The 52257-nt window shown below is 43.1% G+C and overlaps 1 long non-coding RNA gene across 1 annotated transcript; it reads left to right on the top strand.

Moving 5' to 3' along the window:
• The first annotated feature begins 8131 nt into the window (after window positions 1–8131).
• LOC148006981 (uncharacterized) lies at window positions 8132–48554 on the top strand. Its single transcript, XR_015645639.1, has 4 exons — window positions 8132–8192; window positions 44110–44183; window positions 44652–44773; window positions 48181–48554. It is a non-coding gene; the product is annotated as an uncharacterized LOC148006981 (long non-coding RNA).
• Window positions 48555–52257: the final 3703 nt, after the last annotated feature.

Genomic DNA, 52257 nt, shown 5'->3' with positions numbered 1-52257 from the left:
GGATAACATTCTAAAGTTCATCCATTTGCCTAAAAAGTTCATAATGTATTTATTTTTAATAGCTGAAGAGTATTCCTTTGTATAGATATATACCATATTTTCTGTATCCATTTTTCAGTTGAGGGGTATTTAGGCTTTTTTTAGTTCTTGGCTATGACAGATAAAACCAGTATGAACAAAGTTCATCAAGCATCCTTGTGGGATGGTGGGGCATCTTTTGCGTATATGTCCAGGGGTTGTTTTGCTAAGTCCAGTGGTAAAACGATTCCCACTTTTCTGAGAAACTGCCAATATGATTTTGAAAGTGGATATACAAGTTTGCAATCCAAGCAGCAATGGAGGAGTATTCCCTTTTTTCCACATCCTCACCAGCATGTGCTGGATGTCACTTGAGATTTTTATTTTAGTCATTCTGATTCATGTAAGTTGGAATCACAGGGTGCTTTTGATTTGGATATACCTGATGACCAAGGATGGTGAACAGTTCTTCAAGTGTCTCTTGGCCCTTCGAAGTTCCGCTGATGAATTTAGCTTTGCACCCCATTATTAGATTAGGATATCTGGTTTCTTGTAGTTTAACTTGTTATTTATGTAATTTGGATATTAGTCTTTTGTGAGATATAGGCTTGGTGAAGATCCTTTTCCAACCTGTAGTCTGCCATTTCTCCTATCAAGTGTGTTCTTTTCCTTACAGAAGCTTTTCAGTTTCAAGTTTCGTTTATTGTGGATCTCAATATCTGAGCACCACTGGGGTTCTGTTCGGGAAGTTGTCTCCTGTACCAATGTGCTCAAGCCTATTTTCCAATTTCTCTTGTATCAGGTTTGACGGATAAGGTTTTATGTTGAGGTCTTTGATGCAATTGGACTTGAGTTTTGCAGAGCTTTATACATTAGGGTCATTGCATTCTTCTTTATGCCTGTATCCAATTAGACCAGCACCACCTGTTGAAGATGCTTTCTTATTTTTGTCATATGATTTTGCCTCCTTTCTTGACAATAAGCATCCATAGTTGTGTGGGTTTATTTCAGGGTCTTGGATTTCATTTTATTGATCAATCTGTCTGTTCCTATACCAATACCATATAGTTGTATTACTATAGCTCTGTAGAACAGCAGTAAATCAGAGATGGTGATTCCTCCTGAAATTCTTTTATTGTTCAGGAAAGTTTTAGCTCCCTGTGTTTGTTAAATATTTCACTTGAAGTTGAGAATTGCTCTTTTAAGGTGTGTAAAGACTTGTTTTCAGCTTTGACAGGTATTGCCTTCACAATTTAGATTGGTTTTAGTAAGATGGTAGTTTTCAAATTATTAATCCTACCTGTCCATGACCTTTCTTATGATATCTTCTTCAATTGCTTTAATTGGAGATTAAATTTTTTGTCATACAGATCTTTCCTTTTCTTATAATTGCACTGAGGCCTTTTTGTTATATTATTTGTTGCTATTGTAAATAGTAGTGTTTCCCTAATTTGTCAATCCCTTCATTGTTTGTTTAAAAGAGTCCTACTGATTTTTTTTAGTTAAACTTGTATCCATAAACTTTGCTGATGGTGTTTATCAAATGTAGGAGTTATCTGTTCTTTTTAGCTTTGTCAGTCTTGGACCCAGAGGGCAGAATGAACGACTGTAAAGATGACAGGGTGTTTCCTCTATCCTATCTTCTCCTTTGTCATTCCAAGGGCAGTAAGCCTAGAAATTACCTTTCCATTCTTTCTCCAAACTCCATTTGCTTACCAGACAGTGATAGCTGAGAATTCCAGACCACTACTGTGTCATAGTGGTCCCTGTCTGCAGGATACAAGCCTCTCAGCCTAGGGCATTCCTGTGTCATGTGGACCCTGTCTGCAGGAGAATGGTCTCTTAGGGCAGGTGAAATGTTGCCTGTATGTTCTTCAATTTGCATGAGGTGGCTAGAAGGAGGTTTTTATGTAAGGCACACAACACATCATTCTTCAACAATGTGAGCCTTCAGATCTGATGTAAATATTTGAGATTGAATATCTAGTTCATGATTTAATTTCAAAAATTCTAAAGAAAGGTTTCAGATTTGATGCTAGGGATTTTATTTTTATCAATTCAAATCAACATTACACTAATCGTTGGTGGACATTATAGGTGACAGTTCTGTTAGAGAGTTAACTAATTCTTCAGAGGTTCCAAAGACTCTAGGACTCTCACAGCATTACACAGCATTCTTGCAGGTAGGAGCAAAGATGTCTGAGAAGAGTGGGAGCTCATAGGTGGCCGTCAAACATAGCTATCTGAAAAGATGTAAATTTAGTAAAGAGATGTAGATACACTGTCAGGAAAGGAAGAAGCGTGTTGCTGTACCTCCTGTGACTTAAGTGCTAGAAGAACACTTGTGTCAGTCGAGTCTGCAACTCTTTCTCAGCATAATAGAGTTATTTAATTTTAATTCCTGAATTTTGCACTGTCATTCCTTAGGTGATTTATGGAAAAAGACCTCAGTTTGCTTATTTTATGTGAAAGGGGATTTTATGATTTCATCACATTTTCTATTTTCAGAATCCCTAATGTGGGTTCAGAAGATTTTTCTGATCCATAGAAATCTGTGCATCAGTGAAATATGCACACTTTCAAATAAAACAGAAGCATTTTCAACCCAAAAATTCTTTTTAATACAAGCTATACGATCAAGTGTTGAAATACAAGTATAAGTATTTTTTTTTACATTTATCGAGTTTCCTATTTGAAAGTGTGTCTTTGCTTTTTCCTCTGTAAGAGAATAGAATGTCCCAGAGAGCTGATGAAGGATTTGCACACTTGTCTTGCCTAGGAAGTGCATTCTCCTTGTTTCTGCAGCACATGGGCAGCCTTTGGTGGCATAACAATACCTCCCAAAGAAGAGCAGGTACCTGCTATCCCTAGTGCGTGGGAAGACAGATGCACTCAAGAACCTGCAAGCATCTGAAAAATCTGCATGTGTGTTTGTGAGACCTGTAGTGAAATAGACTTGGCCATCCCTGGGCAGTGAGGTCAGATGTGAATATGTGTTGTAAGAGCACATTGAATAGCATACATTACTGTGGGGAAATGTCTCCTTTCACTGCCCCATGCTAATGCCTGGACTCCCCAAACATATTCACTGATAAGCCCATTGCCTTAAAGGTCTTCTGGTCGTTCATGTTTGAAATGTAAGTGGCCACTCAGTACTGATGGAATGAAGGTATGCTTTATTATCATGGCACAAGGTACACTGATCAGTTCCAGCAGGCTGAAGGGTCAGTGAGATGTTGTGTCCCCTCACTCTCATGCATACTTTGCTTGAGCAGGGCAGCAGGACAGCATCCAAATCTCAGGGGATGGGTGAAATACAAGGAGGGAGTGAGGCGGTTGTTACTCAAAGGATGTAAAGTTCAGATGAACAGGGAATGACTGTGACTACTGTTATATGGTAAACTGTGACACTCCGCAGTGTCCTGTAAAAAATGCAAAGGAACTTTAAGAAAGGGAAGGCATGTTTGAGGGGTTAAGGAATTTGGGGGGAACATTTTTGGAAGAGCAGAATTTATATATTAGAATTAGAGTTTGTATTTCGATATTTTAATTTACAGGTTTTTTAAATCTGTGGAGATATCCATTAGAAACTAGATTTGGTACTCATCGAGGACCATGTCTTCTTATGCACCCTGTCCTGTGTGGGATTTGTGGCTCTGACCTACTGTTTTCCCTGGTCTCTGTACCACTTCATTTTCTGCCAAATCCTACATGAGTCTTCCTCTGTCCATTCCCAGGTAATAAAGTGTTTTCAGAAACACATATACTCATGAATTTATGATACAATTAAAGCAGAATAGGTTGGTTGATTGACTTGGCAGAAGAAATGTTCATCTCCTAAAGTGCCGGGTGATTATGTTTGTTTACAAAATTTTTCAACTTATTCACTCAAGGCATTGGGAGGTAAGTGCCAGTCTTGAGGTTGCTTAATCATTTTTAGCAGTATACAGATAGTACTGCCCCTGCTCACCCTGTGATCCCAGGCAGTCACATACATGACAGGTTAGGGGATCAGACGAGAAACCATATGTGTGTGTAACTGTTAACACTGTGAGAAATGAACACAGAACCCGTGCAGGTTGATTGAAGGACCCTATAAGACATTATCTGTTAGGTAGGCTCTCTTGAGATAGTAGAGGGCATGGGGAAGAGTCTCCTCCATCGGAAGGCTTAGGAGGCAGGATCGCAAGTTGGCTGGGAAAGTTAGGTCTCCAGGTGATACGAGTATTCAATGCCACAGTAAATTGATTTGTACTCTACAAGCACTGTGGGGACTCTGTTTTTCTTGAGAAGGCAGAAGCAAAGTCCCATATTCAATGAGCAGGTAATCTACCCAGGAAAACTTCTGTGGGTAGGCATACAGCTTTTGCTTATGAGTGGCCAATGAACAATACCCACCGCCCCTCCCCCTACAGACTTAGCTATGCCCTGAGGGGATTTCCAGAACAGAGTTAGTGGCAGTTTCAGCATCAAATGCCAGTGAGTATGAAGGGAGCCCAGGGAGTTTGAAACCATCTCTCCATGCTCTAAGGGACGTGGAAAAAATAAGAGAACTGGGGTTGTCATCGTAGCACTGTTTTCTGAGTCTTGAGTTCCCTTGGGATGGAGATCAAATTTTCAGAATCTTAGGGAAGTTGACCTGTTTGCTCCCAACTGTCTTTATGGCTCCTTCCTCAAACTCCCACTTGGGTCCTCTCTGACCTTGCATTTGTAGCATCAGCACATCTAGGTCCCCTGACTTGGCACCTCCCTCAGCTATGCTAAACATTCACAGACTCCATACTGAGCAGGATTTGGGAGTACAGCTACTAATACCAAAAATTATGTAACCCTACTCTTTGCCCTCGTAGAGCACACAGCAGAATAAATAAATGGATAAAGTGAACAAAAATATAAACACCATGTGTGGTAATGGCTGCCAAGTAGAGAGTCTGGACCTTACCTGATCTGAAATCAGACCCACCTTAGACTTATGGACAGGATACTGGGAAGGGGAAAAACATTTGAAATGTAAGTAAAGAAATATATCTAATAAAAAATTAAAAAACCAACCAACCATACAAACAAACAAACAAACAAACAAACAAACAAACAAAAAAGACTATACTGTGACCTTACCCAGAGAGAAGATGATCTGATCTGCCTCTTAAAAGTGAGATTTTAGCAGGTAGTGCTTGCTGACCAGAGAGGTCAGATGCTTGCTGAGCAGCCCCTTAGAAGACAAGGCTTGACTTCCACCTAGCAGACAAGGAAGTCTGTGGGCATGCTCCAAGGAAACTGGTGAGAGCCGCAGGCAGCATTTTGGATCTTTGCAAATTTGCCTAAGTGTACATTGAAGGAAGAAATCTCTGTCCCAGCAACAAGTGCTCAGTTCCTTAAGGAGAGCACAACCCTGCCTGCTTCAAGCTCCAGAAGCTACCCAGAAGCTTCATCCTGGGACTGTACCTTAGCACTAACTCAGGACCACTTTACCTCACCTTGAGAGACTAATCTTAGGACTTCCATCCATCCCAAGGTACAGCTGGGCTTGTAGCATCAATTTCAGACTCCAGGGCACACCAAGAATGCACACTGTAATAATCTTTGTGGGCTGTCTCCACATTTGAGCAGAGGTTTCTGTGGGCTTGAGATTGGAAGTCTTGGGTCCAAGAGTTGGCTCCAGTTCTCCTCAGTTTGTAGGTAGCAGATTCCTCTTGATGTCCTGTGTTCTCTCTCTGTACCCTTCTAATGTCTGTGGCTCTAGGGTTCCCTTCATAAGGACCCCAAAGACATTACAACAGAGCCCACTTTTCAGGCTTCCTTGAATCGATGACCTTGAAGGCACTGTCTTTAAGTGTCACCTGCTTAGTGTCAGGGACTTCATCCTTCACCATATGAATTGGGGTGTATCTTGTCCAACCTAAGGCACTCAAGAGAGACTCATAGGGTCAGGGCAAACCTGACAGAATTTTCTCACAGAGCCCCATTCTAATTGGACCAGACTTTGTAAATGTTTGTGTCCCAGGTCTTTCTGGTACTGCTGTCCAAAATTGTTCTCATGGTATAAATCCGTCATTTATGGAGGGAAACTGAACAAAAGGCTTCGCATCAGTAAGGAAGAAAAAGGCAGTCGACTTGTAGATGGAATCCAATTATAAATAGAAGAGACCCTAAGGAATCTGCTAAAATTTAGCACTGAATAGTGAGTTATACAAGACCAATGAATATAAGATCTGTCAGCAGAAATGAAGCAGTTCTGTAGCCTATCAGTAAACAGCACAAAATTAAGGTAAAATTTCTATGTCATACAGCATGTTTAAAAAAATCAAAAGTATTTTCAAATTACTTTGACCAAACACATACTAAACTTTTAACTATAGCTTCTATTATTTTTGAAATCTAGAAAATAATAAACTTCATCAACATATTACAGAGATTTTCATAATCAAGTGAACACATTTAGAAATTGACAGTGTATAACTCAGAGGTTTTCAAACTCACACCATGGGCTCTCTTTAACAATCAGAGTTTAGAAGTGCAGATAATGCTGTTTCACATTACTCTGTGAGAAGATTTAGAGAGTTAATTCCCTAACAGCAGGGTCCGCATCCCAATGTGGAGACAGAATTCCCTTCAAGAGGGTCTAAATCACCTGCAGGTATGAGTAGCCCCCTCAAAGGAAGGACTGAATCTCCTGCAGGCGAGAATGACAAAAATGAGAGGATCCATAGGAGGAGGGACTTAATTTCTTCTCTGATGAGACTGGAGCACCAGCAGGAATTTGAGTCTGTAGTCTGAGAGATTATTTTCATCATGATGTTCTGAGTTCCCTGAATCCACAGCTGGAACACTGAGCCACCACCAGGAACACTGAACCTGGACCAGTTGTCTTAAGGGCATTAAATACGAATTTCACTTCTTTGGCTATTAAAATCCCACCATGCTCTAGCTTCCTTCCAACATCCACCACCCTTCATTCCCCACCATCTCAGCTTCTCAATGAATCCTTCCTCTCCTTGATTTTCCAAGCCTACCTACGTCTTATGAGCACCTACACACACACACACACACACACACACACACACACACACACACACACACACACACCTGGCTTTGAAGGGATCAGATTTTTATTTTTAAGGCTGAACTGTTTCTATGGCTTTCTCTGTAAACTCTGCTTCCCAGCTACTTTCCATGGCACCTTCCTGACCAAAAGATAAAAGAGTCTCGAGTGTACAGCTTGCATCCCTGGTAGTCCTCAGGTCTGGAGCTGATGGGCTCAGAGCCATGGTGTGTGTGTGTAGCCGGCCAGGCCTTGCTGAGGCTGACTTGTCTTGCCTCTGCAGTATGTGAAGGAGTCTTCACAACCTGATAGTTGACTTTCTCCTTGCTGAGACTGTTTCTACCATTTCTTGCACTCTGTTCAATCATGGTATTTCATGTGGGCATGTACATGCTGTGTTGGTCCATTTTTCTTTTGGATCCTGGGTTGCAGGTTAAAGAAAAAAAGGTAGTTGAACTGGAAACAGAAAATGCTATTCTGACCCTGAGATCCGCATAGGTAATCTCTGTCCTGTAGACTGATTGACTGATGAGACACATGTGAGTGTTAGCTTTGCGGAGACTACTGTAGTTGTAAAAGATGGAAAGGACTGCGGCTTTCCTTTGACGGCTGGTCCCCTCCAGTGAGATTGCCACTTAGTGTGTCATCCAGTAGTGGAACAGAGATTAATCCTAAATCTTTCTTCCTCGTGCTCAGAAGTATTTAAGGAATAATGCTTTAATGATACATCCAACAGCTGGTCCTGGACAGCTGTGTTGTACTGTTTATGCACCATGATTCACCCACATTAATTTTAATTGATGTATAGATATAGTAGTCACCTCCAACCCCCAAATACTTGGTCTCAATAAGTGCAAACCCAGGTCATCAGATATGGTTTCTCAGACACCCCACAGCACGCTGCACTCCGAGTGGGATGCTGCACAGTTCAGATGCAGACATTTCCAGTGTGGCTGGGTGTTCAGTGTGCCCTTCATCTCCTCACAGGCTCTTCTGACACAACCTCCACTGAAACTCCAGTTGTTTCCTTTCCTTGGACTTTTGTTTTGAAGTATAGTGCTCTTTTTTCAGGTCCTGATTCTAGAAGGCATTGAATCCCCTGCAGACACACAGTCTGTCTTGTCTTAAACTGGTACGTGTGTGTGTGTGTGTGTGTGTGTGTGTGTGTGTGTGTGTGTGTGTGAGTGTGTGTGTGTGTGTGTATGTGTGTGGAGTTGTAGTAGTAGTAGTAGTAGTAGTAGTAGTAGTAGTAGTAGTAGTAAATGAAGTTCCACAGACCAAGACAACAACTCAGGATACAGAACCCCCTGCAAGAGATCCTCAGCTGAAAACATGGAATTCAGGAGGGACTGAAGACAGCTGACGTGCAACATGATGCTAATCTTACTAAGATCGTCAACTTTTCACCCAATACCTGTGAAGCTAGAGTAGCTCAGAACACACTGAGAAGTGTAGAGAGAAAGAATTCCATGCCTATTTTCCTCTGCCTATGAGAAATAGGTTTCAGGACCGTAAATAGTTTTTGAGGGTAAGTTTCTCTTTTATAAACACCAGTCTTTTTCTCTTATATACTACTTTAAAATTATTTATTTTTATTTCACTTGCTTTTGTGTTTTACCTGGATGTGCATCTGTGTGTGGCTGTCAGATATCCTAGGAAGTTTGTTGTGTATGGGCAATTCCATGTAAAACAGAACAAAGAGGAAATGCAACATCAACAGTAGCAATCAGGTCTCTCTCCTTAGGCCCCTGTGGATGTAGCTGCCCTTGGGACTGACAGAGTCTTCTTTGTTAATGCATGCCATACACTGAGCTACAGCTGTGATGGCTCCTATCCTATGGCTACCACAGCACCTGAATCTTGCCCTATCTCCAGGATACCTGCATCCAGCCTTGTCTCCAGGCAAACATGCTGAGGAAGAAACATTAGCCACATGTAAACAATGTGGGATTTGTAAGTACACAAAGAATATATTTTCCCTATCAAATATGCATTATAAAAGGAGGATAGCATGAAGGAGAGAGATGCTATAGACTAGGACTCCAGTTACACAGTGGTTTCCATATGGATTTGTCAGACATGACTAGGAAGGGTGTTGGGAATCTGTGCAGACTTAGACAAACACAAATGCTTTTCTGTAATGGGATCCAAGAGGAAAACAGGATCAGATGAAAGCTCCTTACCCAAGGATGACCTCTCTTCAGTGAGAAGGCCAGAGTTATGTGTGGCTTCCATCTCAAGATCTCGGGTGGAATGTGTGAGTCAGGTGTCCTTGTGCCTGCTGTTCTCCAGTGCTTTTAACAAGAAGGCTTCCTCCTTCAAAATGGCAAGCTTGAGTGTGGCAAGGTCTCTCCCTTCTGTGGTTGGATTATGGTTGTCCAACGAGGGTGTACATGAGTATATGTGCACTGTGTGTATTATGTAGTGCCCATAAAACCCGAAGAGGGTAAGATATTCTAGATCTTGAGTTGCACATGACTGTGAGCTGACTTGGAAGTGTTGTAAATAAGTGAAGGTCCTCTGCAAAGGCAGCCAGTGCTCTCAAACCCTGAGCGATCTCTCTAGTTCCTGCTCTGAAGGTTTTCTGATGTCCTGTTGATTACTGTCTGCTCCACCAGCCTGTTCCACGGGAATCAGTCTTATGATTGTGTAGCATCACAACACCAAAAATAGTTTAATCTCTGACTGGATGCCTTTAATGATTTTACAAATGATAAAAATTGACTATATTTGTTTTTGAATATTAACAGTGCCTCTGGAACTAAACTCAGATCATCAGCTATTCCTTTCACCTCTGAACAATCTCAAAAGCTCACACTGTATATTCTGTTCTGTCCTCAGTGTACCATGTATTTCTGTAATCACCAGCATTGTTAAAGCAAGCCAAATGAGATTTCTAAAATCTTCAGATTTTGAAATTTACATTCACACATAGCTTGTGCTACACATCATTAATCCCCCCCTTTCAGGAGAGAGCAGGTCTCGTTACTTCAAAACCACCCTCGTGTACAGGGTGAGTTTTAGGACACCTTCAGTTTGTGGTGACACTCTGTCTCAAATTAACCACACAACAACAACAACCCAACCACACTCACACAGAAACACATGCATGGAACACACTCACACACACACACACACACACACACACACACACACACACACACACACACACAGAGCACTGTCCAATTGCTACCGTTCTCATTCCTAAAGTGAACTTTCAGTGTAACTGTACTTTAACCTCAACTTCCTCAGTCCTTCCAGTCTGCAGGCTTCTCTTAAACCCTGAGGAATTGGCAACTGACATCAGACCGGTTTCTACTTCCTGGTGGGGTAATTGGTTTGTGTTGTTTTGTTATTTTGTACTCCCTTAGCAGACCTCCCTAGGCTCTGAAAAGATTCCATTCACTTCCTTCAGAGGACTTTAGTGTTTTTAAGTCATACTCAACAAAGTAAGAAACCATTTGTTCTGACTGCAGCATTTAGGATCATGTTGAATAGGTACCAGCAGAATGTACGCTGTTTAAGAAGTAGGTCTGTGGGTTAGGACTAGGTGTAATTTCATCTGCTGAGTGAATGAGTGTTTGCTTCATGTCCTTGCCCCTTTTGCCTTCTGTGGTATTTTTATTCCTGAAGACTAAAGGGTTTGAGTTTGGGTTGGATCCTTCTGTGATTTCAGTGTCCAATACCTCTAGACCTATACTGTAAGTGTGACCAGATTAACAGGGCTGTTGATTTTCCATGGAGATGCTTGTTTAAATTTTTACTTAATCCACATCTTATGTGAAAGTGGAGGGAGTGCAGCTTGCTGGCTCTGCAGCAACACACCAAGACCCAGAGTGAAGGTTCTCTCTGTTACTGATTCGAATTCCTGAATCACCATGACATTTTGCATGAGCTATCCTCCACTGTCTCGGGCATTTGAGTACTCCTTTCCCAGTTGGTGACTCTGTTTGGGAAGATTCAGGAGGTGTGCCCTTGCTGGAGAAAGAATGTCAGCGGGGCTGGGCTTTGAGGTTTTAGTGCTTTTGCACCACTCCCAATGCACCATCTGCTTTGTACTTGTGATTCTAGATGTCATACCTCAGCCTCCTCCTCCTTCCACCATGCCCTGTAGTCATGGAACTTAACCTCTGCTAACACACGTTCTCTGAAATAGAATCACTAATGTCCTACTTGTTTTATAGTTTGCTGTGCTCATGGCATTTCTGTCACAGAAATGCAAATGTAACTAATGCAGAAGGTGACTTAATGGAGTGGACTCTTGCTGTGTGACACCTGACGATGCCAGGTTGTACTTGTTTCTTGTTTTGGGAAATGTGTAAGAATTCCAGTGCTCTAAGATGAGTTTAATGGGCTACACTGGCAAGAACTTGGGAGTCAGGAGTGCCAAGAGCTATTCAGACTGTGGAAGCCCAGGAGAAGGGGATTCAGAAGGAAAAAAAATGTTTGTAACTGGTCTAGGATAATTCCTATGAGGCTTTTACAAAAATGTGGCTTCCTTTCTGCCCACATCCTAAAAACTTACTTGAGGCTAAATTCAAAAGTAATAAACAAATTTCTTTGATGAAAATTTGAAGAGAGCCCAGTATGGCCTCTGTCATACTGTGCTTATACTCTTCAATGAAAAATAGCAAATGGGGCAAAAAGAAATACAAAATGTACAGTTTACAGAGAAAAAGACACTGGGAAGACTAATATTATAGCCAATGCCTATACCAGAAGAGAGCCTGAAATTGCTTGGAGATTAGCATCTTAATAAGAGGCCATGTCTCCTCAGGTGAAGACATCACTCAACTAACTTAGTAATCTGTGGTAGAAAATGACTTACTTAGAGTTTTCCTGCTATTAACAGACACCATGACCAAAGCAACTCTTATAAGAAGAACATTTATTTGGGTTTGGCTTACAAGTTCAGAAGTTTGGCTCATTATCATCAAGGTAGGGGCATGGCAGCATCTAGGCAGACATGTTGCAGGAGGAGCTGGGAGTTCTACATCTTCAACTGAAGGCTGCTACTAGAAAACTGATTTTCATGCAGCTAGGACAAGGAACATAAGGGTCACATCTACAGTGACACACTTCCTCAATCAAGGCTACACCTATCCAATGAGGGCTCATCTGCAAATAGTCCCACTCCCTGGGCTCAGCATATTCAAATCAACACATGAACATTAGGTATTTTTAGTTCCTGATATAACTTTTGATCACAAACTGCTGCTGCTATGGTTCATGGGGTCCAGGTCTTCTAGAAATCAAGCATCTTCTCATGTACTCTCATCAGTCACTGGAAGTAAGGAAGCTCAAGAAAGGACTGCTGTGTGGTCTGAGACAGCTGAGAAAGTCTGCTTGAGAAGGTGTGTCAATTTTCTTCTCTACATGGAGATAGTATGGAGGTTACCTGACCTTATCTGGCCAGTTTTCATGTTTGGAACCCCTGGACCCTATTCATTGTCAGGTAGGAAAGTGTCATTTGGCACTCAATGACAACTTGTGCCTATCGTGTACCCAATGTTGATAGATGACTTAAGAATGTAGGTTTGAAAGGTGTCCAGTTCTATCTGGGAAGGAGAACAGCAGGCCTGAGAGGAACAGGCCTCATGTGCAGAGGGAGGTACCATCTGTACGTGGGTGGGAGAAGCTCAGAGACGGTTAGTCAAACCTGTGTATCCAGGAGAGCTCAGTCAACTGTGGGAACAATAAGAGTAAAGGGAACTTCGAACTTGGAGGAAGAGAAGGTTTGTTGCAACTGTTTGTGGACTGTGCTTCAGAGATGATGAGACATAGAGAAGCTCTGTCTTGGGTTCATGGCACTAAGCATGCTAGCTGAGTACTTCACATCTTAAGTTGTGTATGATTTTAGGGGTCTTACACAGAGGTTATCACCTTATCTACCAAGAGCATCTTGCTTTACTTCTAGCAGTCACATGAATTTAAATTTCCTACTTGTTTGTGTTCTTAAAAACTCACTGATTAGTTTTAGCTGAGCCTCCTGGGAGACTTTGCTCTTAAGTGCTGTAAGTTTTACATATTTGGTGATTAACATAAATAACTATACATAGGTCAATACAGGGCCCACACTGACATCACCTTGCTATCTGGAGCTGTTAGCTCCTAGGCCAAGGTTCTCAAATGTCTCTGCCTCAGAAAGAAATGTGGTAGTTTGATTTCATAATCTACTCACATTCCTTTTGTCACCCAGGATATCTGCTAGAATGAGAGGATTCTGTCCCATGCAGGACAATCTAGATACTGTTTCCCCAGCAGGAATGAAAGGGCCACTTCCTGTCTCTGAGGGGCAGTCCCTGGTGTTCACTGTAATGTCACCCAACAATCCCACCTTGAATCTGCTGTTCCACTTGAGCCTGGAGCCTCCCTTTTATTCTGGGAGATAAACAGGTATCTCCAGCTAGGCAGAGTGGTTCAAACATGAGATTTCGTGAGGGCAGTGAGAATGGTGTATACACATTGAGGGTTTCAGATTGAATGATACTGAACTTAATGTACTTCCTATTAGAGTCATCTGTGAGTGACATGTGAGCTTTGTATTAAAATTTACTTTTACGTCCAAGATTTCATGGTATGTCAATGCCCTACTTGCTTTTGAAGATGTCCAAGGAACTGGATATAAAAGAGAAAATACAAATCAGAAAATGTTCCTAGGTGTACAGCACTTGTTTAGATGTGCAAGTCCCACTGCTCAACTCCAAGAGCACACATTATGCCTTAGAAATAGATGATAAGTGCTCTCTCTCTCTCTCTCTCTCTCTCTCTCTCTCTCTCTCTCTCATGAGTGTGTGTGTGTGTGTGTGTGTGTGTGTGTGTGTGTGTGTGTGTGTGCTTGTATATGTATGTGAGAACCTGAAGGTGAGCCCAGGGTCTGCATGGTCCAGTTGGTACAAGGATCCCACATTGTTTGACTCTCATGTAGACAAGTATAATGTTGTTGGGGTGACCAGCATATAAACATTGGGACACGAGAGAACTATTTACAAAGCCAACAGTTTTGACTGATTTATGTGAATTAGGGCAGATTTGAGAGCACACTTAAGAGATTTAAACTGTGTTTGAGAAAATTTTATATATATATATATATATATATATATATATATATATATATATATATATATATATATACACACACACACACACACACATCACATCCCTGTACACCCCTTGGTTGGTGGTCTATTTACTGGAAGCTCTGGGTCATCAGCCAGCATATGTTGTTCTTCCTCTATTGCAAGACCTCCTCTGTCACAGGACATCCATTGTTTAAGCACCACCACTACCTCAGGAAGTCCACTGTCTGTGTGTCAACTCCACTGTTACAGGACTTCAAGTGTCTCAGTATCTCAACTATCACAAGACTTCTACTGTGCCGGAGCTCAAGTGTCTTACAACGTCCAATGTCATAAGATCATCAATGTCACAAGAACTCCTCTGTCCAAGGAACTGCACAGTCCAAACAACACTATGATTGCAGGACATCCACTGTGGAAACACCTCTACTATAGTAGGGCCTCCACTATCCATATATCAACTCGACTGTCACAGATCACCAATTGCTGCAGGACCTCCACTGTCACAGGACCTCCACTGTAGGAGCACTACAACTGTCGCAGGATCTCCAGTGTCTTATAACCTGCTCTATCCCAGGACTTCCACTGTTGTAGCACCACCATGGTCACAGCAACTACACTGTTTCAGGACATCAACTGAAGCAGGACCTCCAATGATGCTCCAACTTCTCTGTCACGTGATCTCTACAGTTACAGGAATACTCCTGTATCATCAATTCCAATAGCTGGACCTCAGTTGTCACAGGACCTCCACTGTAGCCGAACCTTCAATTTTGCAGCACCTCCACTGTAGGTAGAATGACCTCCCCTATCGCAGTGCCTCCACTTTCAAAGGACCTTCACTGTCACAGAACCTGCACAATTTCAGTGCCTCTGCTGTTGCAGGACCTACCTCTTCACAGGATCTGCACTGTTGCAGCAACTCTAATTGCACTTTTACAAAGGCATTACTGGTTATTAGATTTGAGGCTCAATGGAATGTGATGTTACTTTCGTAAACATAAGAATTTGTTCTGTGCCTCTTGTGATTAATGCCACATGTGCTAGGACCAGTAACTTATGGAAAGATTCCATGAGGTCATAGCACTCTCCACCTCACCTTGTGGAAACTGGTGTTTTCAGAGGATGATAAACTTCAGGTGAAGGGATGCAGTCAGCAAGACCACGCTCTAGAGTGGGGTACACAGCAGTCATATTGAGTCCCTGCTGGGAAGAAATCCAGAAGAGGGAGAAGGCTTGGGTTAGAGGAAGAATCGTAAAATATTTAGAGAATATAAGAAGGTAAGAATTATGGGGAACTGGAAAACAGAGACAGAGGAAGAATGAGCACAAAGCAAACTGGGATGGACAAAGCACAAATGTACCTGGGTTGTGCCTTCTGCATGTTCTCTGGACGATCGCCTTGTGCCTCATTTCTGGGAGAACACTGTCTTCTCCCCATATAAAGTTTGTTTCTTGAAAGAAAGCAGCAACACAACTTCATCAGTGAATTCCCTATTGAAATTTGTTCGTTCCTTCAAAGCCTCTGGGAAGGCCCTAGCTGGGGAAAGTCCTCTCTGCTGAGAAACAGCAGGAAAGTAGGTTGTCCTCTGTGTTCTCATTGCGACTGCTCTTCTAAGTGTGGCTGATTGTTGATTGAAGACACAGGGCACTTCCAGCATGTATGTATGCTTTATTCAGTGTGGGTGGCATTGGCTGTATCCTGAAAAGAAGGGCAGACCCTTCTGCCTCCTCTTTGACTAGGCTTAAGATCATAGTCAGACACTTAACCATTGGAAGATGAGACCAATGTGTCTACAGTGTACTCACTTCTATTCCTCTTTAGTCCTAGAGGGAAATCAGTGCCATCAGCAAGGGTGGGGAATGGGGCCCTAACTGGACAAACTTGCTGAGCCTGGGTTATGCAGCCATGCCGGTGAATAGCTTCCCCTTACATTAAGTAATAAGATGCCATGCTCTGGTTGTACCTTCCCTGATACAGTGAATCTATAATCTCTTGGCCTCAAAACCCAATATATTACATTGCTTTCACAAGTGGAGTGTCTGGCATGAGAGGGATCATTTCCTCATAGGTATTTGGGAACCACTTACAGTCTTCATTGAGCATGGGTGTGTCATCACCTATGTGACTGTTAGCCCATATCTGTGATTCACTGTCATTAGGAGGCTAAGCTGCCTCTTCTGACACCCCACAGTGGGCCAGATACACACCACTCACAACCTGTCTCCTCAGCTCTTGTATGACAAAATGTAACCCTACTCCTAAGTCCATATGTTGGGTTTATTTTGTTTTTGGAACATCCTAACGTTTTCCTAGGAAGAGATCAGGTGCACCATTAGGATAAGCACCATGCTGCCAGTTCAGCATTTGCCCAAATTTGACTTGCCTTGAAGGCCAAAGTTGATGATTTTGACTTTTCCATTCTTCTCTAACAGAATATAATCTGGTTTCAGGTCACTGTGTACTTTTACAGTGCCCATAGCCGTAGATTAAGCCTGCTAATATTTACCCAAATATTTCCTTGACCCTGTACTCCTCTAAGGGGAAAGACTTTCAAATGTATTTGTAAAGCTGTAAAATTTCAACCAGTTTCATGATAAGTTATTAGACTTGTCTCAGACTCAATTGGAGAAGCAAGATGATGTTGGGGTGGATGAAAATCTTCATTATATTTGCCATGGTCATGTTTGGCTGGCACCATTGCTTCTTCTTTGCATGCACTTTGATAACCCCTGTAGCAGAACTTCCACTGTCGCAACACCTGCACTATCCCAAGACCTCCACAGTCAAAGGACCAATATTGTGGTAGGGTGTCTGTGGTCAGGCAACTTCACTGTCTCAGACCCTCCAAATTGCAAGACCTTTACGGGCACTGGAAGTTACTGTCCCTAAACTTCCACTGTTGGAGTACCTCAACTGTAACAAGGACCTCTATCATTGCAGAACCCCCTTGTCATAGCACCTCTACAATTTAAAGAAGTCCACTGTCAAATGACCTCCAGTGTCTCAGCCCCTCCACTGTTGCAGGATCTCTACTGTCTCAGGATCACTACTGTTGCAGGACCTCCCCTCTCTCAGCAGCTCCAATTTGCAGGAGCTCTCCTATCAGAGGACATTTACATTTTCTGTACTTCCAGTGTCACAGCACCTCAACTGTTAAAAGAATTTCCATACTCACAGGACCGCCAATGTCTCAGTAACTCCACTGTCCTAGGACCTTTATGTTATAGGACCTCTGCTGACACAAGATGTCCACTGTTGCTAGACTTCCACTGTCATAACCACTCAACCATTACAAGGACCGCAATTTTGGCATGACCTCCACTGTCCCATCCCCTCCAGTGTCATAGGACCTCCACTCTCACAGGATAATCCACTGTCTCAGCAAGGCCAATTTGCACGACCTCTACTAGGACAGGATATCCATGGTAGCAGGACGTACACTGTTGAAGTTCCTCAACTGTTGCAGGACCCACAGCGTTGCAGGACATGGACCCTCTCAGCTTCTAGAATTTGCAGGACCTCTACTGGCACAGAAATCCCACTGTTGCTGGAGATCCACTGTCATTGAAAATGCATTGTCTCATGATATTCACTGTTGCTGGACCAGTAGTGTGGCAGCACCTCCATTTTATCCAAACCCCTCCACTGATGCAGGATCTCCACTTTTGTCGTACCTTCACTGTCCAAGCAAACCAACTATTTCAGGATCTCCAGTGTCTCAGGGCATTCACTAATGCCCGTCCTCCAACGTTGTAGGATATCCACTTTCTCAACAGCTACACTTTGGCAGGACCTCTATTGGCAGAGAAAGTCCACTGTTGCTGGACCTCCACTGTCAGTGCAAATGCACTCATTCAGGACCTCTACTTTTCTAAGGACCTCTAATATTGCAGGACCTCTAATGTCCCAGGACCTCAAGTGATGCAGCACCTCCTTTGTCCCATCACCTTTACTGTCCCAGAACCTCCACTTTCCCAAGACCTATTCTGTTGCAGGGCCTCCAAACTTGGAAGAACTGCACTGTATCAAGACCTCAACTATTGCAGGACCTCCATCATTTTAGGAACACAAAAGTTACACTGTCCATCACCTTCATTCTCCTAGCACCTCCACTCTCACAGGACCTACACTGTTGGCAGGAACTCCAATGTCTATGCAACTGCACTGTCTCAGGACCTCAATGTTCCAGAACCTCCAATGGTGCAGGACCTCCACTGTCATGGACCTCCACTGTCTCAGGACATCCACTCTATCACCACCTAGACTTTTACAGGACCTCTACTGGCCCAGGATCTCCATTGTTGCTGGTCTTACATTGTCTAAAGACCTCTACTATCACAGAAATGCCACTGTTGTAGAACCTTCACTGTCACAGGGCCTCCACTGTCCAAGACCTCCACTGTTGCAGAACATCCACTCTTGCAGCATGTGCATTGTCTCCTGACCTCCACTACAGCAGTCAAATCTCCACTGTATCGTGACTTCCACTCGTGCAGGTCTTCCAATGTTGCATGACCTCCAATGTGAAAGTAACTCCACTATCTCAGTGCCTCCACTGTTACAGGACCTACACTGTCAGAGGATCTGCACTGCTGCACCAGCTCCACTGTCACATTTTTGAAAGCATTGCTTGTTGTTAGTGTTGAGGCTTCATGGAGTGTGATGCTACCTCTGAAAAGTTAAGAATTTCTTCTTCAGCTCTTGTGATTAATGTCCAGATGTGCTAGATCAGTAGCGCATAGAAAACTCAATGAGCCGATAGCCTTCGAAGCCTCACCTTGTGGGTTCTGTTGTCTTTTGGGAGTGCTAAAGTCCAGGTGAAGGCATGTGGTCAGAAGGATAACTCTAGTGTGGGGTACACATCAGTTGTGTTGAGTTCCTGCTGGGAAGGGTAGAAATCCAGAACTGAAAGAAGGCTTATGGTGGAGTAAGAATCATACAATGCTAGAATAGGTGAAACAGAAACAATTTTGCAGAAATGGAAACCAGAGACACAGGAGGAACCAGCACAGAACAAACTGGGTAGGACAAAGCACAAAGGTACCTGCGCTGAGCCTGCCTGCTGCTTGTTCTTTGGATGTACTCTAGCCTTTATTTCTCAGGAGAGACACTGTGCTGTCCCAGGAGAGTTTTCTTGCTTGATGGAGCACAGGAATACTGCTTGATTTGGATATTCCTAATTTCTTGGTCCACCCTGTAAATCATCTGAGCATGCTCCTGCTTGGGACAGTCTTGCCCTCTCCTGAGGCCCAGAGGGATAATAGGATGTCTTCTGTGGTTTCATTGCTGCTTTCGTTCTCCCTGAGGCTGCTTGTTGACTGAAGGCAGAAGACACCCTGCCATGTATGTTTTGTCCAGTGTGCTGTCACCTGGAGTGGCCTGAAGAAAAGGCCAGTCCCAGTGGTTCTTCTGAATCTTCTATGACTAGAGTTATGGACATAGGCATAAAAGAGGCCATGGGGAATGACAAGTTCAATGTGCCAATGGTGGGTTGGTTTCCACTCCTCTGAAGTCCTAGAGGGAAAGCAGCATAATCTTTAAGGGTAGGGAATGGAGCCCTAACTGGACTCAATGAGGGAGCCTGGTTGTGAAGCCAGCACCTGGATAGCCTGCCCTTTCAGTAAGCCATTGGACGCCATTATCCGTTAATAATTTTTTTTGATTTAAAGAATCTTTATTTCTTGGGCTTAGAACTGAATATATTACATCACTTCCACAATTCTAGGGTGTGGCCTGAGGTATCATTTCCTCATAGGGATTTGGGAAACCCTCCCATTATTTGAAGCAAGGTTGCATTATGAGGTTTGTGACTGTCAGCCTATATCTGGGGTTTACTGTGATTAAGAGATAATGATGATGGTTGACCATCATAAACGTTGACAAAGAGGAGTTCAGGGGCAACAGAAGTGTAAGCACCACAGTGGTGCTTCAGCATTTGCCCTGGTTCAACTCGGGTACTAAGGCGAAATTCGATTATTTTGTTTTTTTCCATTAATATCCAAGATAAATACTATTTGGCTTCAGGTCCCTGTGAAATATTGTGTGCCCAGGGCAGTAGTTCATCACTGCTAATATTTGCAATATATTTTACTGACTTGTCCTGCTTTAGGTAGCCATACTTTTGGATGTATTTGTAAAACTGTTGAGCTTCAACAAGCTCCAAGACAAGATATAATATTGTTTTGGTCTCAATTATTTGAAGAAGCCACGTGATGTTGGGGTTGTCACCCATCATCATCACTGCCATGGTCATTACTGGCTGGCATTATTATTTCTCCATTACAAGGACTTTGACAGCCACTGTCACAGGACCTAATCTGTGGTAGAACCTCCACTCTCAGGGCAACTCCACTTTCTCAGGACCTCCAAATTGCAGGACCTCCCCTGGCATAGAATGTACATTTTTGCAGGACTTTCACTCTTGTAGCAACTCAACTCTTAAAAGACATCCACTTTAGCAAGATTTCCAGTGTCTTAGCACCTCCCTTCTTGAAGGACCCCCACTATTGTAGGACCTCCACTGTTGCAGCACATCCATTCTCTCAGCATCTAGAATTTTGCAGAATGTCAACTGGCATAGAAAGTCCACAGTTGCTGGTTCTTCAATGTCATGATAAATCCACCGTATCAGGACCTTCACTGTTGCAGGACCTCCAGTGTTGAATCACATAAACTGTTTCAGGGCCACCACTGTCACAGGACCTTCTCTGTCACAGGATCGCCACTCTCTCAGCACTTATGCAATCACAGGACCTCCATTGCTTTGGACCTCCACTCTCGGAGAACCTCCACTGGTCAAGCACATCCACTGTCTCAGAAACTCCAGTGTCTCGGGACATTCACTGTTGCAGGATCTCCCATGTCTTAGCACACTTATTTTTGCAGGACCTCCACTCTCCCAGACTCATCTCTACTGTCTCAGGACCTACACTATAACTGTTGGACCTCTAATGTCACAGGACCTCAAATGACACTGGATCTCCACTGTCCAATCACCTTAACTGTCCCAACTCCTTCACTGTCGCAGGACCTACACTGTTGCAGGACCTCCAATATCGGACCAATTTCCTGTCTCAGGGACCTCCAATGTTGCATGACCTCCACTGTTAAAAGATATCCACAGTTGCAGGATAGCTAGTAGAGTTTTGCAGGACCTGTAGTGGCCCAGGACCTCCATTGCTGATGGTCCTCCACTGTCTCAGTACCTTAACAACACAGGACCTCCACTGTTGAAGCACCTCCACTGTCCTAGGATGTCCACTATTGCAGACAACCTCAGTCTTAAGTACCTCCATTTTTGAAGGACCTCCATGGTGCAGGACCCCCACTCTTAGAGTGCCTCCATTGTTGTAGCACCTCCACTGTCCCAGCCTCATCTCCACTGTCTCAGGACCCATATTATTGCAGGATCTCCAATGTTGCTGGACTTCTACTGTTGCAGTACCTCCAGTGTTGCAGGACCTACACCGTAGCAGGATCTGCACTGTTGCACCAATTCTACTTTCACATTTTGTTGACATTGCTGGTTATTAGATTTGAGTCTTAATGGAATGGGATATTACTTTTGAAAACACAGGAATTTTTTCTGCATCACATGTGATTGATGACCACATATTCTAGGACTGATATCCCCTGGAAGATTCCATGAGCCCTTAGTCCACCAGTCTTCACCTGGTCAGAGGTGTTGTGTTTTGGGAGAAGTTGAATCCAGGTTAAGGGATGGGATCAGCAGGACACAGTTCTGTAGAGTGGGCTACATATCAGTCATAGTGAGTCCCCTCTGGGATGAGTAGAAATCCAGAACTGAGAAAATGCTATTACAGGACCTCCATTGTCTAAACACCTCCACTATTGCAGAACCTCCACTGTCCATACATCAACCAGCTCCACTGTCCCAGAGCCTGAGATGTTGAAGAATCTCCACTGTCACAGGACCTCCATTGCTGCAGGACCTCCACTGTCACAGGACCTCCAATGACTCAGCAACTACACTTTTGTAGGACCAGCATTGGCACAGGATATGCACTGTTGGTAAGCCCTCCACTAGCCTATAACCTCCACTGTCCCAGAACTTCCACTGTTGTAGCACTACCAGGGTCAAAGCAACTACAGTGTTTCAGGACATCAACTGAAGCAGGACCTCTAATGATGCTGCACCTTCACTGTCACAGGATCTCTACATTTACAGGAATACCACTGTGTCAGCAATTACAATTTTGCAGGACCTCAGTTGTCACAGGACCACCGCTGTAGCCAAATCTTCAATTGTGCAGCATCTCCACTGTAGGTAGAATGACCTCCCCTATCGCAGTGCCTCCACTTTCAAAGGACCTTCACTGTCACAGAACCTGCACTATTTCAGTGCCTCCACTGTTACAGGACCTACCTCTTCACAGGATCTGCACTATTGCAGCAACTCTAATTACACTTTTTCAAAGGCATTACCAGTTATTAGATTTGAGGATGAATGGAATGTAATGTTACTTTTGAAAACATAAGAATTTGTCCTGTATCATTTGTGATTAATGGCCACATGTGCTAGGACCAGTAACCTATGGAAGATTCCCTGATCTGATAGCTCTGTAGCCCTCATCTTGTTGAAGCTGTTGTGCTTAGAGGGTCATACAGTTCAGGTGAAGGGATTGGATCAGCAAGACAACTCTGTGGAGTGGAGTACAATTAAGTCGTATTGAGTCCCAGCTGGGAAAAGGAGAAATCCACAAGACGGAGAAAGCTTGTGGTGGAGGAAGAATCGTGAAGTACTTAGAGAGCATAAGAAGGTAAGAATTGTGGGGAAATGGAAAACAGAGCCAAAGGAAGAATGACCACAAAGCAAAGTGGGAGGGGTAAAGCACAAAGGTACCTCGGTTGTGCCTTCTGCTTGTTCTCGGGGTGCTCTCGCCATGCCTCATTTCTGAGAGAACACTGTTCTGCCTCATGTAAGGTTTCTTTCTTGATGTAAAGCAGAAACACAACTTGAGGGATTCTCTCATCTTCTTGGTCCATCCTTTAAGTCCTCTGGGAAGGCCCCAGCTGGGGAAAGGCCTGCTCTCAGCTGACAAACACCTGGAGAATAGGTTGTCCTTTATGTTCTAATTGGTGCTGCTCTTGTAAGTGTGTCTGCTTGCTGAGTAAATGCAGGGAAACCTCTGTCATGCATGTATGCTTTGTCCAGTGTGGCTGTCATCGGAAGTGTCCTGGAGAGAAGGGCAGTCCAGTGACTCTTCTGCTTCCTTTTGACTAGCCTCATTATTATAGGCAGACATTAGACCCTTGGAAGATGAGGAGACCAATGTGTCTATGGTGTTCTCACTTCTACTTCTCTTTAGTCCTAGAGGGAAATCAGTGCCATCACCAGGGGTAGGGAATGTTGCCATAACTGGACAAACTTGCTGACCTTGGGATCTGCAGCAATGCCCATAGAGAGCCTGCCCTTACAGTAAGCAATGGGATGCCACGGTCTGGTAATATTTTCTTTGATGTATCTATAATATCTTAGGCTCGAAGCCCAAAATATCCAATTGCTTCCACATTAGCAGTGTCTGGCGTGAGGGGGATCAGTTCCTCCAAGGATTTGGGAACCACTTCCACTCTTCATTGACCAGGGGTACATCACTACTTCTATGACTATCAACCCATATCTGGGGTTGACTGCCATTAAGATGCTACACAGATCTCCAGCTCTTCGGACATCCCACAGTGGGCAGGATACACACCGGCCACAACATGTCTTCTCACCTTTTTATAACAACTGAGTCAAATCCTACAACAGTGAAATATAAGCCTACTCCTTAACTCAAATATTGTTCTTTGTTCCATTACAATGTTTGCCTAGGATGTAATAACAGGCATCAAAATTGTAAACACCGTAGTGCCAGCTCATCGTTTTCTCAGGTTCAACTTTGCTAGGAAAGGCCAAAGTTGATGATTTTGACTTTTCCGTTCTTGTGTAACAAAATATCACTCGATTTCAAGTCTCTGTGAACTACACCGTGCCCATCACAGTATATCGAGTCTGCTAATATTTGCCTAAATATTTCCCTGACCTTGTCTTCCTCGAGGTGGCAAGACTTTCAGATGAATTTGTAAAGCTATAGAATTTCAACCAGCTCCATGAGAAGGTATAGATGTGTCTCAGACTCAATTACCTGGTGAAGCAATATGATATTGGTGTGGATGAATATCTTCATTATATTGGCCATGCTCTTGTCTGACTGGCACCCTTGCTGCTTCTTTGCATGCACTTTGATAACCACAGTAGCAGGACTTTCACTGTCCCAGTCACTGCACTATCCTAAGACCTCCCTTGTCACAGGACCTCCACTGTGGTAGTACCGCAGCTGTCAGGAAACTCCACAGTCTCATTACCTCCAAACTGCAAGATCTCTACTGGCACAGGAATTGTACTGCCCCTGGACTTCCACTGTCACAGCACTTCAACTGTTACAAGGACCTCTACTGTTGTAAGACCTCCTATATCACAGCACCTCCACGGTGACAAGGACCTGCATTGTCAAAAGACCTCCAGTGTCTCAGCCCCTCCACTGACTCAGGACTTTCAAATTGCAGGAACTCTACTAGCACAGGTCATCCACAGTTGCAGTTCCTCAACTGTTATAAGGACCTCCATTTTTGCAGAACCTTCAGTGTCCCTGCACCTTCACAGTCTCAGCAACGCCAACTTGCAGGACCTCTACTAGCACAGGATGTCCACAGTAGGTATACTTACACTGTTGCATTACCTCAATTGTTGCAGGACCTCCGATGTGGTAGGACATCCACATTTTCCGCAGCTAGACTTTTGCAGGACCTCTACTGGCCCAAAAAAATTCCTCTGTTCTGGACCTCCACTGACAGTGCAAATGCACTGTCTCAGGACCTCCACTGTTGCAAGACCTCCGATGTTGAAGGATGTCCATTGTTTTAGGACATTCCCTGTCAAAGAACCTCAACTGACACACAACCTCTGCTTTTGTAGGATTTTCACTGTCCTAGAAAACCAAGTATTGCAGGAATTATAAACTTGGAGCAACTGCATTGTATTAGGACATTTACTCTTGCAGGACCTGCAGTGTGGTTGCACCTCCATTTTAGCCAGGTCTCAACTGTACCAGGCTCATCTCTGCTGAATCAGCACCTCCAATATTGCAGGACATCCAATATTTCAGGTTCTCAAACATCCCAGGACCCCAATTGATGAAGGACTTCCAATGTTGCAGGACCACAATAGTCACAGGTCCTCCACTGTCCCATCACTTTTATTTCTCCCAGCACCTCCACTCTCACATGGCCTACAATGTTGCCTAACCTCCAATGCCTGAGCAACTACACTGTCTCAGGACCTCGATTGTTCCAGAACCTCCAATGGTGCAGGACCTCCACTGTCACCAGATCTCCACTGTCTCAGAACATCCACTCTATCACCGACTAGACTTTTGTAGAACCTCTCCTGGCATAGCATCTCCATTGTTGCCAGCCTTACATTGTCTCAAACCCTCCACTATCACAGGAGTGCCACTGTTGTAGAACCTCCACCGTCACAGACCTCCACTGTTGGAGGACCTCCCCTGTCTAAACACATCCACTATTGCAGGACCTCCACTGTCCAAGGAATTCCGCTGTTCCAGGACATCCACTCTTGCAGCACCTGCATTGTCTCTGGACTTCCACTGTACCAGTCCCATCTCCAATGTCTCAGGACCTCCACTCTTACAGGACCTCCAATGTTCACAACCTCAAATACAAAACTACACTATCCCAGTGCCTCCACAGTTGCAGGCCCCAAACTGTCACAGGATCTGCACTGTTTCATTAATTCCCCTGTCCCTTTTTTGAAAGCATTGCTGGTTATTAGTTTTGAGGCTTAATGGAATGTGATGGTATTTTTGAAAAAATAACAATTTTTCCTGCACATCTTGTGATTAATTACCAGATGTGCTAGGATCAGTTGCCCCTAGAGGTGTGCACGAGCCCACAGCCCTCTAGACCTCGCCTTGTGGCAGCTGTTTTGTTTCGGGGGTGTTACAGTCCAGGTGAAGGCATGGGGTCAGCAGGACAACTCTGTAGTCCGGGGTACACATCAGTCACATTGAGTCCTTGCTGGGAAAAGGAGAAATCCAGAATAGGGAGAAGGCATGGGGAGGAGGAAGAAACAGACAGTACTTACAGAAGTTAAAACGGAAACTATTTGCAGAAATGGAAATCAGAGACACAGGAGGAATCAGCACAGAGCAAACTGGGCAGGACAAGGCACAAAGGTACCTGGGCTGTGCCTGCCTGCTGCTTGTTCTTTGGATGCTGTGTCTATCCCTCATTTCTCAGGACAGACACTGTCCTGTCCCAGGGGAGTTTTCTTGCATGATCGAACAAAAGAACACTGCTTCATTTGGATATTCCTAATTTCTTAGACCATCTCTGAAATCCTCTGGGCCAGGCCATGCTGGGGACAGACTTGCCTACTCCAGAGGCACAGAGAGATAAAAGCAAAGGGTAATCATCATAGTGTTGGTTCTGTATTTGCCCTATATCAACTTGGTTCATAAGGCCAAAGACCATGACTTTGACTTTTCCTTTCTTGTCCAAGAAAATATCATGTATTGTCTTCTGTGTTGTCATTACTGCTTCTGTTCTCCCTGAGACTGCTTGTTGACTGAAGGCAGCAGACACTCTAGCATGTATTCTTTGTCCTGCATGGGTGTCATCTGGAGTGCCTGGAGGAGAAGGCCAGTCTCAGTGGTTCTTAATCCTCTATGACTAGTGTTTTGGACATAGGCAGAAACGAGGCCAGGGGGGATGACAAGTCCAATGTGCCAATGGTGGGTTGGTTTCCACTCTAAAGTCCTAGTGGGAAAGCAGCATAATCATAAGGGTAGGGAATGGAGCCAGTCTGAGACTGGTTGTGAAGCCAGGCACTTGGATAGCCTGCCCTTCCAGTAAGCAATTGGAGGCCATGGTCTGGTTATACTATCTTTAATATAAAGATTCTTTATATCTCGGGCTTAGAACTGAATATATTTTATTACTTTCCTCCCATTCTTTGAAGCAGGATTGCGTTATTACATCTGTGATTGTCAGCTTATATCTGGGGTTTACTGTTAGTAATAGAAAATTATGATGGTTGACCATAAACATTGACAAAGAAGAGTTCAAGGGCACCAAAATTGTAAGCACCATAGTGCCGGTTTAGCATTTGCCCTGTTCAATTGGGGTACTATGGATAAAGTTGCTGATTGTGGCTTTTCCATTGAAATCCAACATTATATTATATGGCTTCAGGTAGCTGTGAAACATTGTGTGCCCATGGCAGTAGATCATCACTGCTGTTCTTTGCAAAATATTTTCCTGACCTTGTCCTGTTCTAGGTAGCCATACTTTTGGATGAATTTGGAAAGCTGTTGACCTTCAACAAGCTCCATGATGAGACATAATTTTGTTTTGCTCACAATGACTTGAAGAAGTGAGATCATGTTGAGGTGGTTACCCATTATCATTACTGCCATGGTCATTACTGGCTGGCTCATTGCTTCTACATTAGCAGGACTTTGATGTCCACTATGCAGCAACTCCACTGTGATAGATACTCTGCTGTCTAGGCAACTCCACTTTCTAAGGACTACAAATTTGAGGACATCTACTAGCACAGGATGTACACATTTGCTGGACTTTCACTGTTGCAGCAACTCAACTCTTAAGGGATGCCCACAGTTGCAGGTTTTCCAGTGTATCAGGCTGCCACTCTTGAAGGACCTTCACTATTGTAGGACCTCCACTGTTGAAGCACATCGATTATCTCACCAATTAGAATTTATAGGATGTCAATTGGCACAGAAAGTCCACTGTTGCATGACCTCCATTCTCACTGTAAATCTACTGTCTCAGGACCTCTACCTTTGTAGGACCTCCAGTGTTGAAGGATTTCCACTGTTGCATGTCCACCACTGTCACAGGACCTCCTCTGTCACAGGACTTCCACTCTTCCAGGCTCATCTCCACTGTCTCAGGACGTCTACTATATCTGTAGGACCTCCAATGTCGCAGGACCTCAACGGATACTGGACCTTCACTCTCCAATCACCTTAACTATCAAAGAACCTCCACTGTCTCAGGACCTTCACTGTTTCAGGGCCTCCAATATTGGAGCAACTGAACTGCCTCAGGGGCAGGACCTCCAATGTTCCAGGACCTCCATTGTCACAGGGCCTCCACTGTCACAGGATATCAACTCTTTTAGACTTTTGCAGGACTTCTGCTGGCACGTGACCTCCATTTTTGAGGGTTCTCCACAGTTTCATTACTTTTACATTGACAGGAATACCATTCTTGCAGAACCTCCACTGTCCCAGGACCTCCAGTATTACGGACTTCCTCAGTCCAAGTAGCTCCATTATTGAAGGACATCTCTGGTTGCAGGACATCCACTTTTACAGTGCCTCCGTTGTTATAGGACACCCACTGTTCCAGCCTAATCTCCACTCTCTCATTATCTCCAATATTTTATGATTGCCAATAATGGTGGACTTCCATTGTTACAGTAATTCCACTATCTCTGTGCCTACATTGTTTCAGGACCTACACTGACTCATGATAGGCACAGCTGCATCAAGTTCACTTTCAATTTTTATTGACATTGCTAGTTATTATATTTCACCCTTACTGGAATGTGATGTTACGTTTGAAAGCCCAAGAATTTGTTTTTTTAGCACATGTGACTGATTTCCACATGTTCTAGGACTGTTATCCCCTGGAAGATCACAAGAGCTCATATCCCTCTATTCCTCACCTTGTGGGAGCTGTTGCCTTTCAGAGGGTAATGCAATTCAGGTGAAAGGATAGGATCAGCAAGTGATAACTTTGTAGAGTGGGGTATACATCAGTTACATTGAGTTCCTGATGGGAAGAGGAGAAATCCAGAACAGGAATAACCCTTGGCATAGAGGAAGAATCAAACAGTACTTACAGAAGGTAAGAAGGTACCAATTTTAAAGAAATGGAAATGATAGAGGAAGAACCAGCACAGAGCCAACTGAGTAAGATAAAGCACCAAGGTACCTGGGCTGTACCTGGTCCTTGTTCTCTGCATGCTATCCTTATTCGTTCTTTTTGGGGAGACTCTGTCCTGCCTCTTGTGAAGTTTCTTTCTTGGTGTAAAGCCATAACAAAGGTTCATCAGGGAACTTCCCCCATTTCTTCCTCCATCTCTTAAAGCCTCTGCTCCGACACCAGCTGGTGAATATCTTGCACTCTTCTGAAGCACAGACAGAGAATATGTTGTTTTTTCTGTTCTCATTGATGCTGCTCTTCTCCCTGAAGCTGCTCATTCAGTAAATGTGGGAGACAGTGTCTTTTGTCCAGTGTTGGTGTCATCTGGAGTGGCCTGAAGAGAAGGCCAGTCCCACTGGGTCTTCTGCCTACTCTATAACAAGAATTTTGGATAAAAACAGAAGTTAGACCATTGGAAGATGACGAAACTAATGTGCTGATGGTGGGCTGGCTTCTGCTCTTCTTTATTCCTAGAGGGAAAGCAGCAGCAGCATCAATGTTAGGGAATGGTGCCATAACTGTTCTCACTAGGTGACACTGTGTTGTGCAGCCATGTCCCTTGATAGCCTGCCCTTGCAGTAAGCAATAGGATGCCATGGTCTTGATATACTTTTTTTGGTACCTGTAGTATCTAGGGCTTGGAACCAAATATATTGTATTGCTTCCACAATTGCAAGTTCTGTCCTGAGTGTGATCAGTTGCTCATAGGGATTTGGGAATGCTTTTCTGTCTCTCTTGAACTAGATTTGCATGATGGCGTCCATGACTGTCAGCCTGTATCTGGGGTTTACTCTCATTAAGAACTTATGCAGGTCATCCAGCTCTTCTCATATCCCACAGGGGGCAGGATTCACACAGGCTACAACCTGACTTCTCAGCCCTTTTATGACTAGTCAAATGAAACCTCTGACTACCATGAAATGTAAGACTACTCATGTCTTCCCTGTGTCATTCTTTGGACTATCATAAAATTTGCCTAGATAGAGCTCCACGGCAGCAAAAGGTAATCATCATAGTGTCAGTTCTCTATTTGCCCTATATCAAATTGGTTCATAAAGCCAAAGACCATGACTTTGACTTTTCCTTTCTTGTCCAAGAAAATATCATGTGTTTTGAGGTTTCTTTGAACTATTATGTGACTATGGCAGTAGTTCATGTCTGATAGTATTTACCTAAATGTTTCCCTGGTTTTGTTCTCCACCAACTGGCCAGCTGTTCAGACGTGTCTGTAAAACTGGTGACCTTCAAGTAGCGTCACGACAAGGTATTGTCTTGTTTCAGACTCAATTACTTGGAGTAGTGAAATGATGTTGGAATGGTCAAAAATCATCAGTACATGTGCCATCTTCATTACTGGCTGTCACCCTTGCTTCTTCTTTACCAGCACTTTGACAGCCACTGTAGCAGGACATCCACTGTTCCAGTATGGTAATGACCCAGCACCTCCACTATCACCGTTCTTCCACTCTTGCAGGACCTCCACTCTTGCAGGACCTCCACTCTTGCAGCACCTGCAATTAGTCAGGACCTCCACTGTACCAGTCCCATCTCCATTTTCCCAGGAACTCTACTCATGCTGGTCCTCCAATGTTGCCTGACCTCCAATGTAAAAGTACCTGCACTATCTCATTGCCTCCAGTATTGCAGGACCAACATTGTCACAGGATCCACACTGTTTACTAAGTCCACCATCACTGTTTTGAAGGAATTGCTGGTTATTATTTTTGAGGCGTAATGGAATGTGATGTTACTTCTGAAAACTTAAGAATTTGTTCTTCAGCTCTTGTGATTAATTGCCAGATATGTTAGGAACAGTTGCCTCTGGAAGATTCCATTAGCCCATAGTAGGCCTCTAGGCCTGACCTTGTGGGAGCTGTTGTATTTTGGGGTGCTCTAAGTACAGATGAAGGCATGGGGTCAGCAGGACAAGTCTGTAGAGTGGGGTACACATCAGTCATATTTAATGCCTGCTGGGAACTAGAGAAATATAGAACAGCAAGAGGGCTTGGCATAGACCAAGAATCATATAGTACTTACAGAAGTTAAAAAGGAAACAATTTTGAACAAATGGAAATCAGAGACACAGGAGGACCCTCATAGAGTAAATTGGGTAGGACTTAGCACAAAGGTACCTGGGTTGTGCCTGCAACTTGTTCTCTGGATGCTCTAACTGTGCTTCATTTCTCAAAAGAGACAAGGTGTTCTGCCTCAGGTGAGATTTCTTTCTTGATGAAGAGCAGCAACACATTTCATCAGGACATTTTTTTTTATTTCTTGTTCCATCCTTAAAGCCTTTTGGATGGCCACTACTGGGGACAGTGTTGCCCTCTCCTTAGGCACAGAGGAATAATAGGTTGTCTTCTGTGTTCTCATTGCTGCTTCTTTTCACCCTAAGGCTGCTTGTTGACTGAAGGCAGAAGACACCCTGGCATGTATGTTTTGTCCAGTGCAGGTGTCCTCTGGAGTGGCCTGAAGAGAAGGCCAGTCTCAGTGGTTCTTCTGAATCCTCTATGACTAGAATTATGGACATAGGCATAAACAAGGCTATGGGAGATGACAAGTCCAACGTGCCAATGGTGGGTTGGTTTCCACTTCTCTGCAGTCCAGGCCTAGTGCGGAAGTAGCATACTCATCAAGGGTAGGGAATGGAGCCATAACTGGAGTAACTGTCTGAGGCTGGTTGTGAAGCCAGGCACCTGGATAGCCTGTCCTTACAGTAATCAGTTGAATGCCATGATCTGCTTAGACTTTCTTTGATATAAAGGAACATTATGTCTTGTGTTTTGAATGGAACATATTGCATTACGTCCAAAATTCCAGGGTGTGGCTTGAGAGGTATCATTTCCTCATAGGGATTTGGGAAATGCTCCCATTCTTCTTTGAAGCAGGGGTGCATTATCATGTCTATGATGGATATATCTGGGTTTGACTGTCATTAAGTTGCTAAGCAGGTCATCTAGCTCTCTTGACACCCAACAGTGGTCAAGATACACACCTGCCACATGTCTTCTCAACTCGTGTATGAAAATAGAGGCAACATTTCCAACTACCTTAAAATGTAAGACTCTAGCATTCATATGTGGTTCTTTGAACCATCATAAATTTATCCTAGGAAGAGTTCATGGGCATCAAAAGTGTTAGCACCATTGTACAGGTTCAGCATTTGCTCTGATTGTCTTGGGTACTAAGGTCAAAGTCAATGATTTTGGCTTTTTGTTTCTTATCCAACATATTATTTGTTTGTCCTGTGATTATTCTGTGCCCCTGAGAGTAGATCCAGGCTGTTAATATTTGCATAAACTTTGCCAGGCCTTGTCCTTCACTATGTAGCTATACTTTGAGATACATTTGTAAAGATGTTGAACCTCACCCAGCTCCATGACAAGGTATCCACTTGTTTTGGTCTCAATAACTTGTAGATGATGTTGGGGTAGATAAACACAATTGTTGTCATTGCCATGGTCATTACTGGATGGCATAAGTGCTTCTTCCTCACAAGGACTTGGAGGCCACTGTATCAGAACATCCACTGCCTTAGCACCTGCTTTTTCCCAACACATCCACTGTACTGTCTGTCCAAGCCTATGTTTTGTTGCCTTGCCCCTGAACTTCCTGCCATTGCAGAAGGAAGTAGGATGACATGGTCTGGTTAATATATTGTCTGGTTGAAGTGTCCTTAGTTTCTAGGGCTTGGAATCCAATGTATTCCATTGCTTTTTCACATTAGCAGGGTCTGGCCTGAGGGGGATCAGTTGCTCATAGGGATTTGGGAACTGCTTCTAGTCTTAGTTGAACTAGGGTTGCATCATGACCACAATGACTGTTGGCCTATATTTATGGTTGACTATCTTTAAGAGGCTAAGTAGGTCCTCCAGCTCTTCTGACACCCCACCAGAGGCAGCATATACCTCTATTACAGCCTGTCTTCTCAGCTCCAAAATTAAGAGAGAATCAAATGGAAACTTTCTGACTGCCAAAAATTATAAAATTCCACCCAAGGTCCATATTTTGTTCTTTGGAACATAATAAAATTTTTCAAAGAAGAGTTCAGGGACACCAAAAGTATAAGTATCGCAGTGCTGGTTCAGCATTTCCCCTGGGTAGAATGAGGTACTAGGCCAAAGTTCATAATCTTGACTTTTCAATTGATATACAAACCAGCACTCTTTGGCTTCACGTCCCTGTGAAGTATTGTTTGCCCGTAGAAGTGGCTCATCACAGCTATTATTTGCACAATATTTCCCTAGCCTTGACTTGCTCTAGGTAGGCATATTTTGGCACACAGTAAGCAAGATGATCTCCTGGTTTGATTATGCATTGTAATATCTTAGACTCAGAATCCATTATGGTGCAGTTCTTCCACAAATGCAGGGTCTAGCCTGACAGAGCTCAGTCCTTCATAGAGATTTGGGAAAGACTTTCAGTCTTCCTTTAACCAGGGGTACATCATCCCATCTGTGACTGTCAACCTATATTTCATGTTGACTATCATTAGGAGGCTAAGAGGTCCTCCATCTCCTCTGACACCCCGCAGGGGTTAGGATACATACATGCCACAATGGTCTTCTCAATTGTAGTATGAATACAGAGTAAGATCTGACTTTTTTAACTACCATGAAATGTAAAACTCAGGTCCATTTGTCATTCTGTGGACTATCATAAAGTTGCTGAGGAAGAGTTCAGGAGCTCCAAAAGAGAAAGCACCACAGTGCCACTTCAGCATTGCCCTGGTTCAACTAGGGTTCTAAGGCAAAAGTCTATGATTTTGACTTCTCCATTTATGTCCAATGGTAAAATTATCAGGTTTCTGTTCCCTGTGCACTATACCCTGGTCATTTCATTAGCTCACAGTTATGATTATTTGCCTAAATATTTCCCTGCCTTTGTCCTCCCCTAGGTGGCCCCATTTTCAGGTGCTTTGGTAAAGCTGTTGTCCTTCAACAAGTTCTTACTTGCAGAAGTGAGATGCTGTTCAGGTGGTCGACCATCATTGTCTCTGCCTTGGTCATGAGTGTCAGGCACCATTGCTTCTTTAGAAGCTGTTCGATTGCTCTGGGGCTGCCACTGAGTCGAAGGCGTTGCTCCTGTGTCCCATGGTCCTTAAGACTTTGTATTGAGAGTGGAATTTTCCCTCATCAGAAATTCTGCTGAGGGCTAGGGTGTGGGGTCTGCTCTTTACTATGTGTAAGCATTGTAGCTAAAGATACTACAAATATAACCTACAAATAACTTAAAAGTATAGAATAAAAATAGTGGAAAAGATGTAGGGAAACTGAAGCTAAATTCACAGCATGTGTTTACTAAAATGACCAAAATGTCTTTGGGATTGCAATTTATTCTTTTATTTGTTTTTGTTTTACTTTTTGTTTTTGTTTTTTTCTTTGTTTTTTGGCTCTCTCAAGAGGGCAACCCTGTAGTGCAATAGATCACATATTCAGATGATGTCAGGTGAAATAGTCATTGGCCACATAAAGGCTAAAGCCTGTGTTTGGGCAATGGAAGGAAAGACACAGCAGAACTTTTTGGGGAATGGAGAGAAAGAAGAATAGAGGCGGAAGATTCGGGCAAGAAGAAGATGGGGGAGAAAGAGGTTGAAAATGGAGCAGGCACACGTGGCTTGCAGGAGCCACAAGTAGGTAGAGATTTTATAAATGGGCAATAGAGTAGTGTAGTGGTAGATTTGTCTAATCTAAGCACTCAGCTTATAATTATATAATTGAGTTTTCTGTTTTTGCATGGGCCTTTTGGCGTTGGAGATTTACCCCTATAAATCTGGCTAGTAGAAGCTTCTTGGGTTTTCATTACAAAAGACTAAGGCAAATCCTGTGAGAGGAGCATTGGCAAGCCTTCTGCAGGTCGGGGAGATGGGGTGGATGAGATAAGAAACGCAAGCAGCAGTCCAGGCATTTCAGATTAAAGTTGTTTGGTTAGAGTAGCAAACTAGGAGCAGGAACCAGGCAAGATGGATGCATAGACCTGGCCATGTGGGTTGATCATTACCACTGATACCAGAGCATAGCAGGAATTTGCATTCCTGTGTTCTCATTGCTGTTGTGTTCTCTCTGAGGATGATTGTTGAATGAATTCAGGCGACACTGCTGCTGTGGATGTATGTTTGTCCAGTGTGGGTGTAATCTGGTGTGGCCTCAAGAAACAAAGGGCAGCCCCAGTGACTCTTCTGCCTACTTTTTGACCAGATTGTGGTCAAAGGAAGTCACTAGACCATTGGATGATGATGAGGCCTGTGCGTATAGGGCGAGGTAGCTACCACTCCTCTACAGCCCAACAGGAATGCATCATCATCATCAAGGAAAGGGAATAACTGGACTCAATGTGTGAGCCTCCATTGTTCAGCCTTGCACCTGGAGAACTTGCCTGTACAGTAAGCCACATGATCCCATGGTTTTATTTTATATTACAATATCTTAGGCTCTGAACCCAGTATGTTCTATTTCTTCCACAATTGCAGGGTCTAGCCTGACAGAGCTCAGTCCTTCATAGGGATTTGGGAAAGCCTTTCAGTCTTCCTTTAACCAGGGGTACATCATCACATCTGTGACTCTCAACCTATATTTCGTATTGACTATCATTAAGAGGCCAAGAGGTCCTATATCTCTTTTGACACCCCACAAAGGTTTGGATACATACTTGCCACAAACGGTCTTCAAAACTGTAGTATGAAGACAGAGTAAAATCTGACTTTTTTAATCTACCATTAAATGTAAAACTATGGTCCATATGTCATTCTGTGGACTATCATAAAGTTTGCTGAGGAAGAGTTCAGGAGCTCCAAAAGAGAAAGGACCACAGTGCCAGTTCAGCATTGCCCTGGTTCCACTTGAGTTCTAAGGTGAAAGTCGATGATTTTGACATTTCCATTTATGTCCATCATAAACTTATCAGGTTTAGATTCCCTGTGTACTATACCCTGGTCATGGCATTAGCTCACAGTTGCAATTATTTGCCTAAATATTTTTTGCCCTTGTCCTCCTCTAGGTGGCCCCATTTTCAGGTGTTTTGGTAAAGCTGTTGTCCTTCCACAAGCTCTTACTTGTAGAAGTGAGATGCTGTTCAGGTAGTCAACCATCATCATTGTCTCTGCCTTGGTCATGAGTGACAGGCACCATTGCTTCTTTAGAAGCAGTTCCATGGCCATGGGTCTGCCACTGAGGCAAAGGCGTTGCTCCTGCGTCCCCTGGGCTTTAAGACTTTGTTTTGAGAGTGGAAGTGTCCCTCATCAGAAATTTGCCTGGGGCTTGGGTGTGGGAACTCCTCCTTACTATGTGGAATCATTGTAGCTAAGAATACTACAAATATTCCCTAGAAATAACTTAAAATTATAGAATAAAAATGATGAAAAAGATGTAGAGAAACTGAAGCTACAATCACTGCATGTGTTAACTAAAACTGAGCAAAATGTCTTGTGGACTGCAGTTTTTTGTTTTGTTTTTCTTGCTCTCTCAAGAGGGCAACTCTGTAGTGCAATAGATCACATATTCAGGTGATGTCATGGGAAATAGTAATTGGCCAAATAAAGGCTACAGCCAGTGTTTGGGCTATGGAAGGAAAAGATAGAGCTGAATGTTTTGGGGTAGGGAGAGAAAGAAGAATAGAGACGGAATATTCGGGCAAGAAGAAGATGGGGGAGGAAGAGGTTGAAAATGGAGCAGCCCCATGTGTCTTGCACGAGCCACAAGAAGGTAGAGATGTCATAAATGGGCAATAGAGTAGTGTCGTGGTGTATTTGTCTGATCTAAGCACTCAGCTTGTAGATATATTACTGAGTTTTCTGGTCTTTGCATGGGCCTTTTGGGGTTGGAGATTTACCCCTATAAATCTGGCTAGTATAAGCCTCTAGGGTTTTCATTACAAAAGACTAACGCAAGTCCTGTGAGAGGAGCATTATCCAACCTTCTGCAGGTCAGCCAGAGGTGGTGGATGGGATGAGAAATGCAAGCAGTAGTCCAAGCATTTCAGATTAAAGGTGTTTGGTTAGAGTAGCAAACTAGCAGCAGGGACCAGGACAAGATGGCTGCATAGAGCTAGCCAGGTGGGGTGAGAAACACCACTACTACCAGAGCATAGCAGGAATTTGCATTCCTGTGTTCTCATTGCTGCTGTTGTTCTCACTGAAGCTGATTATTCAGTGAATTCAGGCGACACTGCTGGCATGGATGTATGTTTGTCCAGTGTGGGTCTCATCTGAAGTGGCCGGAAGAAGAGAAGAACAGCCCTCTTCGCTCTTCTGCCTTCTCTTTGGCAAGATAATGGCCAAAGGTAAACACAAGGCCATTGGAGGATGTGGAGACCAGTGTGACTAGGGTGGGGTAGCTTCCACTCCTCTTCAGCTCAAAGGTAATGCATCGTATACATCAAGGGTAGGGAATAACTGGATTCGATGTGTGAGCCTCTGTTGTTCTGCCCTGCACCTGGAGAACTTGCCTGTACAGTAAGCCACATGATCCCATGGTTTGATTATATGTTGTGATATCTTAGGCTCTGTACCCAGTATGTTCTATTTCTTCCACAATTGCAGGGTCTAGCCTGACAGAGCTCAGTCCTTCATAGGGATTTGGGAAAGCCTTTCAATCTTCCTTTAACCAGGGGTACATCATCACATCTGTGACTGTCAAACTATATTTCGTGTTGACTATCATTAAGAGGCCAAGAGGTCCTACATCTCTTCTGACACCCCACAGAGGTTAGGATACATACTTGCCACAACCGGTCTTCAAAACTGTAGTATGAAGACAGAGTAAAATCTGACTTTTTTTAATCTACCATTAAATGTAAAACTATGGTCCATATGTCATTCTGTGGACTATCATAAAGTTTGCTGAGGAAGAGTTCAGGAGCTCCAAAAGAGAAAGGACCACAGTGCCAGTTCAGCATTGCCCTGGTTCCACTTGATTTCTAAGGCAAAAGTCGATGATTTTGACTTTTCCAGTTATGTCCAACATAATCTTATCCAGTTTCAGTTCACTCGGTACTATACCGTGCTCATGGCATTAGCTCACAGTTGCTATTATTTGCCTAAATATTTCCCTGCCCTTGTCCTCCTCTAGGTGGCCCCATTTTCAGGTGTTTTGGTAAAGCTGTTGTCCTTCAATAAGCTCTTAATTGTGGAAGTAAGATGCTGTTCAGGTTGTTGACCATCATCATTGTTTCTGCCTTGGCCATGTGTGGCCTACACCAATGCTTCTTTACAAGCAGTTCGATGGCCATGGGACTGCTAGGGAGGCGATGATGTGATATCGGGACCTTGGCATTGCTCCTTAAGTCCTTAAGACTTTGTACTGAGTGTGGAAGTTTCCCTCCTCAGAGATTCTGCTGGGGCCTAGGGTTTGGGAAATCCTCCTTACTATGTGTAAGCATTGTAGCTAAAAATACTACAAATAATACCTAGAAGTAACTTTAAAAGTGTAGAATAAAAATAATGAAAAAGATGTTTGGAAACTGAAGCTATCGTCACTTCATGTGTTAACTAAAATGAGCAAAATGTCTTGTGGATTACTGTTTGAATTTTTTCCTCTCAAGAGGGCGGCCCTGTAGTGCAATAGATCACATATTCAGATGATGTCAATTGAAATAGTAATTAGCCATATAAAGGCTACAGCCTGTCATTGGGCAATGGAAGGAAAAGATAGAGCAGAATGTTTTGGGAAAGGGAGAGAAAGAATAGAGATGGATGATGCGGGCAAGAAGAAGAAGATGGGAGAGAAGAGGTGGAAAATGGAGCAGGCCCATGTGGCTTGCAGGAGCCACAAGTAGCTAGAGATTTCATAAATGGGCAATAGAGTAGTGTAGTGTTAGATTTGTCTAATCTAAGCACTCAGCTTGTACTTATATTATTGAGTTTTCTGTTCTTTGACTGGGACTTTTGGAGTTTGAGATTTACCACTATAAATCTGGCTAGTATAAGCTTCTGGGTTTTCATTTCAAAAGACTAAGGCAAGTCCTGTGAAAGGAGCATTATCCAACCTTCTGCAGGTCAGCCAGAGGTGGTGGATGGGATGAGAAATGCAAGCAGTAGTCCAGGCATTTCAGATTAAAGTTGTGTGGTTAGAGTAGTAAACTACCAGCAGGAACCAGGACAAGATGGCTGCATAGAGCTAGCCATGTGGGTTCAGGATAACCACTGATACCAGAGCATAGCAGGAATTTGCATGGGTTTAATTTAAAACTTCATGCAATAGAAGATGTTGCCTGTGGTAGTCAACAATCCACTAGGGAGTTAGGATTCTTGTCCTAGGGATGAGAGAATTAGATTCCTGAATGAGCAGAGATGAGTCAAGTGACTCCAGCACATGGGAATCTTAATCAAACACAGTGATAGACAGACCCAAATCAGGCTCTGAGTTCTCCTCTTGTAAAAAGAATCAGTATAATAAATGGATCCAGGCAGAGAGGGAGACTGAAGACTGCCTACTTTTAATGAAGTTTGGTTTAGTTGTTGCTAATTTGGTGTAATTTTGTTTAAAGATAGAAGAGGACACAATTTTGGCCAGAGTCACCTGGGGAATTCCTCCTGAGGTTCAGAGCTAACTCAGGGCAAATGGGCCCAGATTATCTGGGAGCTCCTGCTGTGCAGGGACAAACTGAGCTAACAGAAAAACTACAGCCTCCAAGGCAGACAGCAGAATTTGGATAAGGATGAAATCCTCTAGGAAAGTCTCAGTGTCTCACAGGATTCTCATATTCTCTCAAAAGAGGGTTAAATGTCCTGTCTTGGCAGATTAGAAAAGGCCCGAAAAAACTGTTTCTACTCTGCTTGTTTGGTTTAGTTCCCTCGTATGAGTATTTAATTTTCGAAATGTATGTGATTTTGAATTTTCTGGTTATTTTACTATTCCTCTGGGAAAGATGTCAACCTAAAAATCTTTCTGGTTACTGGCTAAAGCGCATGCTAATTTGGGAGAAAGACCTTATGTTTCTGCTTATAGGAAAAGTAATTAGGCACTGGACTCCTTCCAGGGTTCTCTGGGTCAGAAAGGGCAGATGAGCCCCCCTGAAGAACTAGAAAATTCAAGAGAACCAAGCAAGAAAGGTAAAGATTCCTTATGCCATTGTTCACAATGCATGAACGAAGACTTATGATTAGTTATTATTAAATTTGGCTCATAAAAAGACTATCTTTTCACATGCTTAAACAAAGAGCAGTATTTCATCTTGAGTAGTCAAGGTATTTCATGTTAAACTGGTTCACAATTGGCTTAGCAATCGAGCCTCAGGATGCAGAGTAACACAGCTGCATAGAGCTAGCCATAGGGACTGGGTGAAACTCTGATGCCTGTGTTTAGCCAGACTTAGTGTGGGGTTATTTTAAAAATTACATGTAACAAAAAGTGATTGAAAGAAACTAAAGTCAAAGTTAGGAAAATAGAATAAAAATTATGGAAAAGATATCAGGGAAAAAGCTAAAGTCAAAAATCCCAAGTAAAATTCAAACAAATAACCCACCTTGTATTCTGTTCAGAAAAGTCACGAAGCTCTCTAGAAGGAGACAAGACAGGATGCAGCTGTTGGGCTATCTCAGGCAAACTCTGCACCAGAGCACCTGTTCAAAGAGATTAGAACATCATTATTGTATCATGGATGTTTACTGGGAGAATGGAATGATTTCACAGCTGAGTTGTGGAATTCTATAGATCTATAAAATAACCTCTGCAGTGGATAATATAAAGTTATGAAATATCTTCCAGCTTCATTAATCAGAACTATAAATTTTCAATCTAGCCCATGGATGCTGATGGTAACTGTCGCTTCTGTTTCCGACCCGCAGAAAAGAGCGACTACACAGCGTTCTTTTCAAAGCGGTTTATTCAGGAACCTTACAACATGCAAACAGGAATCTTTCTTTTCTTTTCTTCTGTCTCCCTCCCAGCCCAGCCCCCGAGCACACTCCCTTATATCCTCCCTCAACTCCGCCTCCTCAGTCCAGACTGCATAATCTCAGTTCATAGGTCCACGTCACATGGCCTGATCTTGCATCATGGTGCACCTGCACAGCTCTCACAATGGACGTGGCTAGTTTCAGGTGTGTGAGGAAGTCAGATGCTAGTCACGAGACTTAGCTGCAGTCCCAGGCGCCATCTTGGGACTACCGCCACACCCGCTCCCCACAGGTAACTGTGATTTCAAGGTCATTTCCAATCATCTATGTTAAGTGTTTTGACTCAAGGAAACTGGCATTGCCATAGATGAAATCAGTAAAAGGCATATTTATTTCTTCTTTGCCACATAACTAGACAAATGTCAGTTCAAAAAGTTGCGATTATTTAGTGTACTTTTTTCATCTCAGTTACTTATGTATTTTTTCATTTATTTAAATTTCCATACATGTATACAGTAAAATATGGTCATATCCACCCTAACATCTGTCCTCCAACTTCTACAAGATTCCTCTCAGAATCACCCGATTGACTCTATAGCCCTGGTTGGTCTGGGACTTGCTGTGTAAATCAAATTAGCCTAGAACTCACAGAGGTCCACCTGAATCTGATCCTGGGCTTAAAAGTCAGCACCACTAAACCATTCCTCTGTGTGTGTGTGTGTGTGTGTATGTGTGTGTGTGTGTGTGTGTGTGTGTGTGTGTGTACAGAAATACACATACACACATTTTTTGTATCCCAGTAAGCCCTATTAGTGCTAGTCATACATGCATACTGTGTGTACAGACATTCACTGGATTATCAGAGTCCTACCAGTGGCTTGTCCCCAAGGAAGAGTGAATTTCTATCAGCTGTTGTTAACTGCAGCTCCTCATTTGATGCAAGGGCTTATAAGTTCTTCTCCCACCCATGCACGATGTGCAAACAAATGACACAGCCACCTCTGTCACTTTACTCGGTTAACATATACTAATAAAATGTTATGGTATTTTCAAATTTATATGTACCTGTATTGTATATGTATAATGACACATTGTATATACTTGTAATGGCTATTCTTGGTTGTGAACTTGACTATATGTGGAATGAACTTCAATCCAGAATTGGAAAGCTCACCTTTGATCCTGATTTGAGGCTGGGAGACACAAATTTCTGAACTGAATCTTGGCATGGAGATCATGAGGCAAAGTGGCTGTGAATCTCAGGAGTTTAAGACAAGGAGATCTCTGAGTTCAAGGTCACCTAGGACAAAGCAAGTCCCAGTTCCAGCTGTGGTGGTACACACCTTTAATCTGGGACACACCTTCTGCTGGAGATTTATATAAGGACATTGGAAGAAGGAAGAGTCTCTCTTTCATCTGCCTGCCTGATTTGTAGGACTGAGCCACTGCTAGATCCTTGGACTCCTATCCATACCTGTTGCTGATCATTGTTGGGGAGTTGGACTATAGACTGCAAGTCATCAACCAATTGTCTTACTGTACAGAGATTTCCCATAAGTTCTGTGTCTCTAAAGAACCCTGTATAAGACAATTCTCTTTTATAATATATAATTTCTATTGATAGATAATGTAATTTATTTTTTTATTCATAATATTATTATATTCATCCCTATGTTTATATGTAAATAAAACACAGGTTGTATGCCTATGAAACAGTAACACACTGCATACTTGATGACTGCTGTCTTTTCCCTACTCCCTACTGCAGGGGAGAAAATGGACCATTCTCATCAATGAAAAAGGTAAAATAAAATGTTAACTATTGGCTGGAAACACAGATGGTTTACACATAAAATTACATCTTCTTGATTGCTACTTTAGAAATTTATCTTCATTTCCTGAAGTCACTTTTTATGATACATTACTATATCAAATACTATCTCATAGTTTTTAAGGTAAGTTAATTTTATTCTTGGTACAAAAGTATACACATAGTGTTGTGCAACTTCCAGTAATATCCGGGTAGGGCTTCATGCACATGACTGTATGGTTTAATACTTCCCTATGTGATCCAAAGCTCTTTTGTTGTCATATTATGATCTCTAAGCAGAATATTTTTGATCCTGAAATTATATACAATACCTAACTTTTTCTAAAACACTTCATTAGCTCTCCATAGAATGCTATTTAAGTGTGTTTGACTGTTCGGTCCCAGGATATGAATTCCAGTAGAGCACTTTCTGGATAATATTTCCTTACAAAGTGCTGTTAACTGCTTCCTCCAAGAAGTTAATTTCTTGTCTTGAAATTTAAACCTTATGTTTAAATAGAAGATAGAGAAGGCAGATGCTGGATTATTTAGTACCAAGCTGGTTTTCTGTCCTGATATGGGTAAGGGCTAGTCACTTGAGGTGTTTCTCATTCCTTTGGATTTGTAGCTGTTTCAGACTTTATAAATAATCATTTTGAGTATTACAAGTCTATGGGCATTTTCTCACCAAATTGTCCATTTTTACAGGAGTATTTTTCTTACAAGTTTGGAACCATAAAATAGAAACTTTCCTAACTAGTCAAGCTACTAGGGTGTATGTGGGCAGGGTTTTGCACATTTCCTGCTGTGTGATTTAATTGTGCTGTTCTGACCATTTTTTTTGCATAGGCTGCTGGCCAGTATAAGCTGGAAATCTATGTTAAATCGTTGTCCAAGGAGGTATTGCAGATGTGGTCAGTATTTGTTTTAAAGGAAACAGTGAAAGGCATTCTTCACTCGAGCTTTGTGAAATAATGTGCAGATGCTTATGGCTGTGGATACTGTGTGGTGTGAGGAATGCTGTTGTGCACTGACTGTGTGGTGTGAGGAATGCTGCTGTGCACTGACTGTGTGGTGTGAGGAATGCTGTTGTGCACTGACTGTGTGGTGTGACGAATGCTGCTGTGCACTGACTGTGTGGTGTGAGGAATGCTGCTGTGCACTGACTGTGTGATGTGAGGAATGCTGCTGTGCACTGACTGTGTGGTGTGAGGAATGCTGTGGTGCATTGACTTGCTGCCTTTTTTCTTTTCTCCCTACCCCTGCATCCTTCTGGTGGTTCAGGTTGGACAACTAGGTGCCCATGACCAAGTCCTCATTGTGGATGGATTTAGTCTATTTGGACATTCTCAGGAAAGGTATGACTAATTGTTTCCTTTAAAGCCTCAACTGATTGGTTAGTTTTAATGTACTGAAGTGATATTTTGCGTTTTGAAATTTGAATTCAAAAAGTAGTGATGTAAAAGATCTTTGTGTTTACTCACCTTCCTCAATAATCCTAGTTGTTAGAGCACATGAATCTCATTTGTGTTCACTCATAAGAATGTATATTAGTATAGAGTATTACCTTAAATAATTATATAAATATGTACACATATACTTAGAGCTTGTAAAATGTTTAAATATCTTAATGTTAATGTTATAGAATAGAATATACTTACCTGTTTTATAATTAATTATCATAAGTGATGTGGACAGGACATAATCTTCTGAAAGCCTGGTTTATTTCCCCAAACAGCAACCAGGCTGAGGAACCTAAGCACAAGTATTCTGAACATAGACTCTACTGTGACAGTGACCGCTGTTTCTTTATATTTTCTTCCTAGGGCAGCAGAACTCATGACTAGTACCAGTCCCATGGTTACCCTGAAAGTTGCAAATCAAGGCATCCTCTTTCACTGCCTGTCCACCTTTCTTACCCAGCCATTGTCCTCCATGGTGCAGAGAGGTAAGAGCTAGTGACTCAAGCCAGGTTAGCCAACATATAGTGATCCTGTATTGGGATATGGCTACTCCTAAAAGTTATCAAAATCTGGGGCTGGAAAGATGATTCAGTATTTTACAACACCAGTGTTATCCCAAAACTCTAATTTTATGGGATTTAAAGCACTTTTCTAAGTTCTCTGGACATGAGTCAAGCATTCGTGTGTACACATGCTGGGCAAACACTCATACACATAAATTATTTTTATAAAGAGAGGCCCTAAAATTCCCATGTAGTAGCTCCTACCACAGCTCTTGCTCAGCTCTTCAAGGAAGAAGTTAGTTGAGACTGAGTGCATGATTTTGAGAAATACTTCTGGATCATGATTCAGATCAGATCTAATGGTACAGTTTCCTAGATATAGTTACAGTCTGTTAAGTGCAGTATTGTGAACTCTCTTCTGACCCTGCCTCAGCTTTGGAACCTGCACACCTTAGCGCCTAACCTTTGTAGCTACAGTATCAACAACAATATCAGTGTCTGACAGCCTAGAATCCTGTATACTAAAGCGAGGAACAGGAAACAATCCTGGCTAGACCATGTGTTGGCATATTAAAGCAGAACACCATTTACAAACTCAAAGAGGGAAGTGGGTAACGAATGAGTCCCGGGTGAGCAGACAGGAAGACTAAACTGTGAACAGGCATTGATAATCACACCAGGGGACAGCACCATGTGATGCTGTCATACTGATTGATGGAAAATAATATGTGAGTTATCAGGTGAGAGAAGAGTAGTTGAGTACTTTTAAATATTACTCGAAAAATAGTTACTTTGTTATTTACAAATTATAAGTCAGATCTGAGAAAATAAATAAGGTCAATTTCTCCCATAGATACATACTAAGTGAATGAAAAGTTTTTCTAGACAATATATGTAAAAGCTTTTCAAAATGTTCGTATAAAGCTATTTGTGGTGGCATGTACCTTTAATGCCAGCTCTAAGGATGCAGAAAGAGGCAGATTTCTGTGACTTTGGGGCCCTCCTGCCTGTGTACTGAATTCCAGACCAGCCTCAAATATATAGTGAGACCCTGGGCTATGGTTTCTTCTGATTGCTTGCTCGTTTTTGCATTTTTAGGCTGGTCAAAGAATGTATATAAAAGATCACCCTATTATACCAAGAGCAGTTATTAAATATAAGAATTTTAGATGCATCCTTTGAAGCTCTTCATCTTAGAAAAAATGACGGAGAGAGAATGAGTGAATTGGCTTTGGTTTCAGTTTCAGATCGTTATAGCTCAGGTAAACCCAGAGCACAGAGTGAAGTTTTTATGAGTTTTATTTTTCTTGGATATTTTATGTATTTACATTTCAAATGTTACCCCTTCCCATGCTCTCCCAACCCCCTGCCCATGCTTCTATGAGTATGATCCCGCTCCCACCCACCCATTCCCATCTCAATGCCCTGTTCAGCTTGCAGCTGAATATTACACTGAATATGGGGACCCCAATGGAGGAGTTAGAGAAAGAACTGAAGGAGCTGAAGGGGTTTGCAATCCCATAGGAAGAACAACAATATCAACCAACCAGACCCCACAGCTACCAGGTAGGAAAACATGAACTCATGAGTACACAAGGAGGGATCCATGACTCCAGCCACTTATGTAGCAGAGGATGGCATTATCCAACATCGATAGGTGGAAGAGTAAAGGTTTTGAGCTCTATAATAATTCAGCTCAAAACGGCTCCCCAGAGAGTCCTCAAGAGCCTTGGACAGAGCACAGTCATCCAACGAAGCTGCCTGGTAAAGACAGGCTGATGAAAAACAGAGCAGATCACCCTTTCAGCTCCAATGTGACAAGTAAGAAGAGGCATTCTCTAAGTCACCTTGTCACCCAGATCATTGTTTATACTTTGATCATTGTTTTTTGTGTCCCTTGGCCAGCTAGAATACAGTTTTCATAGAGGTCTCATATTAGTCCAAAATTAGGATTTTATTTGGAAAACCCTTGACCTTATAGATCAAAATGCACTGTAAATGTGTCTTCAAAATGGATCGGGTTTCCAAGTTAGTGGAGATCATTTTTACACTTAAAAGAGTTGCTAACAAAGTAGTGAGGATGGAGTATACTGAATAGAGACCCCAACGTCCAAAAGGCTTCAACCTCCAAAAGGCTTCACGTATTTACTCTCATGTCTCTAGCCCAGATCTCATCTGGTCCTGGAGAAAGTCCTTCTCCTGGTCTGTGGCGTCAGGAGACTTGTAGGGGTGCGTGAAGCCGACTTCTGGTACATCTTTGTCTCTGGCTCAGTGCTAAACATCCTGCCCTCAGTGTATGATGGGTATGCCATGGCTCCTGCATTTAAAGGAATGTTGTTATGTTTATTTTACTTGTTATTTAATGTGACACTTGGGTTTTTAACACTATTTCTAATACATCAGCCTTCTATCCCTGGAGAGAAGTGTGCATATAGCACTAGAACAGCAGCTAACATCTGTCTTCACTGGAGAACTCTGCACTGAGGTCTGAGATGAGCTGGAACACTTTCTTACTTGAGAAATATCTGACTTCTTTGATACAGTTCTCAACAAATTACATTAACTATCATTCCTGAATTTTGGTCATTTAAGTTTATTTCTATTACACTAGTCAAATAAGTTAATGAATCGGGGAACATGAGAATTAGTGTAAATGAGTAAATAAGAAAATTTAAGATTTTTTTTATTGGGGTTGGGGATTTAGCTCAGTGGTAGAGTGCTTGCCTTGGAAGCGCAAGGCCCTGGGTTCGGTACCCAGCTCAGAAAAAAAAAGATTTTTTTTATTGAAAGCATAAGGTCAAAATTACATTTTTTATCATGGCTTTTAAAATATATTCTTTAAAAAACCATTTATTTATTTATTTATTTATTTATTTATTTTATAATCCAATATTAGCCCTTCCTGTCTTGCCAATAACCCCTCATACAAACCCGTCTATCACCTCTTCCTGAGATGGCAAAGCTCCTTTTGGGGTGTCAACCCCCATGATTGCTTTTTTAAAGATTGTAAAACAGATCCCCGAGGACAAAGTTCACCTTTTATGCAGTTTTATGAATCTCATTGTTTATTTCTTTACATTTCACAAGAACAGACCCCTCTACGTAGTCCTGAAGCTAGGAGCTAAATTGCAGGAGTGACAATGCCACAAACAGCATGCATCAGTGTATAGAAAAATCTTTTTATTCCTTTGTACACACAGGTACAGCTGGTTACTTGGAGAGTGAGCCATACAGCAGTGTCAGGTCTGGTTATACACCCATTCCTCAGTTTTCTTACCTCCTCTGTGAGAAAGAAACATGCATGAAATTTTGTTAATATCTCTGGTGAGTCTCTGAAGTATTAGATCTTCGTCTTTTCTTTTCTCGGTGTGTTACCCCTTCGATGGAAGAACTTCAGGAAGAGTTTTACCAACTTGAGCTGCATTGAGTAGTGGCCAGCATGGATCTCTAGTGTGACAATGATATGTGGATCCAGAGCTCCTCAGTGGACTCTATGACATCCAGCCAGGAGCACCTGAAATATTCCTCCAAGTCAGTTACCCCTGCTTCCACTCTACCAAGAGTGGTCCTGGCCATTGGAAAACCCAGCAGAGGTGCTGCCCACCCCTGTGACTGTCTTCCAGCCCATATGAACAGACCTCCCTCCACCACCTCCTCCACCACATGTCCACCTACACCAGTGGTTTTGATGGCATTTCAGTGGCTTTGCCCCTCCCACCACCTTCTGCAAACAAGGCAGGATCCCAGTCTGCTCAGGTGGCTGCTGGCTAGCAAAAAAGAAGGAGGAGCAGCAGTGGTGGTCTGAGATATAGAAGGCCTGCCTGGATAAGGAAGCAGAGAGGAAGCACGGGGAGCAGGAGAAGAATCTGGGGCAGATGCACTCTCATTCCCTGATCCCTGCTTCCTTATCTCTTTTGGCCACACCGGCCCAACCAGGAAAACCTTCCACACTGCAGAGGCCCCAAGAAACAGTTACTCTGGAGCTGTAGCCCCAGCAGCAGCCCCCCACTATTGAGCACAGGAATCTGCAGTAGAAAACTATCAGTAAATAGGAGTTGTCCTGTGGGGATAGTCTGTCTCCAGACCCATGGAAACAAGATGCCAGGGAGAAGCTGGAGAAGCAACAGCAAATGCACCTTGTGGACATGCTAAGCAAGGAGATCCATGAGCTGCAAAACAAGGGGGACGGTAGTGCAGAGGAGAGTGACTGCCTGTGGAAGCTTATGCTGGAGTGGCTGTTTTGGAAGAGACTTCAGGCTATATTTCTTGTGTTTCTCCCAGGTTCATTTCTTGAACCTGTTCTTGAAAACTGTTCAAGCAGCCCAACATTTGACATTTTCAAAGTAGAAATTCATAACAACTATGTTTTTGACATTCTGGCCTTAGATAATTCTACAGTGATGTCTATGGTTAAGTGCCAGGCAGTGAGAACCCAGGAGTGACGATCAGAGGTACACAGGATGACCTGAAGGTGAGGTGCTCCTGGAGCCCAGTGTCCTGAGTGCAGGTCCTCAACCTTACAGCTGCCCACTCCAGCTGTGCCTGGGATGGAGCCAGTGCTACCGACCTAGGAAGCAGCTCAGGTACTGTGCTTACTATGTTCCCCATTGGTTCAGTTCATGACAAAGGTTAATCTGAAGTAACAGCAGGAATTTTAGCCCGCTGGAATTCTGTATCTGAGAAAGTACATGTCTTTAGGAACATCAAGATGCTCATGTCTAACACGTTTCAGCTTTATATGTCACAGATATCATAATAAAGCTGTTTATAACCTTTTTCTGTTTGGGGTAGCTCAAGGGTAGAATGTCCTGACCCTGAGTATTATATCTAATTACCCAGAGAGAGAGAGAGACAGGAAGGAAGGGAGGGGGAGAGGGAGGGACAGAGATAGGGAGAGACAGGGAGAGAGAGAGAGAGAGAGAGAGAGAGAGAGAGAGAGAGGAACAAAAAGTTTGTAAAAATAAGCAAAACTTAAAAATATATAAATAACTGTAAATTATTAAAAGTCTATATGAGAGTCAATGTTTATCACCCAAAATTGAGGAAGGGGCTTGGAGAAACGAATTATCCACCTCCAACCTCCAAAAACATACACACACTCAATCAACAACACGTCTAATTATACCTGGAAATACCCATATTTTATAGAATGCCATAATGGAAAGTGAGAAGCATCATTTTCGATAAGGGTTGCCAATATGTTCTTTTTCCAAGGTGTGTGCAGCCGTGCCAGTCTTCCTCACCACGGGATGGAAGAGGTCCCTGACCTGTGAGCCTAGAGGTGACCAGGGGATCTTTGCTCCATTCTGAGACTGAGAGGCAGGATGCCCACTCAAGGGTCCATAGCAGGGAAGGTTTTCAAGCTACGTACAGTGCTGGAAAAGCCTACACAAGGCGTACAGTTAGCAGTGATGTGTTTGCAGGGAGTCCAAGGAACCAGCTTTTTACTGATGCAGGTGGGCAAGCATTTATCATCCACCTGCCACTCTGACAGCAATAAGAGTATTGCTTAAGTTTTGTTTCATAGATTTGATCACTGAAAAAATACCAAAAATTGGACCCTTAACGTTGTAGCAAATAGAATAGTGGATGCTAAGACAGGGACCTTTGACTCTTCTAACACCATTGTCTATTTCAGAGCAAGAAAGGAGAGTTATCAATGGACAGCAGTCTGCTTCCCCCATGAGTGCTCTACCACTGAGTTAGTAGCCTTAGCCCTCCTCACCTTTAGATAAAGGGTGTCACTAAGTTGTCCAAGCAGACCTGAAACTCATGCTGTAGACCAGGCTAGCTTTGAACTTCTGATCCCCCTCCCTACTGTGTGTCTTGAGTGTCTGGGATTACAGGCCCATTTCTCTACAGCTGAGCAGCTTGCTTGTTTGCTTCCTCCTTTCTTTACTCCTCCTCCTCCTCCCTCTCTCTCTCTCTGTCTCTTTCATTCTTTCTTTCCTTTCATTCATTCTTTCTTTCATTCTTTATCTTTCTTTTCTTCCTTCTTTCATTCCTTTGTTCCTTTCTTTTAAGATTCATTTACTTTAGTGCTCTATCTGCATGTACATCTGTGTGTCCAAAGAGGGCATCAGATCTAATAATACATAGTTAGTATCTATGATATGGTGACTGGAATCGAACTCAAGGCCTTTGAAAGAGCAGCCATGCTCTTAACCACTGAGCCTGCTCTCCAGCCCCAGCCTATTTTCTTAAACTTACCACACTTGGTTCACATGAGAATTGTCTGTCAGATGAGTAAGGTAAGGTTACCCTGAGCGCAGAGTGCTTATCCCTTGTCAGATCATCCAGGGGGTTACCTCTGACTCATGCTGTCCTTTTCCAGGTCTGTCACCAGTGCCCTGGAGTTTGTGGGCCTCATCCACAGAGGTATGCAACTCAGAGAACATGGCCCCTAAGGCTACACCCACATTGTAAAAGCCAGCGATGTCAATCACAGCAGGTTAGATGTCAGCCACCTGAGTCATGCAGTTTGACCACATGAGACTCACCCTAGGACTTAAATGCAGTGCGTTCAAGGTCTCACATGCTATGCTGGACAGCTGCTCTGGGCCTCCACATCATAAGCCAGAGTGCAGAGCCCTTGGCACAGCAGGACACACCCAGGCTAGTTTTCACTCCTATGGAAAGCCAGTATAGATGGACATTCTCCATCTTGCTACAGTGACACTTCTGTAAGGGACGAGACTGCTTAGGGCAGCATTGTCTGTTTAGTAGGCACATCCACCTCCAGGACTTGCCCCCTATGGACAGTGCTTGAGCAAAGCCTGCCTCATGGTGCTTAGGGAGTCTCAGTTGTCTGCCAATGGATTCCCAGACATTCAGCTCTGTCTGATGATTGACAGACCTTGACAGACCTTTGTGACCCTTCTGTTTTCCACTCTCCGGACCACAGCCCCAAAGTCCAGCCAAGCTGACCTTCTAGAGAAAGCAAGGGCAGGTATTTGTGGATTACCACTGCACTGGGCTTCATCTCCAGTGGACCCACCCGACCATGCTGGGCAGCTCCTGGGGGGCAGGTTTCAGCACATGGACTGGGCCAGCAGTGTGTATGCAGGTGAACGGGGGACGACATCTGCCCAGTCAAGAATGCCAGAGTCATCAAAGGGCAACACAGTAGAGAGAGCTTGTGAACTGTCAACAGAAGGCCATGTTATACTCCATGATGGGCCTTATGTTGTTCTGTGCCTAGAAAAAGGGTTACCTGCAGTTAAAAGGACTGTGGTATCCAACAAGGGACCTCAATGACTACCAGGCCATGGTGCCTGTCTGGGAAGTGGGTGGGTCCCATGGTCCCTCCAAGAACCACCTCTGTTTGCCTGTTCCTGTCTGGATAGCATGCTCACAAGCGACTGGACTGCTTACTTTACAGCTGTGTCTGTGGTGACTGGGTTTGCCCTGAAGGAGGCCTTCTTTATCAATTAGAGTCTGGCTGTCCTAACAGATGCCCTTGTGGC

Source organism: Rattus norvegicus, chromosome 1, assembly GCF_021556685.1.
Source record: "Rattus norvegicus strain SHRSP/BbbUtx chromosome 1, alternate assembly SHRSP_T2T, whole genome shotgun sequence".
Classification (NCBI taxonomy): Eukaryota; Metazoa; Chordata; class Mammalia; order Rodentia; family Muridae; genus Rattus; species Rattus norvegicus.
Note: the sequence above shows the minus strand (reverse complement) of the source record. Positions and strands in the feature narration are given on the sequence as shown.